This window comes from Ylistrum balloti, unplaced genomic scaffold (assembly GCF_031769215.1).
Source record: "Ylistrum balloti isolate Yb309-2 unplaced genomic scaffold, AGI_CSIRO_Ybal_v1 Utg369682, whole genome shotgun sequence".
NCBI classification, from domain to species: Eukaryota; Metazoa; Mollusca; class Bivalvia; order Pectinida; family Pectinidae; genus Ylistrum; species Ylistrum balloti.
This window is the reverse complement of record NW_026781922.1, coordinates 1-64994: the sequence shown is the minus strand read 5'-3', so window position 1 is coordinate 64994 and position 64994 is coordinate 1. Positions and strand designations below refer to the sequence as shown.

Sequence of the window (64994 nt, the reverse complement as noted above, 5' to 3'; positions counted from 1 at the left end):
ACTGAACAGAAGCAATGACAATTGTACTCTTACCTGTAAAAGTCATTATAACGACTTTTTTCGCGTAATTACGACTTTTGAAAGGCGTTATTTCGACTTTTAAAAAGGCGTTATTACGATTTTTTGCGTTATGACGACTTTTGAAAGGCGTTTTTGCGACTTTTGGAAGGCGTTATTACACTTTTATTCGCGTAATAACGCGATTTTATATTTTGTTCCCTTCGAAATTTGACCTTTCTAGGCTTTCGTACATTGCCGCCATACTGCGTTTTCTTAGTGTCTCGCTTTTTTCTTTTGTTCTTTTTTCAGATGTAACGTGGCTCCCTGTGTATATGAATTCTACTGAAGAAAATAAGGCAAACTTTGTCGATGTTTGACCTCGAAGTTTGTTAACAATGTTAGTTGTTTAGCGATATGTCGATCGCTCTCAGGGAGTGAGTACCGGTTACAAGCTTCTGTTTTAAACAAACGGGGCAGTGTTGTCACTATTTACTATCTATTTGTTCGTTAGACAAAGTTTAGAATTAACATGACAGTTTCATTTACATTATCAATTTTGCTGCTTAATTGTTCCGTTAGTTTCAATGCGAGGAAAAAATTCAAACCATTGTTTATGTCAAACTAGTTGTTAGGTTAACAATTGAAACAATTTCTAAAATCAATCGAAACACTTCTGTTTATTTAAATAGCTTCACGTCCTCATGGATTTGGATTTGAGAGTACAGTGGGACTTTGTTGGAATCTAACAATTGTTACCACCACAGCTAATTCTATCAGTTAATTCAATCAATGAAAAATGCCTTACATTTCTCATACAGAAACGTTTATGAATTCTTTTCATAATAATATAAATAGCACAGAGTGGTTGTTATATATGGCAGTTTATTCAATCGAGAAATATTTTTCAAAGGTTTGAAAAAAAAACTTTATATAAAAACCGCGTGTGTGCGAGCTTTTTCTACAAAATGAATAAATCAATAAAATTATCAACTAACAAAAAACTGTTACCTGATTGATTTCACCTTGTTCCAAGGTTCATTTGACCTTGTTCCGTTGTTAATTTGACCTTGTTCCGTGGTTGATTTGACCTTGTTCCGTGGTTGCTTTGACCTTGTTCCGTGGTTGCTTTGACCTTGTTCCGTGGTTGATTTCACCATGTTTCAAGGTTCATTTGACCTTGTTCCGTGGTTGATTTCACCTTGTTCCAAGGTTCATTTGACCTTGTTCCGTTGTTAATTTGACCTTGTTCCGTGGTTGATTTGACCTTGTTCCGTGGTTGCTTTGACCTTGTTCCGTGGTTGCTTTGACCTTGTTCCGTGGTTGATTTCACCTTGTTTCAAGGTTCATTTGACCTTGTTCCGTGGTTGATTTCACCTTGTTCCAAGGTTCATTTGACCTTGTTCCGTCGTTAATTTGGCCTTGTTCCGTGGTTGGTTTGACCTTGTTCCGTCTTTGATTTGACCTTGTTCCGTGGTTGATTTGACCTTGTTCCGTGTGTAACCTCTATGTATATGTGTGTAACATTTAGGTAACTGTATATCTGTATGTTATCTCTGTGTATGAGTATGTAACCTCTGTGTAACTGTGTGTAACATTTGTGTAACTGTGTATCTGTATGTTATCTCTGTGTATATGTGTGTAACATTTGTGTAACTGTGTATCTGTATATAACCACTATGTAACATTTGTGTAAATATGTATCTGTATGTTATCTATGTGTATCAGTGTGAAACCTCTGTGTATATGTGTGTAACATTTGAGTAACTGTGTATTAGTGTGTCAGCTCTGTGTATATATGTGTAACATTTGTGTAACTGTGTATTTGTATGTTATCTCTGTGTATACGTGTGTAACATATGTGTAACTATGTATCTGTATACAACCTCTGTGTATATGTGTGTAACATTTGTGTATGTGTGTGTAACATTTGTGTAATTGTGTATGTGTATGTTATCTCTGTGTATTAGTTTGTAAACTCTGTGTATATGTGTAACATTTGAGTAACTGTGTATCAGTGTGTCAGCTCTGTGTATATGTGTGTAACTTTTGTGTAACTGTGTATTTGTATGTAACCTTTGTGTATACGTGTGTAACATTTGTGTAACTATATATCTGTATGTTATCTCTGTGTATTTGTGTGTAACATTTGTGTATCTGTATATAAGTGTGTAACCTCTGTGTAACTGTGTGTCTGTGTGTAACAACTGTGTATATATTTGTAACATTTGTGTTACTGTGTATCTGTATATAACCTCTGCCTCTGTGTATCTGTGTGTTATATTTGTGTGACTGTTCATCTGTATGTTATCTCTGTATATATCTGTGTAACATTTGTGTAATTGTGTAGATGTATGTTATCTCTGTGTATCAGTGTGAAACTTCTGTGTATATGTGTGTAACATTTGTGTATCTGTATATAAGTGTGTCACCTCTGTGTAACTGTGTGTCTGTGTGTAACCTCTGTGTATATATGTATAACATTTGCGTAACTGTGTATCTCTATATAACCCATGTGTATATGTGTGTAACATTTGTGTAACTGTATATTTGTGTGTAACCTCTGTGTATGTGTGTATAACGTTTGTGTAACTGTATATCTGTGTGTAACCTCTGTGTATATGTGTGTAAAATCTGTGTAACTGTATATCTGTATGTAACCTCTGTGTATCTGTGTGTAGCATTTGTGAAACTGTGTATCTGTATGTTATCTCTGTGTATATGTGTGTAACATTTGTGTAACTGTGTATCTGTATATAACTCCTGTGTAACATTTGTGTAAATATGTATCTGTATGTTATCTCTGTGTATCAGTGTGTACCCTCTGCGTATATGTGTGCAACTTTTGTGTAAATGTGTATTTGTATGTTATCTCTGTGTATATGTGTGTAACATTTGAGTAACTGTATCAGTGTGTTAGCTCTGTGTAGATGTGTGTAACATTTGTGTAACTGTATATCAGTGTGTAACCTCTGTGTAACTGTGTGTCTGTGTGTAACCACTTTGTATATATGTGTAACATTTGGGTAACAGTGTATCCGTATATAACCTCTGCTCTGTGTATCTGTGTGTTATATTTGTGTGTGTATCTGTATGTAACCTTTGTGTATATGTGTGTAACATTTGTGTAACTGTGTATCTGTATGTAACCTCTGTGTATATATGTATAACATTTGTGTAACTATGTATCTGTCTATCAGTATGTAAAATCTGTGTAACTGTATATCTGTGTGTAACCTCTGTGTATATATGTGTGTAATATTTGTGTAACTATGTATCTGTATGTTATCTCTGTGTATATGTGTGTAACATTTGTGTATATGTGTGTAACATTTGAGTAACTGTGTATCAGTGTGTCAGCTTTGTGTATACGTGTGTAACATTTGTGTAACTGTGTATTTGTATGTAACCTCTTTGTTTACGTGTGTAACATTTGTGTTACTATATATCTGTATGTTATCTCTGTGTATTTGTGTGTAACATTTGTGTATCTGTATATAAGTGTGTAACCTCTGTGTAACTGTGTGTCTGTGTGTAATCACTTTGTATATATTTGTAACATTTGTGTTACTGTGTATCTGTATATAACCTCTGCCTCTGTGTATCTGTGTGTTATATTTGTGTAACTGTTCATCTGTATGTTATCTCTGTGTATATGTGTGTAACATTTGTGTAACTGTGTATTTGTATGTAACCTCTGTGTATATGTGTGTAACATTTGTGTAACTGTGTATCTGTATACAACCCCTGTGTATATGTGTGTAACATTTGTGTAACTGTGTATTTGTATGTAACCTCTGTGTATATGTGTGTAACATTTGTGTAACTGTGTATCTGTCTATCAGTATGTAAAATCTGTGTGTAACTGTATATCTGTGTGTAACCTCTGTGTATATGTGTGTAACATTTGTGTAACTGTGTATCTGTATGTAACCTCTGTGTATATGTGTGTAAAATCTGTGTAACTGTATATCTGTGTGTAATCTCTGTGTATCTGTGTGTAGCATTTGTGAAACTGTGTATCTGTATGTTATCTCTGTGTATAAGTGTGTAACATTTGTGAAAATATGTATCTGTATGTAATTTCTATGTATCTGTGTGTAACCTCTGTGTATATATGTATAACATTTGTGTAACTGTATATCAGTGTGTAACCTCTTTGTAACTGTGTGTCTGTGTGTAACCACTTTGTATATATGTGTAACATTTGGGTAACAGTGTATCTGTATATAACCTCTGCTCTGTGTATCTGTGTGTTATATTTGTGTGTGTTTCTGTATGTAACATTTGTGTATATGTGTGTAACATTTGTGTAACTGTGTATCTGTATGTAACCTCTGTGTATATATGTATAACATTTGTGTAACTGTATATCAGTGTGTAACCTCTGTGTAACTGTGTGGCTGTGTGTAACCACTTTGTATATCTGTGTAACATTTGTGTAACTATGTATCTGTATGTTATCTCTGTGTATCAGTGTGTAACCTCTGTGTAACTGTTGTGTCTGTGTGTCTGTGTGTAACCACTTTGTATATATGTGTAACTTTTGTGTAACTGTGTATCTGTATATAACCTCTGCCTCTGTGTATCTGTGTGTTACATTTGTGTGACTGTTCATCTGTATGTTATCTCTGTATATATCTGTGTAACATTTGTGTAATTGTGTAGATGTATGTTATATCTGTGTATATGTATAACATTTGTGTAACTGCGTATCTGTGTGTAACCTCTGTGTATATGTGTTTAACATTTGTGAAAATATGTATCTGTATGTTATCTCTGTGTATATATGTGTAATATTTGTGTAACTGTGTATCTGTATATAACCCTTGTGTAACATTTGTGTAAATATGTATCTGTATGTTATCTCTGTGTATATGTTTGTAACATTTGTGTTGATGTGTGTAACATTTGAGTAACTGTGTATCTGTATGTTATCTCTGTGTATTTGTGTGTAACATTTGTGTAACTGTATATCAGTGTGTAACCTCTGTGTAACTGTGTGTCTGTGTGTAACCACTTTGTATATATGTGTAACATTTGTGTAACTGTGTATCTGTATGTAACCTCTGTGTATCTGTGTGTAACATTTGTGTAACTATGTATATGTATGTTATCTCTGTGTATCAGTGTGTTAGCTCTGTGTAGATGTGTGTAACATTTGTGTAACTGTATATCTGTGTGTAACCTCTGTGTAACTGTGTGTCTGTGTATCAGTGTGTAACCTCTGTGTAACTGTGTGTAACATTTGTGTAACTGTGTATCAGTATGTAACCTCTATGTAACTATATATCTGTGTGTAACGTCTGTGTATATGTGTGTAATATTTGAGTAACTGTGTATCAGTGTGTTAGCTCTGTGTATATGTGTGTAACATTTGTGTAACTGTATATCTGTGTGTAACCTCTGTGTAACTGTGTGTCTGTGTGTCTGTGTGTAACCACTTTGTATATATGTGTAACATTTGTGTAACTGTGTATCTGTATGTAACCTCTGTGTATATCTGTGTAACATTTGTGTAATTGTGTAGATGTATGTTATCTCTTTGTATCAGTGTGTAACCTCTGTGTATATGTGTGTAACATTTGTGTAACTGTGTATAAGTATGTAACCTCTGTGTAACTGTATATCTGTGTGTAACGTCTGTGTATATGTGTGTAACATTTGTGTAATTGTGTATATGTATGTTATCTCTGTGTATATGTGTAACATTTGTTTAACTGTATATCTGTATGTAACCTCTTTGTATATATGTATAACATTTGTGTAACTGTCTATGAGTATGTAAAATAAGTGTAACTGTGTATCTGTATGTAACCTCTGTGTATATCTGTGTAACATTTGTGTAATTGTGTAGATGTATGTTATCTCTTTGTATCAGTGTGTAACCTCTGTGTATATGTGTGTAACATTTGTGTAACTGTGTATAAGTATGTAACCTCTGTGTAACTGTATATCTGTGTGTAACCTCTGTGTATGTGTGTGTAACATTTGTGAAAATATGTATCTGTATGTTATCTCTATGTATATATGTGTAACATTTGTGTAACTGTGTATCTGTATATAACCTTTGTATAACATTTGTGTAAATATGTATCTGTATGTTATCTCTGTGTATATATGTGTAACATTTGTGTAACTGTGTATCTGTATATAACCTTTGCGTCTGTGTATCTGTGTTATATTTGTGTAACTGTGTATCTGTGTGTAACCTCTGTGTATATATGTGTATAACATTTGTGTAACTGTGTATCTGTATATAACCTCTGTGTATATGTGTGTAACATTTCAGTAACTGTCTATTAGTATGTAAAATCTGTGTAATTGCATATCTGTATGTAACCTCTGTGTATATGTGTGTAACATTTGTGTATATGTGTGTAATATTTGTGTAACTGTCTATCAGTATGTAACCTCTTTGTAATTTTATATCTGTATGTAAACTCTGTGTATATGTGTGTAACATTTTTGTAAATATGTATCTGTATATAACCTCTGTGTATATATGTATAACATTTATGTAACTGTGTATCAGTATGTAACCTCTGTGTAACTATATCTGTGTGTAACGTCTGTGTATATGTGTGTAACATTTGTGTAACTATGTATCTGTATGTTATCGCTGTGTTTTTGTGTGTAACGTCTGTGTAAATGTGTGTAACCTAGGTATAACTCTGTATCATTGTGTAACCTCTGTGTAAATGTATATCTGTATGTAACTTCTGTGTAACCTTTGTGTAAATGTGTGTAACCTCGGTATAACTCTGTATCATTGTGTAACCTCTGTGTAAATGTATATATGTATGTAACTTCTGTGTAACCTTTGTGTAACTGTGTGTAACCTCTGTATAACTCTGTATCATTGTGTAACCTCTGTGTAACTGTATATCTGTATGTAACTTCTGTGTAACCTTTGTGTAACTGTGTGTAACCTCTGTATAACTCTGTATCATTGTGTAACCTCTGTGTAACTGTATATCTGTATGAAACTTCTCTGTCACCTTTGTGTAAATGTGTATATGTGTGTAACATTTGTGTATATGTGTGTAATAATTGTGTAACTGTGTATCAGTGTGTAACCTCTGTGTAACCTTTGTGTAATTGTGTTAACCTCTGTAAAACTATGTATCTCTGTGTAACCTCTGTGTAACTGTATATCTGTGTGTAAGTTGTTTGTAACTAATGAAATTGTCCACATCTTTTTTGTTAGATTTCCACAACATAGTTTAAATCACTTATATATATCTTTTTTGGAATGGTTGTACCCTACAGGTCCATCAAGCTATGCAACTGTGATGATTTATGAATATGGACTGTTTGGTGTTAGTATATATTAACATACATTGGTAATCATTTTAAATTAATAATGCAATATAAAAGTATGATAACCTGACAATATTTTCATCATCACCAATGAGCAATATTGTGTTATGGTCATTTGTGTGTGAAGTTTGATCCAAATCACATGACGAATGTAGTGACCTTGACTCGACAACACGGAAACTCGAACTTGCTCGAGATATCATGGTTGTTTGTAAGTGTGTGACGTTTGATCGAACTGTCATTAGGAATGAAGCCACTAAAGCGGTGACGATTTTCAAAAAATTAGGAACGGTAAATTTGACCCAACATCACTGAGCCTTACAGCTGTCCGAGGCTAAAGTGTGTGAGGTTTTCGGTAGGGCACAAATTTGGAAAGAGCTATTTAGGGTACCAATCTTTGAAAAAACTTCTTCTCAAGTTCTGGAAGGCCTAGAGGCTTGATATTTCACATATAAAAAGCATATGTAACTGGCAATAAAGTTTGATAATAAAAATGACCTTGACCCGCTTTCAAGGTCACATATATCATTTAACTAAAAATCGTTAAATGACAGTTTCTCAATTTCTAGAAGGCATACAATGATGAAAATTGAATAAAAAACCTTCTGTGGACACTTCCTATTGATTGTCATAAGAAAATTTCCCTCAAAATATCAACTTCCGGCTTTCGAAAGGGGTCAAAGTTCAAATATAAAAAATAGGGTACCAGTGTTCAATAATCTTCTTGTCAAGTTTCACAAGGTCTAGAGAACTAATATTGGGGATGTATTGATCACCAGATATTACATTATAAGGCTTGCAAATAACCTTGACCGACATTCAAGGTCACAGGAGTCAAATATGTTTGAAACTTAAAAAAGTGTATTTCTTCTTTATTATGTAGTTATATCTCCTTAACGTTTCAAGATTCAAAGTTCATCTTTGGATATGTTGTAGAGACTAAAAAAAGGAATCTTTTTCATATATTGTCATCAGGATAAATGTCAACTTCCGGTCAACTTGTCGCCAAAGAAGTGAAAAGCCCGCAAAATTGTTAGCAACAATTTCTAGTTGTAATTTAGTCTTGTTACCCGTATGTAACTGTTCTTACTCATAGAAAACCACTTTCATTATTTTCAGTGTAATAAATACAATGACTGTCCTTACTTACTCTACAGAAAATTGTCTAGATATGACTCAGTGGTTGATCTAGATGTACTGTGGAACGGTTCTGCTGATATGAATAAGAAAATTGTCTAGATATGACTCAGTGGTTGATCTAGATGTAATGTTAAACGGCTCTCTGCGGATTTGAATCAGAAAATTGTCTAGATATGACTCAGTGGTTGATTTAGATGTAACGTTGAACGGTTCTGTTGATTTGAATCAGAAATTGTCTAGATATGACTCAGTGGTTGATTTAGATGTAACGTTGAACGGTTCTGTTGATTTGAATCAGAAATTGTCTAGATATGACTCAGTGGTTGATTTAGATGTAACGTTGAACGGTTCTGCTGATTTGAATCAGAAAATTGTCTAGATATGACTCAGTGGTTGATCTAGATGTAACGTTGAACGGTTCTGCAGATTTGAATAAGAAAATTGTCTAGATATGACTCAGAGGTTGTTCTAGATGTAACGTTGAACGGTTCTGTTGATTTGAATCAGAAAATTGTCTAGATATGACTCAGTGGTTGATCTAGATGTAACGTTGAACGGTTCTGCTGATATGAATCAGAAAATTGTCTAGATATGACTCAGTGGTTGATTTAGATTTAACGTTAAACGTTTCTGCTGATATGAATCAGAAAATTGTCTAGATATGACTCAGTGGTTGATCTAGATGTAATGTTAAACGGCTCTCTGCTGATATGAATCAGAAAATTGTCTAGATATGACTCAGTGGTTGATTTAGATGTAACGTTGAACGGTTCTGCAGATTTGAATAAGAAAATTGTCTAGATATGACTCAGTGGTTGATCTAGATGTAACGTTGAACGTTTCTGCTGACTTGAATAAGAAAATTGTCTAGATATGACTCAGTAGTTTATCTAGATGTAACGTTGAACGGTTCTGCTGATTTGAATCAGACTGATAATGATGATGTACGATTGTTTGTGAAGGAGTATATCAAAGATTGGCATAAATTTCTTTAATATCAAATCACTAATATTGGCTTAATGAAATGTTAAAATTTACGTACTGAAACTAATTTCAAAACTTTAGCAGATATATATGTACTCGTATATATTTAAGTATTGAATCTTGCTTATGTCGATTTCACGGAATGATGAATTGAGTTGGTCTTGAGACAAATTTAATGAACTGCGAGACCCACCCCCACCCCCACCCCCACCCCCCCCTGGATTCAGGAATGTGCTAAAATTCGGGCAGGTGGGTGGGAAATTTCAGGCATTTGCCAGAAGAAAGAATGCTGTATTTTAATGCGGTATTTTTGTTTTAAAAATTAGGAAAACATTAACAAACTGTACAACATTGGATTGCCTGCCCGAATCATAAAATACTATGTGCACACTACATTCCTAGAAAGGGCTGTCAACCACAAAAATGCTTGCAATTCCACAGAGCCTAGTGTAGGTCAGCTGATCTTAGTGACTTGCATCATTATCAATTAGGGCACATGCTAACTCCTTGCCCTACACCATACACGCATCTGAAGCAAGCCATCTCTCAAGACTTCCATCTATTTGTGTGATATGTTAGTGTCTACATATGTTTACTATGCATGTACTTTGTATAAATTTCATTATTGTAAGTTCGGATGCATGTAGCTATGTAGCAATTGCATGAAGCTGCTAGTGAATCACTTGGTTATCACAAAGGCAGATGTATATCATTGTGACATTGTCTTAAATATCAATCTTAATATCCAATGCATCTGCTACTATTAAACAAGGATTTGAAAACAGCTGTTTTTGAATACACGATACACCTGTATGTCAATGTCAAATCATGAAGCAAACTCACGGTTAAATTGTAGGTCTTTGGCATGGAGAAATCAAGAAAGGGACAGTACAGGAGCAAAGTAATGTGCTCAAAGTGTGGCAAGGAAGTTGATGGAGATTACAAAAGTGAACATTTGAAAAGAGTTCATGGAAATGAACAACATGTGAAATTCCACCGTGTGATTGATCCAAAACAAATGAAGCTATCATTGGGAGTGTCGTCTGCTACAAAGACATGTGCCGGTGAAAAAGAGGACTTACTGAAATGTACTTTCTCTGCAGCTGAACTAGAACTAACTGGTATCCATGATGCTGTTAAAAATGATATACAGGGTGAGCTGCACCTAATGTGCCACATGCAGCAAGACCTGTGCCTGAGACAAATGAGACGGCAGCTCCCAGTTTTGCATCAGATGTCGGATGGTCCACATCACCCTCTCCTGGAAGAATACCACAGAAAGCAGGTGCCACATCAAAAGGGGACGACAGACTTCAATCAGAGCTGTTTAAAAAGTATCCCTGGAGCAGTTTTGACAAGTCAACGAAGTCAATTGTCTGCTTCCCATGTGGGAAATTTCTCTCCGATTCCTTCAACTACAACAATTTGAAAAAGCCAGAATGACTTGCGAAACATGCCCAGAGTAGCAGCCATAGGGTAGCTATGACAAAGTGGATCACAGCAAAGGCAAATAAAAAGCAAGAAACATCAGTCCTGGTGCGGCTAGATAGTGCACACAGAGATGTGGTCCACAAGAACAGAGCTTAATTGAAAGTTATTGTGGAATCACTCCTCTACACTGTACAACAAAACATCTCACAGAGAGGGCATGTAGGAGATAGATCTAGCATTGGACAGCAGTCAGACGTCAACCGTGAAACTTGATCGAGCTTTCGCATCTCCGATGCAAGGACATCCCATGGCTAGCTGACAGGTTATCGTCACAGCTAGAAGTTCGTCAGCAGTGGCTGTCGCCAGAGATTCAAAACGAGATTCTGGAGATTGCATCTGACCGCGTGTTGCAAGACATATCTTAAGCAGTGGATGAGTCTGGCAGATTCAGCATCATAGTTGATGAAACGTCTGACATAGGCAACAAGGAGCAAGTGTAGGTGTGTCTGCGTTATATCTGTAATGGTCAACCTACAGCATCATTCATTGGCTTCTATGAAGTTACATCTATAACAGGCGAGGCGCTCTTCAAACTGGTGCAGAATGTGTTGGACAGCGTAGGATTAAGAATGGATGGTCTAGCTGGTCAGTGCTACGACGGAGCATCGAACATGTCTGGTCACAAGAAGGGTGTGGCAACTAGAGTACAGGAAGTCGCACCTAAGACTGTTTATGTTCATTGCTATGGGCACCTGCTCAACCTTGCTTTGCAAGATACGTTACAAGAAAACAAAGTTTTAAGAAATGCCCTTGGTGTTGTGCAGTCCCTGCACATTTTTTCAATTCTTCAAAAAGAGAAGGTATTTTCCGCTCTGTGGTTAGGCCGGATCTTGATTCACATCCATACCCATCTCACATAAAGTTGAAGTCCCAGAGCGAGACACGTTGGGCCTGTCGATGGGAGGCGGTGAAAGACATTGAACAACAGCCGGAGAGAATATTGCTTGCCCTGATACAACTATCCAAGGACAAGGATGCAAAAACTTCCATTGATGCTAGAGGCCTTGTAATGGCTGTGCTGGAATTCGAGTTTGTAGTGGGACTGCACACTTCTTTGAAGATGATCTTCTTAAACACGAATGCCCTGGCAAGCTACCTGCAGGGTCATGAAGTCGACGTGATAGCTGCAAAAACTACATGTGAAGCCACGATCAAAACCTTGTCTACGTGCAGAGATGAAGATATGTTATCCCTGATTTGGGGAAAAGCCCAAAAAGTGCACATAATATCAGTGAGGTGGCAGCAGACTTCGAAGAGGTAAAGACAGCAAAAAGGCAAACAAAGTCATCGAGGAGGCTGCAAGCTCTATTGGGAGAGAATCCAGATCAACTGGTGGCTGAAGCTGACATTTTTCATAATGTGGAAGGCGTGGAATTGAAAACGGCAAATCAGGTGGTCAACTATCTGCACTCCAACTCTCTCTGTGAAACCTTGCCACATTTCACTAAGGTGGCAACAACACTGGCAGTCATACCAGCAACCTCCTGTTCCGCAGAGAGGTCTTTCTCATGCTTGAGAAGGTTGAAAACGTACCTGCGATCCACTATGGGCCAGACCAGGTTGTCAGCATTGGGTCTTCTTTTCATTGAAAGAAGCTATGTAAATAAGGTGGACATAAACACTATTGAAGATGTATTTGGCAGACGGAAGGGCAGAAACAGCATGTTCTTCTGGATTAATTTGCCCTGAACTGTTATCTTACCCTAGGGGCTTTTGTGGATTACTATTTTCCATATGATACATGTATGTTAGACTTAGTGATGATATGCTCATCATGTCACATATTGTCACATGTCAGTACTGTGATGTTGCTGTGGTGTGTGAAAATATCTCATACCGAATACTATGTCCTTCTAATTTTCCTTCAATGTGTAGCCTATGTGTCTGCATTCAGGAGTGATTATTAGTTTTAGGTGTTGAGGCACAAACTATGATCTACAGCTGTATTAAAAATTTGACATCTTAACAGCTTCAATAAAAAAATAGCACAGTGTACTTGCTTTTGCTGTACTTTCTCTATGCCAAAGTTTTCGATTTTACCCCAATATTTGCCACATATAGTATAGCGGTTTGATGGTTTTCCCATTGATACATGCAAATTAGAGAAATTCTGGCGTTTTGTGAAATTCGGGCAAATTGGGTGTTGCCCGCCCAAGCAAACCTCTCCTCCTACGCCTGTGTGACAGGTTGAAATATATTTCAGCGTGGTTACTTAATATTCAAGAAACTTAAATAAGAACAAAATTTAATATATTTTTTGAAAACTTTAATAATGAAAATTTAAATAATAGTGTGCAAATAAGACAGTAGGCATTTATTACCGGCGGAGGAATAAGGTCTAGATATGGTGCGCCGGTTCGCAAACGAAGAGGTGTCGGCCATTTTTTACAGGCACTGAAGCGGAGAGCAAGAAATATCAGGTGTCAGTCACTTGACATCTTTTGAAACGTAGAGCTAGTTATTAAATTTTGAATTGGACAAGAAATCTCATACTTGTGGTATATTTCCAGTCTAGTACAAGTTGGGAATTTTCTCCCCTGACCTAATATTTGTATTCATACGCACTGGGAATATTTATTGATCAAATTCATTTCTTAATTAGGTTTTTGACATTTAATTTTTTTTTTTAGATAAGTTGATGATGGACATTTTATTACAAATCTCTACACATAACAGCGTGTATGGCATGACGTCAAGTCATTCACAGCTAATTCGTGCCATTTTCAGTCATTCAAAAGCCATTAACGTGTTGGCTCATACACATTCCAAACGGAAATGTGTAAAAATATAAGATAACATATTCCCCACCTACCCGACAAATTCAGCACTTATTGTTTGTGTACTTTTTGAGATTTATAAATATTTCATGATGTTTATAGTCCGTTTGAATGTAAACAGATATTCCATTCATACAAAAAAGAAGTTTCAACAGAAACGCCGCAAGGTGGCGCTGTGCCATTGACTCCTCCAATCATTATCAAGTGGGCGGAGACAGATATTTTTCTCTCTCTCTTTTCCATCAAGAAATGAAAAGAAAAAATCGACAGATAAGAAAACTGCATTTTGCATAAAAAAGAAAGAAAAAGAAAGTATTATTAACAAATTTATTTGAAAATACACATTCACATTTAAACATATCAATGCAGTAATTATATAATGTTTGTTGAGTACACTTTGTTTTGTTTACAGAATGCTGAGTACAGGTAATTATCAATTTACCATATAAGGTGATCATGTTAACAAGGTATAACTGTACAAGTCCTTACAAAAAGACACCAAATGATAGAGAGAATAGTTCATACAACAAAATATCACCACAGGGTGCTGATGTGGTTAACAGAGACAAGTACAAGGAACTTCTAGATAAGTAGATCAGGTAATTATACAAAATGAAATGTTGAAATGAAGCTTGTGACACATTGGATCTCATGAGACATTGGTTTGCACGCTGACAGTTAATATGCATATGACAAGAAAATAAATAAAAACACATTTGTATAAAAAAAACCCCATTACAATAGGACAATAACAAACTTAATCAACAGATTCACAAACAATTTTACTCAACACTGCCAACCCCAACCCCCCAATCTAGTACGGGAATTGTACATATACAATGTACATATATGGACAGAATAATTTTAATGTTTATTTAATCAGACATATTGCATTAATGTTCTATTCACAAAGAACATTTGGAATAATACTGGCACCAAATCTCCATAAATAGCAGACATCAGATCAGGCACCAAGTTAGCATCATACAGCTTAAAATCTGAAAACTCCCATCACAAATAGACCTTCAGTACATATGAATATATTGTATATAAAGGCAGCTTTCTATGATAACATTCAGAATTATCCCCACCACAAGCCCATTGAGGGAAAACCTCTATATACGTGAACAACTCAACTGTCTTCCTTAACTAAAGAATGCTAGCAACTCTTTCTGAAAACAGCATTCAATTAATCAGAAACAGGTTATTTCAAGAGTAACAAAGATTGGTCCCATTTTATGACAATTTTTTTCAATTGCATATCTTCCATATGGAATTGAATTCTAGCATTACAGTATATATTAGTTTGACGGCAATATGGGAGACAAACAAGATATGACATAATATCATTTGTAATATAAATTGGTATAAAAAGTCTGACAGAAACAACAATAAAGCTTCTCATTAATATCTATATGACCTTTCTATGACCTTCAACATCAAACCAGGGACTCTACAATAATATTATAATACTGATCATGAAACCACAGAAAACTGGAATCAATTCTAAATGGACAACAAAACAATTTCTAACTGCCTGCCAATGAAGATATGATGAGTTACACAGAGCAAATCAATTTGAGAAAACTATTTGATAAAGACACACATATTTCCTTGAAACTGTTGACTCTAACACCAGGGTCTTCTCAGTGATGTAGACACAAGCACTGATAAATTTACCCGAGTCCTGTCCAAATCAAATGTTGATGGGATATAGAATTTTACATTGGGGGACCCATTGTTTTTAGCAATGAAGTTGAAAAGGACTCAAGAAAATAACTTGCAGATTGATCACTGTACAAGTGTTTATCTAGGGATAAAATGAAGAATCTACACCTATAGTAAATGGCCTATATACATCACCGTCAGACATCAAAAAAACTGTGCTTGAATAAAGAACAAGTATCTGAGCAAATAATGGCCTGGCTACATCACGTGTTGTATCCAATTTCATACGACTAAGTAATCAAAACACTTTTTATAAAAATTTCATTCTTTGGCTCGAAATCTTCTTTGTGGGATTTTTATATAACTTGATAGAGTATGTGGGGGAAAAAACTGAAGCAAATAATCACACACAGTAAACATAGTGATGGAACAGATCAAAACATTTGAACACCTCGTGACTAAAATCAACACACCAATATCATGGACTTAAATATATATCTATATCCAAGTCTGTGTTAAAATGTATAAGGGAGATAACTCTTTGGATATTGGCATGTTCTTCAGGAAGAAAGTTTTCTCACAAAGTACAAGGGAGATAACTCTTTTGTAACTGGCATGTTCTTTAGGAAGAGAGGTTTTAGAGATATGCATAATAAACAACAAACCACATACTTCATCTTCTTCACGAAAAGAAAGAAAAAGAACATAAATTATGGCATCTTTCTGATTTCACCACAAAATTATTTTCAAAACATCTTGAAAAGTTTCTGCATCAAACTATTGAAATTTTGTATATATTGCAACACATTTTCTGAGTACCAAAACAAAAAAATGAACATCTGGGTTTTGTCCTTACGAGAACTTAAGGCCTTGTCAAAATGTAACCATCAAGCTCACAATTCAGACTTGCAATAAAAATTACATGCAGTCAAGTAAGTTTTGGCTTTCATTATCCAATTTTAAAACTAGTATATAAAGAAAACAAAAAACCCAACTTTGCTCAAATGTTTAGGCCACAAATTGCAAGTCATGAATTGGAATGAAAAAAAAAACTGTGAAAGGACATGTACTATATGTAGTATTGACCATTCATCATGGTCTCAAATTCGTGTTAAAATAAGGACCATTTATAAGATAAAATTCATCCAATAATTGTGCTGAAGACCCAAACCATGCCATGTCTGTGATCATCAGAGACTTGTTCAGTCTATATCTTGTTTTGTAGTGGAATCTTTCATATCAGTACATTTATTTAAGGTCACTGAAAGTAACTGACAGTGATTATAACGAGAAAACAATTGAAATGTTAGTGCGTGCTGATATTGAGGAATTTATGACCTTCCCATGTAAAAGCTATTTTGCTGAGCTATTTTGCTGAGCTATATTTTTTGTTAAGCTGTCCTGACAGGATTTACAGATGGTTTTATTATACTAATTGTTATGTATATATCACACACCAGCCCAGTACAACCATCAACACATAGACCAATCAATTAGTGATCTCCTCGGTCTTCTCCAGCCATTCTTTAAACCCTCCTGTGTATTGTCTAGCCCTGAAATGGATAACAATATTATTCAATAATCTTAAACATCAATATTAACACAATGTAGATATAGAAAATATCAATTATATCTTGATGTAAATTGGAAATATTTGTACAATTGATATTTACATTAAACATTGTAAATCTGAGATGACTTAAATCATATGTAGAATCTGTTTCAATACTATAACACTTATTTTTATAATTTATTACAAAGTAACATTGTCATATAAATACCCATGAATACAAAAATATTAGACAATTGTATATGAATGATATCAACTGATTTTTAACAGAACAGAGTGCTGGTTATTCTATGTGTATATGTAATTATTAGAATACTCAGTGAAATATTAGTCTACATGTCAAGCCAATAACATCAGGTTTCCTATATCTACACGTCTTACTGTGTAACATACAAATCAACTTCCATATAGAAGGACAAAGCCAATAACATCAGGTTTCCTATATCTACATGTCTAACTTGTAACAATATGTTTACACTAATTGTATGTCTTATTTCATATTCATTAGTAGGATCTGTTTTTATGAACCAGGTATAGGCTTCCGGAATGTAAGGGGAAAATTTTAAATGACAAGAAGGAAGTGGATAAATTGTTCTGAAAGTTTTAATAATTTCAGCAATTATGTTCATTATTTGTGAAAAGCCCAAAATCCTTCCCCAGAAATATCCATGATTGATTTTGTTCAAACAGACATAGAATTACAGGAGATTTGCTAACGGTTAATTATTCAGACAGTCAATGTGTACATCAGTCAAAGATACTTATACATAGCATATTACACAGTTCAGGTAGGTACAAGTCTCAGGATAACTGATATTATTGACTGAACATTTCACTACAGTTTGAAGTATAAGATTGCTCAATACAGGTAAGCCAAGTTTGAAGTGTTAACAATGTACAGAAGGAAGGGCTCCTGAGCTCCACACACTTTACATGTGACCGTCAATATTCTTACTGATAACATACTAAATTGAATACAGAATTTTCAATTATAATGCGAGGAATCCAGTATTATCTAACATAGTTTCAAACCCACATACAACATTTCTCCCAAGAATTCCCATGAAAATATTGCCATCATGGTACACTGAAAGTATACTCCAGAATGCCCACAATACATGTATACTCCAGAACGCCTACAATACATGTATACTCCAGAACGCCTACAATACATGTATACTCCAGAATGCCTACAATACATGTATACTCCAGGACGCCTACAATACATGTATACTCCAGAACGCCTACAATACATGTATACTCCAGAACGCCTACAATACATGTATATGACGTACACCTACAATACATGTATATGACGTACACCTACAATACATGTATATGACGTACACCTACAATACATGTATATGACATACACCTAGAACAGATGTATATGAGGTACACCTACAATACATGTATATGACGTACACCTAAAATACATGTATATGACATGCACCTAGAACACATGTATATGACATACACCTTGAACACATGTATATGACGTACACCTAATGTATACCTAGAATACATGAATATGATGTACACCTAGAATACATGTATATGACATGCACCTGGAACACATGTATATGACGTACACCTAGATTACATTTATATGACGTACATCTACAATACATGTATATGACGTACACCTAGAATACATGTATATGACATGCACCTAGAACACATGTATATGACGTACACCTAGAATACATGTATATGACATGCACCTGGAACACATGTATATGACGTACACCTAGATTACATTTAAATGACGTACATCTACAATACATGTATATGAGATACACCTAGAATACATGTATATGAAATACACCTAGAACACATGTATATGACGTACACCTTATGTATACCTAGAATACATGTATATGACGAACACCTAGAATAGATGTATATGACATGCACCTGGAACACATGTATATGACGTACACCTAGATTACATTTATATGACGTACATCTACAATACATGTATATGAGGTACACCTAGAATACATGTATATGAAATACACCTGGAACACATGTATATGACGTACACCTAGATTACATTTATATGACGTACATCTACAATACATGTATATGAGGTACACCTAGAATACATGTATATGAAATACACCTAGAACACATGTATATGACGTACACCTTATGTATACCTAGAATACATGTATATGACGTACACCTAGAATACATGTATATGACGTACACCTGGAATACATGTATATGACGTACACCTAGATTACATGTATATGACGTACACCTGGAATACATGTATATGACGTACATCTACAATACATGTATATGACGTACACCTGGAATACATGTATATGACGTACACCTAGATTACATGTATATAATGCCCAGAAAATCTTGTACCAGAAATATTTCAGACTGCCACAAATTTATGAATATCTGTCCCATAACACCATACATTAATAGGCCACACTTTATTAGAATTTAACCAATCCACACTTACTTCAAGTAACCAATTTCATGAGCTATACTCATGGCTTTCAAACTCCTAATGCCAGCGTAACAGGCAAATACAATGTTGTCATCGAGGAGATCAGGCTTGTCACAACCGTACAAAGCCTTGAATGTGTGTGGAGCCATGTTGAGGGCCGATTCCAATTGTCCCACTTCAAACACCATAGAAAAAGAAACAGAGTAAGACAATAGACAGATGCTTGCTGCCAACAGAGAATTGTGTGGGGACAAAAGGTGATCTGGTAGGAGTACAAACATTTTGGAGTGTGTAGAAAATAATATCCGCATGGTAATGATATTTAAACTTTACAAATATTCCAATTGACCATCGTATTGTGTGTATTTTTTATTGTTATGAACCAATTTGATTTTACAGCATGTTTTATTTCAAGCCATAAATTTCAACAAAACAATGGTTCTCCTGGTTCTGTCCCGTGAACGATTTTGTCAACTGTCAAACATTTTCACTTACAGAACTCAGTGTAATCCTACAATTTTTTGGTTTTTTTTGTTTCTATTTTGTGTTGCTTTGGTTTTTTCGTGCACACTAACAAATAAGAAAAAAACCTCCACAAATGTTTGGAACCTCGAACAATTAATGTCCCCACACAAGTAAAAACACCAATGTCAGATGAAGGAAGCCATTTCTATATCAATGGAGTATTGGTGTAGAAGGACTGATATCAAATGATAAATCAGGTCTGTATTGCTTGTACGGAAGTGATTCAATAGGATTCTGGAAAATTTGATATAAGGGACATAACTCTTTCAACATCCATCATTAAAATCTTTGCCAAAATTGAATTCCATTCACATCTTTTCATAGTTTTTGAAAAACAAAACTGTGTATAATGTGCCAAATCAACAACTTTATAATAATCAATAGTTCTCTATGAACTTAAAATTAATTTCATATTGTTATTTGTACATTTCTGTAAACCTATTCAGGGACAATCTACATCAGAGACACCATATTGATGGGATCAAAATGTTTAGAATCCATGTTTCTCATTTTCCTCCCTTTTTTTTGTAAATGTATTTAGTAATCCAGTCCTATATTTATGTTATACCTGTTCATCGGCGTCCTTAATCTGACAAACTGAAATGTTTTTGTGGATATATGCTCGTACCGACGAAGTGCAACACAAAATAATTATACGTGCCACACAGAGTCAGCTACAGCACAAACAACATTATTATAAAATAGCATAAATAAGACATATAATGGTGGTGCTGTATATGTACTTTTTGAATCCCATTTTATGCGCTATTTCCAGAGCAGTGCTGCTTTTGATTGGTCCGAAGCCGACAAAGACGATATCTTCGTCATTTGGCCTAGGTTTCGGTATGTTGAACAGTTCAATGAAGCGTTCATCCTTTAACATGAGACTTTCCTTCAGACAACTGACTGTATGGAAGGAAGAAAGAGCACATATCAGTAAAGTGGCAGACACCAATATTGCTGATCTATCAATAACATGATAAATAAAATCTTTCACCCTCTTGGAGGTGATGAAGCAGAGTGATATCTAAACTTGAGGTAAAAGATACTTGGGTTGGCAAACATACACTTACAGATTGATTGCCAGCTAAGAATCTTTTCTCCAGAGTGGAGATCACTCTTTTTCTTAACCTGGACAGGTAAATCCATGCTTTTTACTGGTGTGAGATTTCCTTGTCTCACTCTACGTTTGAGATCAGGGATTCCCCTGTCAGGACAATGATATGATGTCACACACCCTCGGGTTGAGATGGGGTATTCCCCTGTCAGGACAATGATATGATGTCACAGATTTATTGACATAAGGTCAACAATTAAATTACATCAATAATAGAAGCATTAGGACGACAAAAACATTGGAGTACCTTATAAAGCCGGAAAGGTAAGATGAAATAATAATTCACCCCCTTGTTTGAAAGAATAGGTGATCTCAACCCTTGGGAAAAGATCTTCAAATTACAAACACCTGTTTGTTAATCATCTTTCCCCTCGAGATCTACCTATCTCACCTCCAAGGGGGTGAAAGATTCTATTAATCTCTTTTCAGTGAATGTCTTTTTTTCCCGTTTAGGTTTCTATACAGGCTATATTTCATTGTTTTAACTCCATGTTTGACTCTGTTGACATGATGTTATTAAATTGTTGATATGATTTCATTGGTACATTCATACCATTGTCCTGATCGGTAGGGGATTCCCCTGTCAGTCAATCCCCCTCAAATATCGACCAGAAAATTTCACTCAGGTAAAAACATGAATGCCCAGAGTAAGAGGAAATTAACCAGCTAGCTTGATACAATATACATGTCATGATGCATGTGATTGACAACAATACCTTCTAATAAAACAAAGTACCATAAAAGTGTACATTTTCATCGGCTTGATTTTCATAATTTTTCAAACCATTTCATGGACACTTGATTCTGTGGATAAAGATAGCTTGATAAATCTACTTATACTAACTTAATAGTTTGAAGATGTATGAATTTTGAGATTATGAGTATAAACCAAATCCACAAAAATAATTCTCCACTTATAACTAATGATTTTACATGCAGGTGACTTTGTCTACAAAGTGACATTTCATCAGTAGCTCAACCCGATCTCAATCATCATTTACCTCTGTCTCCAAACTCCCTGATCTGACCATGACCTACTGACCATCATTTACCTGGGTCTCCAAACTCCCTGATCTGACCATGACCTAATGACCATCATTTACCTGGGTCTCCAAACTCCCTGATCTGACCATGACCTACTGACCATCATTTACCTCTGTCTCCAAACTCCCTGATCTGACCATGACCTACTGACCATCATTTACCTCTGTCTACAAACTCCCTGATCTGACCATGACCTACTGACCATCATTTACCTCTGTCTACAAACTCCCTGATCTGACCATGACCTAATGACCATCATTTACCTGGGTCTCCAAACTCCCTGATCTGACCATGACCTACTGACCATCATTTACCTCTGTCTCCAAACTCCCTGATCTGACCATGACCTACTGACCATCATTTACCTCTGTCTCCAAACTCCCTGATCTGACCATGACCTACTGACCATCATTTACCTCTGTCTCCAAACTCCCTGATCTGACCATGACCTACTGACCATCATTTACCTCTGTCTCCAAACTCCCTGATCTGACCATGACCTACTGACCATCATTTACCTCTGTCTCCAAACTCCCTGATCTGACCATGACCTACTCCATCATTTACCTCTGATCTGACCATGACCTACTGACCATCATTTACCTCTGTCTCCAAACTCCCTGATCTGACCATGACCTACTGACCATCATTTACCTCTGTCTCCAAACTCCCTGATCTGACCATGACCTACTGACCATCATTTACCTCTGTCTCCAAACTCCCTGATCTGACCATGACCTACTGACCATCATTTACCTCTGTCTCCAAACTCCCTGATCTGACCATGACCTACTGACCATCATTTACCTCTGTCTCCAATCTCCCTGATCTGACCATGACCTACTGACCATCATTTACCTGGGTCTCCAAACTCCCTGATCTGACCATGACCTACTGACCATCATTTACCTGGGTCTCCAAACTCCCTGATCTGACCATGACCTACTGACCATCATTTACCTCTGTCTCCAAACTCCCTGATCTGACCATGACCTACTGACCATCATTTACCTCTGTCTCCAAACTCCCTGATCTGACCATGACCTACTGACCATCATTTACCTCTGTCTCCAAACTCCCTGATCTGACCATGACCTACTGACCATCATTTACCTCTGTCTCCAAACTCCCTGATCTGACCATGACCTACTGACCATCATTTACCTCTGTCTCCAAACTCCCTGATCTGACCATGACCTACTGACCATCATTTACCTCTGTCTCCAAACTCCCTGATCTGACCATGACCTACTGACCATCATTTACCTCTGTCTCCAAACTCCCTGATCTGACCATGACCTACTGACCATCATTTACCTCTGTCTACAAACTCCCTGATCTGACCATGACCTACTGACCATCATTTACCTCTGTCTCCAAACTCCCTGATCTGACCATGACCTACTGACCATCATTTACCTCTGTCTCCAAACTCCCTGATCTGACCATGACCTACTGACCATCATTTACCTCTGTCTCCAAACTCCCTGATCTGACCATGACCTACTGACCATCATTTACCTCTGTCTCCAAACTCCCTGATCTGACCATGACCTACTGACCATCATTTACCTCTGTCTCCAAACTCCCTGATCTGACCATGACCTACTGACCATCATTTACCTGGGTCTCCAAACTCCCTGATCTGACCATGACCTACTGACCATCATTTACCTCTGTCTACAATCTACCTGATCTGACCATGACCTACTGACATGTGTTGCACTACCTGTTGGTTATATATCAAGCACTACCAATGTGTTCACTTTTAAATTTCAGTGTCTATATCTGCTAATCCGAGGTTATAAAAATAGCCATCTAGTTGTTCTTGTCTCCTTACCTACTAATCAATAATCACATGAAGATGGTTTACCACATGAAAAATACTAACTATTCTCACAAAAAATACTAATTATTCTCACAAAAAATATTAATTATTCTCAAAATTTTTTTTTTGAGGAGGTTCTTTTCCCTCATATCGTTGTAAAATATTATCCTGTATTCTGACTTTGTCTTAAAAATGTAAAGGTTTTATTCCAGACCTAAGTAAGTTTTTAATATTCGCTGGTGTATTGGTGATAGTGACCTTCATGAAAACAAATTCTTCTAGAAAACAAAAAACAGAATCAGATTTGACTTATGTCAAACAATAACATTCTACTTAGAAATAGCTTAGTGACTGGTTAATTCTTGGATCAAAAGTTAATAAGCTTGGAAAACATCTGTTCTGAAAAGTCGGATTATAATCTCCAACAATAAAAACATGTAAACAGCTAGCATGGAATAAAACATATAAAAATATTATAAAAATCTGTGATCATATGAGCAGAATTTTTAAAAAGTCTTTAATCTCCAACAACAAAAACATGTACATGTAAACAGCTAGTATGAAATAAAAATGATAAAAAATACTGTTAAAGTCAGAATTTTAAACTTTCATAATATGACCAGAATTTTAAATGAAGTTCATGAAAAGAAATTTGAATGAATTCCAACCCAATGACATTTTTGGTGTTAGCTAGCACACTACATTAATCAGCATTATATATATAAGTTGTTTACCTGCTGGTTTCAACAATACAAACTTTTTAAAAACATTTTCTAAACCATGTTAAATATTAAATATACTGTACATGTCACTTTTTCAGCTAAATAAATGTTTCAAAAGTAGGCATTTAACCCACTATTCTCCAGAGTTTTTGAAAAGAATAAGAAGAATGTGTGTTATTTGTAATACGTTTGCTGATGTGCTGCAAGTTTGCCTTTGATTCATTTGCCGTGGGTGTTTGTGGATGTGTTCAGTGTTGCCTAAAATTTGGTCAACTAAATGGAATGATCCTAGGTTTATTGACTAAGGCCTGATATACACCTACCTAGACACAATGTAAACACTGAGGGATTGTAGACAAAGTAGGTCAGAAAGTCATATACCACACAACTGACCGTACCAAAACTTCAAATTCAAATAAGAAATCGAGGCTACAGAATTTTTTCAAAGATTTCAAATTCCAACACTTTATTTTTTCTGAATTTAGAAATACTTCAATACTTAAACCAATAAGATATATATACATGTTAAAATGTGCCCAATGTTTGATTCAAATTACTTGTAGGATGAAATGTATGTCAATATGTAGGTATATAAACATGCCTTTACGTCATAGGTCAGGTATGATTCATGTTTATACTCAGTTTATAACTGCTAATAAATAATGAACTATGATGAGTGTTAATAAATAATGACTTTGTCAGTGTTGTTAACTTACGACAAGTGCTAGTAAAAATAATTTTTGTCTTTTATACAGACAGAGGTGAGTTCCTATAGTCCCTATCCTAACACAGGTGTGAATATGTACATCTGATAAATTCTCATTGATATATATTCCAAAAATGTCATTTTGGCGTTCTTTGTCAATGTTCATGCTAGTGTAGCTTATCTGGTCTAAACAATATAAGAACATCTATATTGACAAAGTTGCCAAAAAGTTCAATTTTGAAATATTGTCTTCACTATCAGACATGGGGGCTAGAATAAAACTTTATAAGCATGTCATCATTTCTGTAATTTTGTAATCTGCCAATGTGTTCTTCAAAGGACTAGAGAGATACTCACGTGGTATATTGAGAGCAGAGGGAAACTCTCCCTGTTGGGCCAGCTCATTGGGTTCCCTCACATCAATTAGCTGTAAATTCCCATTACCCAGGAGTGTTAGGATATCGTCAAAATTCAAGTCTGTCCTCTTTGCACAGTTACTGTCATGGCGCCGAAAATCTGAATAAAATAGATTTTAACTTTTTCATTTAAAAATTTGAGAGTGATTTCACCGTCATAACCTTAAAACTTATCATGCATTGCTATGTACAAAAAAAATATTTAAAAAAAGTTATGCATGTGGTTACAGTTTTTTAGTACATGTGATCAGCTAGAAATTTTCTTCAGGTTGTCAATCGAAAAGCAGTTCTTATAACCATCTTCTACTAGTTGTGTTATAAAAACGTCTATTTTAATGATCACCTAGAACTATTAAGTTTATACAGTTATGAATGATTTCCATTGTTTTATATTTTTGTTGATGTTGTAGTACTTTTGTCAAATTCCATCGCATTTCTTATACAAAGATCAGTGCGGACCAGTAATATCTTCAACACGATCTACCTCCAGATAAACCGATGTCTACATTTCATCACAGACATACCAGCACTGATGTAGGTTTAAGACTAATGTACTGATCAGCTGATCAGGGCTATCAACGTTTTGTCTCAAAATTTCCATAATTAATTTATTTTGTTTACACACTTTGGGTGATATGACATCAAAGTGTAAATCTGTTCAACTTCATTACATTTCACCACAGGACTTTTTGCACTCATTTGTGATAAAGGGCCTTTTTATCTTGTTTTGGGAAGAAAATTGTCCTCTTGGAATGGAAATCTTAAGGTTTAAACTTTATATTTTGTGAGTTTTCATATAATAGAGTAAATTCAAATGAGAATTGGGACCATATTCAATCTAACAAAGCCTCTTGAAATATCTCTGTACCATGATGTTTGCAGCAAATTTGGAGACCTGATCAATCTATCTTTTTAGTTGGAATAAAACTTCCTGCACCCAGTAGATGATTTGAAAGTGATGTTTTAATGACTACATGGCCAGTGTCATCAGACAAATGGCCAGTGTTAAGTATACTAACACTGACATACGCAAAGTACAAATTGTTCCATAATGGAAGATGTATTCTTTTCTAAATATGAAACTGTTAAAACAAGTTGAGATAGTTGTCTTCTCGAGTTTTCGAAATAAAGGTAAACCCAAAATATCAAAATTGAGATGACTTTATGTGGCAGTCAATTTCACCTGATTATAATCTGTCTAAAAGTGTATACAGTTGGTGTGAATACAAATCTACATCTAATGATGGCATGTGATCCGGGCTTCAACTTTAGCTCTAAGTTAGGATAAGTGATGTGGTTATTGTGTGTAGAATGTCACGTGATTGTTACTATGTAACTGACTCTATAATCTTTGTAATACTCGGTAAACATGGACCAGTCTCCCTCACATCAATCAACAGGCTGTTCAATGATGGTAGTTTGCAGGCTGGCAAACTGATGTTGGAATGAATAAAAACCAAATTGTATTTTAATGAAAAAAAATTACAAACATAAAGATTTCCAAGATTTGTAAAATTTACTGAGTTCAAATGTAGCTGTCCCTCTATAACCTAAACAAAGTAGAAAGTTAATGATAAAGAACCCTTTGGTGATTGATTTTATCATATACATATATATATATCTATACAATTATATAACATCATACAAACGGTATCATCAAAATTCATAATAAATTTTAATTTTCAATTACTTCATTTTGTCTGATAAAATAGAATATTACTCTCTTGTCAATCATTTGTCTGATAGAATAGAATATCATTCTCTTGTCGTTCATTTGTCTGATCAATAGAATATTACTCTCTTGTCAATCATTTGTCTGATAGAATAGAATATCATTCTCTTGTCGTTCATTTGTCTGATCAATAGAATATTACTCTCTTGTCAATCATTTGTCTGATAGAATAGAATATTACTCTCTTATCGATCATTTGTCTGATCAATAGAATATTACTCTCTTGTCGATCAATCAATGGTATACATAACATGATAGTGTAGACTATATCAAACATGTACAATAATTTATATGACACTATGAAGAAATCTTAGATACACAACATGAACTACTGAACTATGTACTTCAGTATATCATCTCTGTAATTACAATATTTTTAGACTACAGCAATAAGTTTTCAGACATTTTCTGAGAAGAGAGAGAAAGGTAATCAAACAAGATAAAATCGACAAACTGCCAATGCATGTCCCAGGTATTGATGTGCATGTTCACACGGCCCTGTCTGACATGCACTCCGTGTAATCACACTTAATACTCTCAATCTCTAGCCAGAGGCAATGACACTTTCCAATGTTATAATGCATCTTTCCAATTATTCATGCTGCACATTGACAGCTATTACACCTAATGCACTTTCAAAACCTCAGCAAAAAGTAAAATACTGCAGCTGACTGAGAAATCATGCAAAATCATCAGTGAGAAAGGTTTTTAAAATTCAGAACAGAAATTACTTGTGATGTGCTTCTCCTGAGAAGTAGATATCATGTACAGAGGGAACTTAATATTTTAATTAAGTCCAACTTAAAAGAAAGTGTAAAAATATATGTTTACACTAAAAATCCTACGTGTCTGATTGCTTCAGACTTGCTGACTGACTGACAGAAAACTTCTCAATGTAGATTTTAAGGAGTTCATTTACAATTATAGTTCAGGATAACAAAATTCCATTTCAAAATTTACAATGTTTGAAATATGGGTTAAACTGATGGAAACTTTTAAAATCTGCCAACAGGATTTAATAAATCATTGAAATATTCGTAATTAGGCCATCCTTTAGTATTAATTCCAATGATTTGGCCCAGAACTGGCCCTTCATATCTTACCAATGATTTTTAGGACCTGTGCTTTTGTTGCGGGCCTCACTCAATCCTAGGGAACCGACTTTATCTGATGGTAAATGGACTCATCAAAGTTGTGAAAATAGCGATCTAAAATGGCCAGAAAATATCCTTAAAAAAATGACTGTTTCCTTGGTACTGATCATTATCCGTGAGAAACTGAAGGTTATTCCAGACAGAGAGAGACTGAAGATTATCCCAAACAGAGAGAGACTGAAGGTTATCCAAAACAGAGAGAGACTGAAGTATATCCCAAACAGAGAGAGAGACTGAAGGTTCTCCCAAACAAAGTAATCACAAAGTTAAATGAAAATTTAGGCAGCTTGATTTTTAAACGATATGAACAAAACTATACTAGATATGCAACAAGTCATTATTCATTTTAATGTCTTCAGTAGGACTCCAACCAAGGTCATCTGGCTTACTAGCCCTGAACTAATCAAATTAAAGAGAACTTATATCTAACCGAGTCATATGTTAGGGCTAGTATTTTTACCAGGGTTTTAGACTTTCTCTCTTTTCTTCATGTCCATACATCCATATTGGGATATTTATCTGGCTATGTAAGACAGAGGCCCAATGGGCCTGTATATCCATATATCCATATTGAGATATTTATCTGGCTATGTAAGACAGAGGCGCACTGGGCCTGTATGTCCTTACATCCATCTTAAGATGTTTTTCTCTCTCGTCAGACAGGGATATCCCATGCAATATACCATCCTAGATTTTTCCATCTCACCCGACCTGTCTAGTACCCTTATGTGCACTTTCGTGTAATATTTTACACATAGGTATGTTCATCTGTGTGTAGGCACAGGTGGAACCTACACCAATGCATTTTAACAAAAACATAGGTTATGTTGTTTTTAAAATGTAAACGATATTTAACTAATCATATTTAAAATTAAATAGAAAAGGTGATCCTGCACTCTTGAGGCTTCCACAGGGTTTTCCTGTAACTGAGTGAGATCGCGATATCTCAGTCTCAGGATAAGATCCAGTAACATAATCCTATCTGGACTAAATCAGTTACAGGCAACAGATTTTTATTAATCTGGCTATGTAAAACAAAGATATGAGTTTGTAAAAAAAACGAGGCCCACTGGGTATGTATTGGCAATATAATATTCCTGTCAGTGAGTGTAATATTAATACTTTTAGCAAATACAGTGTGGTGATTTTCATACAACTGAGTCACTGATCTTCAAATTTGATCCAAATCAGTACACTTTGAAAACTTAAAGTGTAGATTACAGACACTCTAATCTATTCAAACATTATTTACCGATACCTTCATCTATAGATCTTTTCTGGAAGTCTGACACTTTATAGAATGTACTGAAGTATTATTCACGGGACTTTCACATTTGGAACAGAACCAGTAAGCAGTGTGGCAAACTCAACCGATTTTGTCATATCAACCTGATTTTCAACCCTCATGTATTTGAGTCCAGGAAACACGATTTTCTTCTGAGACCCACTATATCTCTTACTAATGGAGTCATCTAAATTTTGGAAAAGGTGTTAAAGTTCTTGACCCTCCTGAAATTGAGGTTTTTTAATGTAAAACCAATTTTCATGATGTAATACTTACCATAACTTTAGTATGCAAATACAGTACCTACACCCATCTTTGTATCCCAACAACAAAAGATTCAAAAGAAAAACAATCCCGCCCTCCCTACGATCCATGAGCCATCACGGCAGGAACGCAGAGTGATCTCCCTTCCTCTAATAACCTTTATGGCGTAAACCCCACAGAGGGGCAGCCAGGCAGATAAGGAAGAGGGGAGGATAGGGTGGGACTCCATAAAGTTATGGTAAGTATTACATCATGAAAATTGGTTTTACATTAAAAAAACCTCAATTTCATTTCAGTAATAATTACCATAACTTTAGTATGCGAATTCGTCTTACCGTAGTGGTGACTAGAAGCCAGGCAGCCCCTTCAGCACAACCAAGGTAGTAGGGAGGGAGAACAGAGTGCTAAAGTGAAGGAAGGGACCTCTCTGTGAAAGAGCAGGTGTACCCACATGCCGCCGTACGGAAAGACATGGCCCGGGGCTAACGAGGAGGCCCAGCCACTGACTATGCCACCACCAAAGGTCCCAATGAATACAGGCCTTCTGAGTGGGAAGCTAGGGATCACAGATAAAAATCTGTTAAGGTATCCCTGCCCTGCCAGAATACTGCAGACATGACCTCCTGAAAGGAGGACTCATTGAGAGAAGGGCCCAGGATGAAGCAAGGGCCCTGACCTCGTGAGACCGCGCTTTCACTCTCGCCCGAGCCAGATCATCAAAATGCTCGTAAGCATACTAAATCACCTGGCAAACCCACCTGGAAACCGACTGGGAGGAGATATCTCGTTGCCCCTGTTTAATGGGCAAAACAGACGGGATCGAGAGCCCCGCCCCCCCTGGTTTTATCAAGATAAAACCTAAGAGCCCGACAAGGACAAAGCAACCTATCTCGCTCCTCCGAGCTAGTCACAGCCAGGATCCTGATGGGATCGTGCGAGAACCCCGGAACCTGATTCTTCGCTAAAAACAACTCTATTCATAGCAAAGCCTCTGATTAGGGCAGAAAGAGAGGAGGACTAACCGATCTCCTTCCTGCCATAACAAGCAAGAACTCTGGCAATAGCTGTACGATAGCCAGCAATAGTGCCAGGTGGCAGATAGCGGTACCTAAACAGAGAGATTAGGAATTCCGCAATCAAATGCAGAGGCTTCGAATGAATAAGCTTCCTTGCCGACACACCAATCACAGAAGATCATCCAACGTGACTGGTAGACGGCAGAAGAGGAAGCCCTGATTGATTGCTCAATGCAATCCGACACCTCTTGAGAAAAGCCTGCCTTGGCGTGGCTTTCAAGAGATAGCCTCAGCGCGTGAAGGTGGAGGATCTCTGGTCAAGAGTGTGTCGTTCTGGGCCAAGGCTGGCGAAGGAGATTCGGTCTGGTGGGGAGAGCCAAGGGCTCCTCCACCAGAAACGACAAGAGCTCCTGAAACCAAGCTTGCCTCGGCCACAGAGGGGCTCTCAGAAGTAAGGAGCAGTGATGCTCCCAGAACTTCTGTAGAACCCTGCCCACCAGGTTGAAGGGAGGGAATGCATATGCATACGTCCCTTCCTATTCCAGAGAAAGGGCGTCCACAGCCCACGCCTTACGGTCTGGGACCTGGGAGACGAAGGTTAGCAGCTGGTTGTTCAGGGAAGTGGCAGACAGGTCTATAATAGGTCTGTCCCACGCCTGACAATTCCCCTTGAAAATCAAGGGACACAGCTGCCATTCCGTCAACACCGGCTGGTGGCGCCTGGAGAGTGGCCACCAACACACTCAGCCTGCCAGAAAGATGCTTGACCGCTATGGTCAACTGCATGTCCTGGCAGAGAAGATGGATGTGGATGGAAAGGGCACACAGGACATGAGACCTGGTGGCCCCTGTCTCTCCAGATACGCGACAACTGTTGTCGGTAGCCACACTTTGGACTGCAGGATACCCCTAAAGGACTGCAGAGCCAAATGAACAGTCTCATCTCGAGTACACTGATGTGCTCCGAGAGTTATTCGCCAGACCACTCCCCCATCGAGGTAAGCTCACATTCCTGTCATGAACGCGTCCATGAACAGGATCATAGAGGGGATAGGCTTGGTCAGAGGTACCCCGTGGAAAACGTTCTCCTGAATGGTCCACCAGCAAGAGAACTCCCTGACCGACTGGGTAAGCGGGATCCAGGCCTCCTGGATGACGGAACCCAGTCAGACAGGAGGAACATCTGGAGAGGTCCGATGTGAATCCTCCCTAGGGGGACCACATATGCCAAGGAGTTGAGATACCCCAGAAAACTGAGGAACCAATGTACCTGGACAAGCGACCAAGTGATGAAAGTCAGAGCCAGAGCCCTGACCTTCTCAAACTTCTCCAGAGGTGGAAGGGCTAAGCCCCGAACCATGTCAAAATGGTTCCCCAGGAAGAAGAAGTCCTAATATGAAGGAACCTCTGACTTCTCTCTGGAAGGAATGAAGCCGACTTTGAGCAAGAGTTTCAGGACCAGACGAGTGTCCTTCACTAACGATTCCCACACCAAAAGAGGCATGAGGGAGTCGTCGAAATAGATGTGGACGTCTATTCTGCAGGAGTGAAGGAAACACCAGCAGCAACTTGGTGAACACCAAAGGAGCTGTCGTGAGCCCCAAGGGCATCTCTGCCTTGGCAGCATGGTCCCTACTTCCTCCTGGAGCACCCGTGCCCTTTCTGAATCCCCGGGAGGAGGAAAGAAACAAAAACGGCCAGGAGGCGAGGGACGAATCCTGAAGAAGGGGAATACCTAGACCCTCCCTGACCACCGACAAAAGCCCAAGCGTCCTCTGTAATATCCTGCCACTAGGAAAGGAAAGCAAAGAGACGTCCGCCCACAGGGAGTTCCGGATGGGGCAGATCGAGCCCCTGCCAGACCAGAGAATCGTCTGCCCACCCGGAGCCGGAGCCTGAGCCTGCAGGAGAAGGACATGAGCCCGGGAAAGGAGAACCACCGTCCACCCGGCCATACCCTTCGCCTTTAGCGGCCAAGAAGCAGAAATAGTCAGGAACCCTTCTTCTTGCCCCCAGGAGGTTTCTTACCCTTCCTACCCTTCCCCTTGTTGCCGTTGAAGTGAGGTTGGGACTTGGGCTGTGCAGAAAACTGAGCAGCCGAAGACTTCGCCTTCTTCTTAGGAGGCACTGACCCCTGCGAGGCACTGGCCTTCTCAGCCTGAAACCTCTTCACCAGAAGTGCTGAGGCGACCGAGTCCTCCTTCATATCCTTCTGAACCCAAGGAAGAGCTCCCCTGAACAGGGTAGAGCCCTAGAAGGGGGCATTCAACAAGCGGAAACGGTAGGGTTACTGGACTGGGCGGAATTTCAGAACTGAAAACTGCCTAGCCAACACGGCATTGACGAGCAGAGAACCTGCAAGGCTGCCGTGTCCTGTATGTCGGCTGTTCTGTCTCGGATAACCGACACTCAGGCAAATCGGATACCCTGTATAGACAAACTGTCAGGAAGTCTATGTATGACAGAACTTGGATGGAGAGGTGCAACATTCTCTCCATCCTGTGGTGCTCTTTGGGATCGAGCACCACCTGGTCCACTGATTTGCCGGGCCAGGCAGCCAGCTGTCTCAACTCCAGCTGTGCTGGTTGAGAGGCCAGCTGCCCATCATATGTGGCATAGTCGGAAGCTGAAGCCTCCGACAATTCACCAACACTGAGCTGCAGACCGACAAACCCGAGAGCACGGGTAGAGAAGGAGTCCTTCTCTAAAACCGGAGCCCGGGCCGTGGCCAGAACCGAAGACATGATATTGCCTTCTGGCAGAGACCGATCTGAGCGAACGGAAGCCCGAGGAGCCACCAGGGAACCCAGAAGGATGGTGGATTCAGGCGCCGACGATGCTGAGGCGGTGGGCAAACCTCCGCCCTGAGAATCCGGGAGATGTTGGCCCGGAGGACCCGCATCCCAGAAAGCACATGCTGAGCCTCAGCTTCAGCAGTCTCAGGGCCATCTTCCCCTTGTGAACCCTCTTGGCCCAGGAGAAAGATGAATGACATCGTCTTCCTCTGCCGAGCCCGCACCCTCGATGTCCATCTCCTCCTCAATAGAGACCGAAGTCCCCTTGGGAGGAACAGGGGCCGCCAGAGGAGCCATCTCCGCAGAGGGGAACTCCTCTTTATGGCATTTGGACGCAGCGCGACCAACAGCTGTAGCTGTAGGCTTGGGTCGGAGACCCGAAGCCGACCCCTGGGAACAGGAGACCGACGGGTCCGCGCTGGAGGCGGAAGTCCTTAAGGTCTGGCAAACCTTTATAGGACCGGCCAACAAGGCCCCCGAAGTAGCAGAACATTGGGGGGATTCCGCACTGCTATAACATCTCCTAGAGGAGAGACCAACCCCTATGGGTTCCACGAGTGAAGACCCATGGGTAAAAACCCAAACCCCTGAGGGAATGGGAACGGTCCAGCGGGCCGGGAGTGACCCCAGAACTGGCCAAGATGGCCTGCCTGAGTCTGGGGCTGGACATCCTGTCCAAAGAACCAGGATGAACCGCCACTCCCACCAGGTGGAAACCCAGACATGTACAGGCTAAGCCCGTAACTGCTGAGTAACTGTTGGTACCCAAAACCATCCGCAGGTTGGCCTGGGCGACCCAGGAATAAGTGCCCGCAGGCACCCCTACTCCCTGAGCCCGGGGGAAAGGGAGACCGGAAACCGGACTCCTGGCCTGAAGCCCCAAACCCTTGGAGGAAAACCCCCTGGGAAACCCTGCACTGGGAAATCTGGATTGGGACGGAAGTCCCAGAGCCAGAAGCCTGTGAGGGTGGGAAAACAGACCCCGCGCTGACACCAGGATTAGTGAACTCAAGTGTCACTAATCCCCGTAGCCACAGACAATCCTGACAAAAAGTCTGTGGCCCCTGAACCTATACCCGAAGGCACAGTTCCGGAGTCAAAGCGGCCCCCACCAACGACGCCACCTGGCGTGCCGAGGTCCCTGAAGGAATCAGAGACCTCGACCGGAAGTCCCTTTCCGACGGTAACACCGCCGCCTATCGAGAGCTACCGGCCAATTCGACCCTTGACTGCGCCGAGTCAGGGTCGGGCTGCCCCCCCCCTACTCCAGGACGCACCTGGACAGGGGGAGCCACCCCCTGCTGAAGGGCGGAGCTCGGTGGAACGAGAGCACCCCCAGCAGGAACGCTCTGGTTCAGAACTTCAGGAGGGAGGTCTTAAAAAGCTTACTTCCCTTACCGGAAGAAGAGGACGAATCCCTCTTCCGGCGGAAAGTAAGCTGGAAAGGCATGGGAGCCTAAGCAGCAGACTCCATGTGCAAACAAAGTTCACATAGTGAGGTCTGGCTGTAATGTCGGCAAATGGGACAGGTATCATGGGGTTCCCATTATCTATAGAAATAGGAACATCCATGCGCTGACCCCCGACGTAAACCCGGCACCTTTATCCAGCATCGAAACAATAAAAAATTGTAACAATGAAAACAAGGATAAAAAGTTTTCTAACAATCAAAAAACTACGAACGAGATCATAAAACCTACCGTACGCAGCAAGATTGTACTGCAAAAAAAGAAAACGGTCGTACAAAACGGCCGACAAAGCAGCAAGAAAACAATTTCAACTTCACGAAAATCCGAGTGACGAGACAAGTAGTCACTCACTCGAACACGCGGAGTAAAAACACGGCCGGAAACGAAGTTCTCGAACAATCAAAAAACTACGAACGAGAGCACAAAGCCTACCGTACGCAGCAAGATTGCACTGCATAAATAAAACGGCCGTACAACACGGCCGACAAAGCAGCAAGAAAACAAATTCCAACTTCACGCAAATCCGAGCAACGAGACAAGTAGTCACGCACTCGAATACGTGGAGGAAAAAACGGCCGGAAATACGGTCAAAATAAACAAATGACAATACTTAATTTCACAATATAAGTTGGGAGATGGGTTTATAGACTACTAATAGAGTAACAATATACTCAAACGACAATGGCAGTACGAAGAGAAGGAGTAAGAAAAGCACTTAGCTCAGACACCTCCGCACTCGTCGGCAGCCATAAAGGTAAGAGGAAGGGAGATCACTCTGCGTTCCTGCCGTGATGGCTCATGGATCGTAGGGAGGGCGGGATTGTTTTTCTTTTGAATCTTTTGTTGTTGGGATACAAAGATGGGTGTAGGTACTGTATTTGCATACTAAAGTTATGGTAATTATTACTGAAATGAAAAGGTACTTTAAAAAAAATTAATAAAAGATGAGGGCTGAATGATTTATCAAAGTTCTTTCAACATTAACCAGTAATATCTGACCTAATCTTCATTGTGTAATGTTAATGGTTTGTAAACAACATTAAAGTATTTTGCAATCAATGAGTCAATTTATTTGAAAGAGTTTTTAATAGATTCAATGAAATTTGACGGAGTATATTTAAAGACTGAAAAACATTTTGTCATACCCTAAAATACTACTTTTAAACTCTACTTTCGAAATCAATGATTAATAGAAAATTGGATCTGAGCTTAAAATGAATTGATGTAATTATGATATGGAGTCTGTAATTATGATATGGAGTCTGTAATTATGATATGTCTGTAATTATGATATGTCTGTCATTATGATATGGTGTCTAATTATGATATGGAGTCTGTAATTATGATATGGTGTCTGTAAATATGATATGTCTGTCATTATGATATGGTGTCTGTAATTATGATATGGAGTCTGTGATTATGATACGGTGTCTTTAATTATGATATGGTGTCTGTAATTATGACATGTCTGTAACTATGATATGTCTATCATTACGATATGGTGTCTGTAGTTATGATATGGTGTCTTTAATTATGATATGGTGTCTGTAATTATGTTATGTCTGTAATTATGATATGATGTCTGTAATTATGATATGATGTCTGTAATTATGATATGGTGTCTGTAATTATGTTATGTCTGTAATTATGATATGATGTCTGTAATTATGATATGGTGTCTGTAATTATGATATGTCTGTCATTATGATATGGTGTCTTTAATTATGATATGGTGTCTGTAATTATGTTATGTCTGTAATTATGATATGATGTCTGTAATTATGACATGTCTGTAACTATGATATGTCTGTCATTACGATATGGTGTCTGTAGTTATGATATGGTGTCAGTAATTATGATATGATGTCTGTAATTATGATATGTCTGTGATTATGACATGATGTCTGTAATTATGATATGATGTCAGTAATTATGATATGATGTCTGTAATTATGATATGTCTGTAATTATGAAACGGTGTCTTTAACTATGATATGGTGTCTGTAATTATGACATGTCTGTAACTATGATATGTCTGTCATTACGATATGGTGTCTGTAGTTATGATATGATGTCTGTAATTACGATATGATGTCTGTAATTATGATATGATGTCTGTAATTATGATATGATGTCTGTAATTACGATATGATGTCTGTAATTATGATATGATGTCTGTAATTATGATATGATGTCTGTAATTATGTAACGGTGTCTGTAATTATGACATGTCTGTAACTATGATATGTCTGTCATTATGATATGGTGTCTGTAGTTATGATATGCTGTTTCCACATCCAGTAATTAAAGGTTTTTTTGGTCTCAAGATCTAATATTTTTCTTTTCAATGATAAAAAAAAAATTGTGTTCTAGTTCTAGCAGCATTTTGATTTCCTTGGTTATAATTTTAATCTTGTTTGCAGATCTCCTTTACCACATTTTGACCAATCTCCCTAAAATTCTTGTATGCTTTAAGACAGTGATTGCTTCATTAACAACTATTTGTATGATTTTTGAAAGTGGTAGAGCATTTTTGCTCCCTCCTCTCACTTTTTGAAACACTTTAAAACATGATGAAAGTTAAGATATACATGGAGAGCCTTTCAAAGCATTTTTTTACTTCATACTCTCACTTTTTGAAACACTTTTTGACACAATAAGAGTTATGATATACATGGAGAGCCTTTCAAAGCATTTTTTTACTTCATCCTCTCACTTTTTGAAACACTTTTTGACACAATAAGAGTTATGATATACATGGAGAGCCTTTCAAAGCATTTTTTTACTTCATCCTCTCACTTTTTGAAACACTTTTTGACACAATAAGAGTTATGATATACATGGAGAGCCTTTCAAAGCATTCTTTTACTTCATCCTCTCACTTTTTGAAACACTTTTTGACACAATAAGAGTTATGATATACATGGAGAGCCTTTCAAAGCATTATTTTTACTTCATCCTCTCACTTTTTGAAACACTTTTTGACACAATAAGAGTTATGATATACATGGAGAGCCTTTCAAAGCATTTTTTTACTTCATACTCTCACTTTTTGAAACACTTTTTGACACAATAAGAGTTATGATATACATGGAGAGCCTTTCAAAGCATTTTTTTACTTCATCCTCTCACTTTTTGAAACACTTTTTGACACAATAAGAGTTATGATATACATGGAGAGCCTTTCAAAGCATTTTTAAAGCATTGTTTCTATTGTCGTTACAGTAATCTGTTTTCAGAACTGTTTTGAAATCATATTTACATTTTTATATCGGTCCTAGTCCAAGGCAATATAAAAACAAAATATGATGAATGTTGAATGATGCGGACCGCTTTAAACTGAATTTCTCTACATCTCTCTGGTTTTTGTTGGATCTCTTTGAAGCTTGGCATTGTCCTTTCCAAAATAACATTCAGTATTGATAATTGTTTTCCAAAATTTAAGCACAAACTTATCTAAGTCTGTGATAAAAGTGAAATGGCATGAAACTATTACAATGACAGTGACAGTGTAAGCTTTCCTCCTACCTAAATGTGTTTGACATAAATGGACAGATCCACTGGACACCCGATCTGCGAAATATGTCAAAATGTCTAACACCAGTCAGAGTCAGGACCCTCTAATGTACACTTTGTCAATCCAAACTAGTGATATTGTCATAATGTCATTACTTGTTTTAACCACAAACACCAATAAACTTGTACAATAATGAGTGAAGTAGCGAACTGATTACTACTGATTACACAGCTTAAATTGAAATCTTACTTGGTTTCAAAAAAACGCAGGTATTTGGAATTATGACTGTAAAACTATAAATTATATTGAGTGATAAAGATCTAACTTATATTTCATATGAAAAGTAAGTATAGTGATACATTATTTGTTACATGAAAATATTTATTTAATAGATATATATATGTAACAAATAAACATATATATAGTATATTTCTTACCTAAACTAAGAATTTCACACATCATTCAAATAGAAACCAAGTACAGCTACATTTTAAAATTGTACTATTGGGTAGAATTACCATCACTGGTTTTTTTTTATCTCTCCAGTATAACAAGAATTTCGGTGTGTAATTGTATAACAAAAAGTGTTTATTTCCAGGGAAAGTGACATTTCATCAAAACATTACATCGACCAACCTTTCTGTCCTTCCACGTTTGATCCTTTTCCGTGTAATGTCGCCAAAACTTTTACTTTAGGTGTGGACACACGAACAGCTGCAAAATTACTCTGTTTCTTGATGAAATTCGAAATATTCGATAGCTGTCTCCGTTGCAAAAGACGAAATGTTGACGAAACTCCTGCCATCTCGATAAGATTCCCTCCTTTTTAACCACCCTCAGCTCCAGCCTCTCTCACTGGCAGCTGTGAAATGACAGTTCTGGGGTCCTGCGCGCGCTATATTTCCGGAAATTATGTTTGTCTGCCAATGGGCCTCGAACAGTTCACGCCACTAGCTCAGCAACGTGACTGTCACAACACATGACGGATAAGAGTACGTTCTGGGTTATATGGGCTACTAGTGGCTGAGCTAAAAATAGCAATAGTCACGTTGAAAGCCACGCGGCTAGAACGAAAATTCAAAACACGCGGTGACCGATTGACCTGTAGCTGAACCATGCTGCAATATATGCAGTAGGTGTAAACCTCAAGTTTGAGGTTATGTTAGATTAACCTTAGCAAGAAACCGCTGCAGTGACGCTCATCAGCTACATACAGTTTCTATTAATGTTTACAAATGTACATGTATAGATAGTACTTAAACTTGTTCGCTTAAAAAAAATAAAACTTGATATTATGATGATCCAGGTGTAAAATGAACTTCGTTTGGCCACTATTAACAAGAGAAGAAATACCAAAATGGTCGCAAAAATCCCTGTTCTAAATTTAAAAAATAATTGATAAACCGAGAACAGTTGAGAAGTGTACGTAACATTGATTGATATTACTGAGACGTGTAAAATTGACATTATTCTAGATATGTGGAATCTATTTCACCGGTATGATTTACAAGATTTTTTGTACCAATTTATGCAAATTGGTGTCTTTCCGCCTAAAAGTCACTGGAAACACCTAACAAAGAACATTCTGATCAGCACGTACTCCTCTGGTTGGAGTGAACGTCTAAATAACTGTGGTGATTTTTGCAGATTTAAACATTTGCAGCGGGATGTTAGTCCCTCTCCTCTATGGTACCTTGCGAAATGTTCTCCATATCTCTACCATACTTTAAAAAAATGTAGCAAAGCTTTGGTGCGTTCCTCCAAATTGCGAACTATCTTGTGCTCAGTGCAAACTATTAGTCGACGATGCGGTTGCCCACCGTATTTTAGACTGCAGTAGTTCCACAATATTAAATATACGTGACATTTTTGTCACCAACGACTACCCGGTGAATGTCTATGTTACGCTAGTTAACTCGTGTAGAGAGGTTCAAATTGCCACTATTCTTGGAAGTCCACCAGCTGTCATAGCAGACTTATTTCTGGACGCTGACTCTCTTCTTGCATCATTCGCAAAAGTCTGTTGTATTTTTGCCGAAAAGGCCTCTTTACTTACATGTAACTAGCCGTTAGTCAGCATTAATTTTATGTCCTTGTAATTATCACTTCATTATCGTTTCTCTGTATCTATCTCTTTCTTCATTATATTTTTAAATACTTTGTGTCATAATATATAATTACATGATTCTTCATTTGTAACTCTTCAATTTTGGAGGAATAAATAAATGAATGAATGAATGAACATTAATTGATATTACTGAGACGTGTAAAATTCGAACCAACACAGAAATAATACCGATGATAGATAGTCAGAACCCGTTGGACTGGAAATTTAATGTCCGGACTTAGAGTTTTCAATACCATATCATATTGACTTTCTCAGCTGGTTTTGAGGTGTGATCTTGAAATGTAAGTTTATTATAATTTTCTCCCAATGATTTTGCATGCCAATTCAACAGTCTGTATAAATAAATTACTGTTGTTCTTTTTGTAAAATCTTCGTGAAGGTGGAAATAAAGAGAATAATAATAGTTGTTGTAGTAATCATGATATACTTATATGGCTAAGATGATCCTCGATACATAAGTTTAAACAGCATGTGTTGGCAATCTTCAAACTGATTCAATTGGTCTTTACTGCCTTGTTGACCTGTCTTACTGCCTTGTAGACCTTTTATAGACCTGTCTAACTGCCTTGTAGACCTGTCTATATTGTCTTGTAGACCTGACTTACTGCCTTGTTGACCTGTCTTACTGCCTTGTATACGTGTCTTACTGCCTTGTTGACCTGTCTTACTGCATTGTTGACCTGTATTATTGCCTTGTAGACCTGTCTTATTGCCTTGTTGACCCCTTGTAGACCTGTCAACATTGGCTTTTAGACATGTCTTGTAGACCTGACTTACTGCCTTGTTGACCCCTTGTAGACCTGTCTTACTGCCTTGTAGACCTGTCTTATAGACCTGTCTAACTGCCTTGTAGACATGTCTATATTGTCTTGTAGACCTGACTTATTGCCTTGTTGACCTGTCTTACTGCCTTGTATACGTGTCTTACTGCCTTGTTGACCTGTCTTACTGCATTGTTGACCTGTATTATTGCCTTGTAGACCTGTCTTATTGCCTTGTTGACCCCTTGTAGACCTGTCAACATTGGCTTTTAGACATGCCTTGTAGACCTGACTTACTGCCTTGTTGACCCCTAGTAGACCTGTCTTATTGCCTTTGCCTTGTAGACCTGTCTTATTGCCTTGAAGACTCCTTGTAGACCTTTCTTACTGCCTTGTAGACCTGTTTATTTTGCCTGCCTTGTAGACATGTCTTACTGCCTTGAAGACCTGTCTTATTGCCTTGAAGACCCGTTTTACTTCCTTGTTGACCCCTTGTAGACCTGTCTTACTGCCTTGAAGACCTGTCTATTTTTTCCTTGTAGACCTGTCTTACTGCCTTAAAGATCTGTCTTATTGCTTGTAGACCTGTCTTACTGCCTTGTAGACATGTCTATTTTGCCTTGTAGACCTGTCTTATTGCCTTGTAGACCTGTCTTACTGCCTTAATGATATGTCTTACTGCCTTAAAGACCTGTCTTAATGCCTTGTAGATCTGTTTTATTGCCTTGTAGATCTGTCTTACTACCTTGTAGACATGTCTTACTGCCTTGTTGACCCCTTGTAGACCTGTCTTACTGCCTTAAAGATCTGTCTTACTGCCTTGTTGACCCCTTGTAGACCTGTCTTACTGCCTTGTAGACTTGTCTTACTGCCTTGTAGACTTGTCTTATTGCCTTCATTTATGTAAATGAGAAAAGAAGTTGGCCCCAGAACACTGCCCTGGGGATTCAACACCTCTGTCCAATTGGATGTATCATCATTTATCACAACTCTCTGTTTCCTGCCAGTCAGGAAGTCTTGTATACATAAAACAAACTTAGATATATACACCCCTGTGTATTGTGACCCTGTTTATTGTGACCCCTGTGTATTGTGACCCTTGTGTATTGTGACCCTGTTTATTGTGACCCTTGTGTATTGTGACCCTGTTTATTGTGACCCCTGTGTATTGAGACCCTGTTTATTGTGACCCTGTGTATTGTGATCCTGTGTATTGTGACCCTTGTGTATTGTGACCCCTGTGTATTGTGACCCCTGTGTATTGTGACCCTTATGTATTGTGACCCCTGTTTATTGTGACCCTGTGTATTGTGATCCTGTGTATTGTGACCCTTGTGTATTGTGACCCCTGTGTATTGTGACCCCTGTGTATTGTGACACTTGTGTATTGTGACCCTGTTTATTGTGACCCCTGTGTATTGTGACCCTGTTTATTGTGACCCCTGTGTATTGTGACCCTGTTTAGTGTGACCCCTGTGTATTGTGATCCTGTGTATTGTGACCCCTGTTTATTGTGACCCCTGTGTATTGTGATCCTGTGTATTGTGACTCCTGTGTATTGTGACCCCTGTGTATTGTGACCCTGTGTATTGTGACCCCTGTTTATTGTGACCCCTGTGTATTGTGACCCTGTGTATTGTGATCCTGTTTATTGTGACTTTTGTGTATTGTGACCCCTGTGTATTGTGACCCTGTGTATTTTGACTCTGTGTATTGTGACCCCGTTTATTGTGACCCTGTGTATTGTGACCCCTGTGTATTGTGACCCTGTTTATTTGTTACTAGGTAGTGTTGATGAAATATTTATCAACAGTGGAATGAGCTGTGTGATTATATTGATGGTTATGCTGACTTTAAAGCAGGGCCTTCTTCATTAGCGGTTATTGTGAATTATTGGGGTCATTGAGTCTTTTTGTATTTGTTTTTCCGTCTCATGTGTAATACTTGTATATAATTGTTTAATCATTGAATGAACTATCGTTAAAACTAAAGCTATTGTATAGAAACCTATAGTATTGAGAGTTGAGACTGATAGATTTACATCACATCGCCGAATGTATGTTATGAAAAATATCCACAAATATATGTTTATTGGGCTGTTATTGTAGTTTCCTTCCTTCAAACTGATATTTTAAAGGTTTATATGAAGAATGAATACGTATCGTATTCAAAACACAAGCTCAACTTTTGAACTTAGCCAAGTTTATTTTTTACCCTTGAATTCTATGAAATCACAATACATACAAAGTGTAACATGCATTTTTAATGTCCAGGTATATAGGTGCTGCATAATCCATGGACGTTTCTAAAAATACCACTGACTTGGGTCAGGAACGAACCGGTCACTACCGGTCACTACTGGTCAGTGTTGACCGATATCTGAGAACAAAAGCACGATCCAGTAAGAGATCATAAAGATTTATAACCGGAACAAGGACGTTAAGCCCCTAAAACGAAAGAAAGAAGAAAGATTGTAGAGAAAGCTCAACATGTTTAATATTACGATGTAAAATGACGTATATGTATTGATTTTCCGTTATGCATATGGATTTAACTTTCGAGTAGCACGAAACAACCGAATTTTTCAATAATGTAGTTAGTCTGAGTTACAAAATTAACTTCATTGTGTTTTTTTTATTATTCTCAAAATTAAACGTGCGTGACAAGGAACCCACCGATAAAATTTTATCAATGGAAATACCATGCAATACTTTATTGAATTCGCCTTACGTTGGTCTTACCATCACTTTCAAAATACACTCGTAAATATTAATTTATCTCAAATTTTCATAAGTGAATATGTGTTACTAAAATTGTTCAAATTGTCATCCAGCAAACTACAGCTGTCTTATTTATTTCCAAATTGACAGAAATTTTGTGCGACGAAATCGTGCCACGAAATCTTAAAGTCAGTTACACGTTTCAAGCCTTACAATTCCTTGGTAAAAATCAAATAATTTCAAATCTAGAGTCAGTCCTAATTCGAGTAACCAACCTCTCTTTTTAAACGAAGATGAACTTCCAAAAAAACAGTGTTCGCTACGTTTACAGTATTTTCCACAGCTTTTGATTTAGTTTTAAAGAAAACTGCGCGAAAGCAAATAAAGTTTAAACGGAGTAAATCTAAATGGCACCAAGAATTCGGGTTTCTCACAGTGTATCTCCATTGATTACTGCCAAATATACGACTTTTAGCTTATAAAGAGGCGCTCCCTCTGATAATAAGTGAGCTGATCGGAGATTTTAGATCCGAATAACGAGTCCGCAAGCTACAGCTGCGTTCTAAATATAGGCTTATATAACGACAGAAAGTTAAGGTGATTATGATATAAAGTTGTCGATATCTGTCAATACGAAGACCACATGTCTAATTCTTTTAACTTAATGTATATGTTGTCTGTGCCTGGGTCAGGAAGTCATAGAAGGAGATTGCGATGTCATCATACTTCAATTCAAATACCTAATATTAGACCTTCAGTCATTTCTAAAGAAGAGTGGACAGAAATACTTTTTTCTCTGCTTTTTTTGTTCCACTCTAACCTTTCATTCTTTTGTTTCTACAACTGTAGAAAGACTTTCCCAGACATACACATCTGGGTTGAGGTCTGGTAACATTGCAGGCCATGAGAGGGTTTTAATCCACCTCTTGTTTAAGATACCCTTTCACTAGGCGAACTCTGTGTGGTTTGACATTGCCATTTAGAGAGCCGATCTGTCAGTGGATGTGGTTCGAAGTGAGGAACAACTACAGCTCTGAGGGTCTGATCACGATACATCTGCTTATTTATAGTTCCATACAGGAATTGCAAGCGAAGCTTAAAGTTTAAAGAAAAGCATCCCATAACAGAAACACCGCGTCCACCAAATGCTGTTTTTCCCAGAACGTGTTTATCAGACCAGTGGACACTTCGCTAAGGCCTGATATTTCATGTCCGATGACCACATGCACATTGCAGTCTTGTTTGTGTGTCTTCCATCCAACAGGAAGGCGGCAGTTTGATTAGTCGGCGAGATCTATATCGGCTATTGTTCCTACGTTTGTTGACGGTACGCCGACTAACGCTGAAATTGACGTTTCACTGTGTTCTTTGCCTGTCGGTAGTGGTGAATGGGACTCTGCACAGAAGTCTATCTTCTCTGTACGTCATCTTTCGATCTCTGACAAGACATGTCTGTTGTTTTCGGACGCTGCATTAACAAAGAAATAACAGAATGGCTGATATCAAAAGGTACAGCTACTTACCTGTACGTCATACTAACCTTCAACCATTCCAAGAACTTGTCATCTTGTAGCATTTGTCAATTTCAAAGTGTTATTGGCCGGGTTGCACATAAGGTAAATCTGGGTTATAGTATGGTGAATGTCGGGCGGTCGGGGAAAAGGGGTACCAGTTTTGAAGAATCAACTCCTAGAGTTTTTGACGTAGAAGCTTGAAACTTTGTGGTATGTTTATATATATGTTGAAGATGTGCACCTCCTATTATGGATTTATTCCGGACATACTCAAAAAAATGAAACACCCTCAATTGTCTTATAAATACCATAAAACATTGCACTCATCCCGCAACCCGGCCAATTGTAGCTTTACCCCGTTTTTGTTATATACTGTATGAGCACGTTTATAAGCAGCTTTAGGTGGCAAACTTGTGATTTTTTTGGAGTACGGTGTACCACAGTTTAATCCGGATTATCGTTAAGTTGGGTGTATCGCTTGGTGGCATACGGCACCAAACACAAAGGAAACACTACACGGAATACGACGATTTTATTTTAACAAAAGGAAAAGTTAGTTTGGAGTGAAATTTTCATACTGAAGTTGATGGTCCCTTATTGCCCTGGTTATAGAAGTTTGGTTTACGGAGTAAAAGAATGGTATCCAATCTAGGTAAATACATACATAAAGCAACCGAGAGAGGTAGTTAGTCACATTTTGTAATGGTTTGTGTTTGGTGATTATGTATATCATTAGCTTAGGATAGGCTCTACAGTCATGGCATAAGGATTGTTCACGGGATATTGCACGCAATGATTTCTTAATCTCGGAGATAATAGTCATTGTACTTTTGAAATTGCGAAACAAGTGACGTTGACAGGTCCTTGTCTGCTTCCATTATGTTTAAAGCAATAAACTTCACACTAGAATGAACGGACATGGTCACGCTAGAATGAACGGACATGGTCACGCTAGAATGAACGAACATGGTCACGCTAGAATGGACGGACATGGACTATTTCTTTCTATAAATGTCGACAAGTATCCACTTGTACAACATAATGCTTACTTATGTCTGAAATCTGGAATTGACGTTCTTCGTAGTTGGCAGCTTCCACAGAAATCTGAGGTCGTTTTCTCAGGCAGTTTCAAAACAACACATTTACAAATTTGTAAATTGACGATAAATAGTGAAACCTGCGCCAGATTACAAGTCAGTATATTTTGCTTGTATTTCGGGATTTATATGTACAGCGTTTAGCTTTTTCAATAAAAAAAACATGGTAGTATGGAAGGTACCTTCAGAAAAGATGAAAAAATATGGAAATAAAAGTTCTCTAAACAGGAGTAATCTCACGTGACACAGAGCTGAAAAAAATTGCACGACTAAGAAGTCTCCAGTAAACAAAACAGAGGAATCATAAGTCTTTGAAACCATCTAATGACAACACATGTGTGTCCTGAAGGATTTGTAAGTGCACAACCAGATGGTCGCTATGGCTGACACAAGACGACAGTCATTGATTATGATCAGCTGTTAAAAAATGTAAATTATATAGGGGGCATAACCCATGGAATTCCGATGTAAACCAGAAAGTTGTTTAGTAAACAACAAACAACAATTACTCAAATTCAATAAAACTAGGGCAAAAACTAGAACAAAAGAAAGTTCACGTGTTCCGGAAGAGTAAGCGTCTTCTGCTTACCCTATAAATCTTGGTCAATCCAACTAAGTAATGTTGCATTCTCAAATGAGAACAAGGTATAAAACAACGGAACTAACAGGCAAGCTGACGAGTATCAAACAAGTCCAGCTTCATAAAAACTGCTGCGCAAAAAGGATCACCATGACAACGGTAAAGTTTCCCCTTAATTTATATCAATCCGCCTCTCTTGGAACCATGTGTTGTGAGTTTGGCAATTGACGACATCTTGAAAACGGACATCTTCATCAGGTCTTTACGCTCAAAAAGTATTGATATTAAGTAAACGAATGGCGGCGTCATAGTTATCACACACACAAAAAATATATATATATATATATATATATATTAAGTATGGAAAGTACTATACATAGTAAGAGAAGGTTAGATCTTGAAAGCAATGATGTAGAAATGATTTGGATTGAAATTTCTTCTAATAACAAAAGAGTATTGTTAGGTTGTATCTATAGGCCAGAATGTACTGTAGATTATTGGGATAAGTTAGACCACATTCTAGAATATACTTGTAATACAGGTCTTGATATTATAATTACAGGTGATATTAATGTAAATATGCTAAATATACCTGAGAATCACCACTTAAGTAGACTCTTAGTAAAGTATAATTTTGTAAGTTTAATTAATGAACCAACACGGATTACTGAGACAACTGCTACTGCTATTGATATATTGTTCACTAACAACATAAGTCTAATTAGAAATACTTCGGTGAATACTCCAATATACAGTGACCATTGCATTGTTAACTTCTCTTGTTGTAATTCTGTATTAAAAAAGAAATCATATATAAAGAAAATACTAGTTTATGATAGAGCAGATTTTGATAAGATGAATAGAGTGATTGATAGTGTTGATTGGGAATTACTGATAGAAAATCATAATTGTGAGGAATTTAATAGTATTTTAACAGAAACCATTATCAAACAAACAAAATTATGTGTACCATGTAAACTTATGACGGTCCGACCTTATGATAAACCCTGGATGAGAAATAATATCAAACTCAAAATTAGACAGAGAAATAGAATACATGCAAAAGCTAAATATAGTAATTTTGCTACAGAATGGGCTAACTTTAGACAAATTAGAAATGAGGTAGTGGATCTTGTTAGGGAAGCTAAAAAAACATATTTTATCAAATTAGATGAATCTCTCCAAGACAATTCTATTCCTGCTAACAAGTGATGGAAAATTGCTAAGTCAATAATGAACTCTAATAATGTTTCTACCTCTTTACCACCTCTATATGTAAATGATCAGTATGTCCATCATCCATTTGATAAGGCTGAGTGTCTAAATAATTATTTCATTTCGATTTCAACAACATCTGAAAATCTGGATCCTATACCTCAACCTGATAGTAGCTTCCCTTTAAAACTAGAAAATATTACCATTTCTGAGCAGGACATCAAAGATCAACTTCTCTTACTTAATGACAGAAAACCTCCTGGTCCTGACAATATGATACCTAAAATAATAAAAAGATTAACCCCCTCATTAGTACGCCCTCTTACCCTTTTATGTAATAAAACTTTTGAAACAGGTACTATACCGGCATCTTGAAAATCAGCTGATGTTAATGCTATTTATAAAGGGAAAGGCTCTGAAAATGATGTATCTAATTATAGGCCCATATCTATCACATCTTGTTTTAGTAAAATTATTGAAAAAGTAGTTTTTAAATATATGTTTAATTACCTAAAAGATTGTGAAGTAATTACTAAGCATCAATCAGGCTTTTTACCAAAAGACTCTACTGTAAATCAATTATTGGAAATATATGAAACTATCATAAGTAATTTGGATAAAAATAATGAAATTAGATTTGTATTTTGTAATGTTAGCAAAGCGTTGGATAGAGTTTGGCATGAAGGCCTAATTTTTAAATTAGAATCATATGGTATAAGTGGTAATGTTTTGAATTGGTTTAAAAACTATTTGTCTGATAGGAAGCAAAGGGTACTAACTGAGGGTTTTCATTCAACATTTAAACATGTTAAAGCTGGTGTCCCTCAAGGCTCAGTTCTCGGTCCATTCTTATTTTCGGTTTATATTAATGACATAACTGACTGCATCACAAGCAAGTTTAAGCTGTTTGCTGATGATACATCAATTTTTGAAGTGATTGAAAATAATTCTGGTGAAATTGCACAGAAATTAGCCTATGACTTAAGCAATCTAAATATATGGGCTAACAGATGGGATATCAAATTTAATCCTCAGAAAACAGAATCTTTACTTTTCTCAAGAAAAAGGGAACAAATTAATCCTGATATACTGTTTGCAGGTGATTCAGTCAGCTCTGTCAAGATTCATAAACATTTAGGTTTAACTTTTAGTAGTGATGGTAAATGGTAAATATTTCACGACAAAATATACAAAAGATAATGCTATGGGTTGACATAATATAGTTACATTATATAAAAATGAAAATAATACAAATTTGATACGCGTAATTGTTCACTTATCGTCTGTCAATATTAAAGTCACTGTCGATCCTGAGCGTAATAGTTCACATAACTTTTTCCTTTAGGTCACTGTAGATTCCGAGCGTCGTAACGATCGACTTTCGCCCAGACACCAGTGAACAGTTTGTTGGTCACCAAATGTTAGTTATTCCTTCAGTCACCAATGTTGTCTCGTTTTTTTCATTCCTTGCCATCTGAATCTCTCTTTGTCCACCAGGTTCATAAAATTGCTGTCTCGGAGGCGAAGTACTCAATTTGTTACTTTCCGTGTTATTAGACCGTTTAAAACATATACAAATTTTGAAATTTTTAAGATACTTAGGCCGAAATTTATATGCCAATATAATTGCAACTAGAATAGCAACTGTAAGTAAGACATACCCCCAAATAGGAATAGTAAAACCAAAATCTTGTACGGGATAGGTAATTTGTTTTAATTCAGTAATCAAAGTATCAATGGGTAATTTAGGAATATGTTTTAATTTATCAGGGATGACCAATGATTTCAACTCGGGTAATTTATCATCAACTTGCCAAAGATCCATTTCCCCTGTATAATAATTTTGAAGTAACAAATCTAGCGTGTTCGACATATTACGTTGACTCTCAAAATGATAGAAGGATGGTAATGTTATATGTCCTGAGGTGGCTGAACAACCCAGTTCTAACGTAATGACATCTATTGGATTACGTGAACTGAAGTGTGGACTGTTCTTTTTGTTATCACAGTTGACAGCAAAAGTCAAGGCAGCAAGCGAGAATAAAATCCATTGACCATTTCTAAGGTAAAGAGCTCTGGGATGAAGACTACCCTGTGTTACTACCGTTACTTACGAATTGTTGAATTATTCCCTTTATATAAATGTATAACACACATGTCACTGGCTAAAATATTATAAATTGGACTACTTATTTGACAAAAAGTTTTAAGTGGATCACTACACCTATTTATTTCATTTTGATTTAAAACTGCAAATTTGGTTTCAGCTTGATTTACCGCAATTGCACTGGTTTCTAAATGATATGAGGCTAAAAGTTCAGAGTGATTTGATCCTACTGGTGGTACCGGCAAGTTATATATCTGAAAGACGTTAAACCGCCCAGCCACATCAAGTAGCGGTATGGAAATAACTATCAAAACATGATCTTGTTCTATAAGTGTTGTGCAAGTGATTGTTTTATAAAATGCCCATAGGTCAAAGTTTGGATGGAATGGAATTTGTGCACGTGTACCTAGCTTCTTCTGAAGGTCAATTAGAAGTATTCGTAGATCCCCAGGAGAGATCACAGAAGGTGAAAGATGTCCTAATGAAAGCATATTCAGTTGTAATTGTAATCGGTGAACATAATATCTCCCTAAGTTAATAAGATCTTGGGCTCTTGCAATTGCTCTATCAAAGATAGAATATACATTATTATAAGTATGCAGTTTGCGTATTGATAACTGTACTTGGCTATTAAATATTTGTATTTGTTTTAAGGATGTAATTAGATCATTAGTTGCTCTCCTGTTTTTAGATATTTCTTCTTGATGTGTACGGAGAATGGTCAAACTGTTCTCTACTACATGTTTTAAGCGAATTTGATTATTTTGAATATGATGGATATTATTTTTTATCGCGGAAAGGTCATCATCACTTGGGGTACCAAATAAAAATGAGAGTGCTTTACCTATAATCGGAATTAATGCACGTTTATTACGAACAGGGTTTGGTTGATATAAAGCTAACAAGTTTGCTATTTCCTGTTGGAGATGGTCATTATCCCTTATACACTTATGATATTCGTCCCTTATCTGAGCTATCATAGGAATTATTTCAGAGTTACGGGTGTTGTTAGTGTGATTACTTATCTCCTTATAAATACTGCCTAATGTTATATTTAAGTCTTCCATAAGATGATTATAGGGTTTCAGATCTAAAACAAATGTGACTAACCATTGCGACTTTGTCGTCGAAATTTCATTAACTTTATCAAAAATAACATTTTTTCGGATTAGAGATGATGAACTAACAGAATTCACGGAAAGTACCAAAAGGAGTAAGAGAATGTAAGTTGACATTTCTGTAAATAAATGTAAAAACGTGTAAATATAGGCAGTAGCTTTATGAATATATATTTTCTACAATCTACTGGTTACTTTCTTATTTCCTTATGAATGTACACTGTACAAGGAATACGATTTCAAAATAATAGTGTTCAAATAAGTGATTGAATGAAGTCTAATGTTTTTTTGTGTCAGTTGTAAAATGTTTTTAGGTTCTGATTTAAGTAAGCCCATTTTCCTTCTTAGTGACAAGACATCCGTTTTACGAGGTTTGGCTGATTTTGATCTTTTTGATATTCGTTTGTCCGGCCGTGTTTTATACCCAACAGTATTTACTGCGAAATTATCGAAATCATCTGACATGTATGTATTGTAGAGATGACCTTGTTCACTCTCAGTGTCACTTTCATTTTGCTCTGTGTCATTTCCCGTTACATCGGTTTCCATCTCTAGGTCGTAGTTGCTCTCTGACAAGTTGTTGGATGTACTGCTTTTCTCCTGATCCCTTTGATGAAGCTTGCGTAGTCTTAACCTTTGTCTCAATTCTGCAATTGGAATTGTGTCCTCTTCGTCAGAATTATCTCTTTCCTTTCTCGCTCTGTCTATCACTGCTTGTAGGGGTGGTAGGTCCTCCTCATCTGAAGTGTCATCGCTTTCTGGAGGAACAACGTATGCAGTTCTCCGTCCGACGGTTGTCTTTGGTCCATTCCTCTATATTGGCTGGACGTAAATGTCTCGCATGGGTTTTTGTCGTTTCTCCAGTGAGTTGACATTTTATTTTAAAGCTGACTGGACCCGTTTGTTCCAAAATCCTATAATAAGGTTTCCATTTGCTGTCTAACTTTGACTGTTTCTTGTGGTTTCGAAGGTATACTGGATCTCCAACCTTGAATTCTTCATCCTTGAGAACAGGACATGGAATGTGTTTATAGTTACAATGCATTCAGCTGTATCAGTGAGAACAGGACATGGAATGTGTTTATAGTCACAATGCATTCAGCTGTATCAGTGAGAGCAGGACATGGAATGTGTTTATAGTTACAATGCATTCAGCTGTATCAGTGAGAGCAGGGCATGGAATGTGTTTATAGTCACAATGCATTCAGCTGTATCAGTGAGAACAGGACATGGAATGTGTTTATAGTCACAATGCATTCAGCTGTATCAGTGAGAAAAGGACATGGAATGTGTTTATAGTCACAATGCATTCAGCTGTATCAGTGAGAACAGGACATGGAATGTGTTTATAGTCACAATGCATTCAGCTGTATCAGTGAGAACAGGACATGGAATGTGTTTATAGTTACAATGCATTTGGGCTAGGTTTTATTGGTTTTATTAGAAACTGTCCATGCCACGACGAAATGAATCAAATTAATATTTTGGCACACTATTCGTTTTGTTTTTCGTTACACATTGTCATTGTTTAAAATAAAGGTTGAGACCGCTGTACTTTTAAGAGAGTTTTCACCTGGTCAAGATGGACTCGGGGCCGTCTAATACAGATTCCTGTGTATGTGGGAAATGTTCGCCTATAGTTTGTAAGGTGAGTGTGGACCACTTTTAATGTCCATGAAAAACGTACACGAACACGTTGAGCCCTGTTTGATGACGGAGAAAAATCAAAATTGGGCGAAATAAATCTAGATATATAGGTGCCATTGGAAATCACGATGGGACTGTTCCCTAATGAAACACTTCTCATAATTTCAAATATCAAAGAATTTAAAAAGAACATCAAGTAGATGCGTACATTCTGAACTCGTGCCAATCTTCGAATTTAAACGTTTGGAACTTTTGTCCACCAGCAGTATCTACTTTTATGTAACCTTAAATAATAATACAAAAGGCACACACGAGAATATCGCGAATATTCCTCGACAGTTTCAAAATTAGATACGAGATAAATCAATGGAATTAAATTCTAACAGAGAGTCGAAATGATAAAGCGTTATTCCACTTAAACAATGCTGACATCATCTTGTAAAACAACACATATTTAAATTACATGACATAGAAACCGTTAAAATTTCCAGAGGGATATCAACAATTAGGGTCATATGAGGACGGATGTCAAGAAGGACACCAACAATGGAAAATTTCAAGGTAATGTTCTGCAAACAATGTATCACTGCCACATACGTGTATAACAGTAAAATCTTCGGCATTATATACAAATACAAAAGTACCAACACAGATTTCAGTTGAGATCAATTAAACACCATACAAGCAGGTAAATATCATTCAAGGTTCAAAATTTCCCGTTTTGATTTTGGTGCCAATATAAACACGCAAAAACCATACTTTAACCACACAAAATTGAAAAAAAACTATTCGATATCATATAATGACAAGATATTACTTGTTTGTTGAAATGGTGAGTAAGTGACTTTGCCATGCTGCCCTTAGATCATTTGCATTTCTGTACCCGTGGGAGGCTAACACAGTAGTGAAGTCCTCGTGGTATAGGACAGCCTCACCCACTCTCACACCTGGATGATGAACGGGTTTAATGTTGAGTTTGTAAGCAACGATAGCTATGAAAACGTCATCAAACTTAAACATTTTAGTATACTGAATACCGATTTGGAGTCTTTTAACAACGTCCATCGACATAATGATAGCTCCGGCGCTAAGGAAGGGTGGATACCTGTCAAATGGGTAATCTTCAAAAGACATATACCATTTCTGGTGTAGGCATCTCTGTGGGTAGGTGTTCCATACGTGGCCAGCATATAGGGAACTGTACATATTTTGTGGTAGTCCATGCAGATAAGCTAACAGGTAATCCGTAGCTATGTAGAAATCATCGTCCACCAACATAACAAATTTAGCTTTAGAGCAGTATTTAACACACCAATTGATACCTCCAATGGTTTTATAGGTATTGTTGTAGTAGTTATCAACGTAAGTCATCTCTAAGATATCCTGATGCATCTCTTTTTCAATTGACAGACGATTGTTGACGTCATAATTAGACGTTTTTGCAAGCAAGAAAACATGCCGGATAATATGTTTCCTAACATACATCGTATTTGTCCATGTTTCACGTATAGCTTTTCTTTGATCAAAATTTCTCGGTGCAGATTTGATCATAAACAAAAGAAATATTTCATTTGATGATCCACAAATATTTGGTATTGGTTTCAAATACGAATAAGGATATATATTGATAGGTTTAAACATTTTATATCCTTTTTCGTTGACGTCTTCGACTAACTTTGTGAAGTCAATGTTGAGAGGATAACCAATCATACGGTCGGGGAGTGCTTTCTGCATTGGATACACTTTTAAGGAATTGATGCATTTGTGATGCCGTAACACCACAATGTATAAAAGTATGACAAGAACTGCTGATAATGATAAGAAACCTTTAACAGCTTTGCAACGTCTAAATCTCCACACCCTCATAATGACCTTTAAAGGGAAAGAATGTACTGGTATAATATCGCTATGATATGCCGTGGTAAATTTCTAACGAAAGACTCCAGTCGTAGACGTTGATGGTCGTCAACACAACATCTGATTATCCCGGACGATGTTATTTCTACCGGTATTTTTATCTGTCAAGCCTTGAAATTTGAACGACCTTGTCAATTCATCAATACATATAAAATCTGACAGCAGTATTAATGAAGAAATTAGTTATCAGTTGATGGAGCGAGACAGAAGTCCACGTCTTCCTAACGGAAGGCTTTCTATATTCCACAGAAGTCCACGTCTTCCTACCGGAAAGCGTTCTATATTCCACAGACGTCCACGTCTTCCTACCGGAAGGCGTTCTATATTCCACAGAAGTACACGTGTTCCTACCGGAAGGCGTTCTATATTCCACAGAAGTACAAGTATTCCTAACGGGAGGCGTCCTATATTCCACAGAAGTACAAGTATTCCTAACGGGAGGAGTCCTATATTCCACAGAAGTACACTTGTTCCTATTGAATTGGTTCTATTACGACAAATGTTCCTCTTTGATATCGCAGATCACCCTTCGACTTCGAATGTACCTGGAACAGTGTAAATACAAGGTAAGTTATCCCTCTACAGACGATGTACCTGTAACAGTGTAAATCAAGGAAAGTTATCCCTCTATGGACGATGTACCTGGAACAGTGTAAATAAAAGGTAGGTTATACCTCTACAGACGATGTACCTGTTACAGTGTAAATAAAGGGTAGATCATCATTCTACAGACGATATACCTGTAACAGTGTAAATAAAAGGGTAGGTTATCCCACTACAGACGATGTACCTGAAACAGTATAATAAAGGATAGATTATACCTCTACAGACGATGTGCCTGAAACAGTGTAATGAAGGTTAGATTTTCACTCTACAGACGATATACCTGGAACAGTGTAAATAAAGGGTATGTTATCCCACTACATACGATGCACATGTAACAGTGAAAATAAAGGGTAGACCATTCCTCTACAGACGATGTACCTGGAACAGTGTAAATAAAGGGTAGATTATCCCTCTATAGACGATGTACCTAGAACAGTGTAAATAAAGGGTAGATTATCCCTCTATGGACGATGTACATGGAACAGTGTAAATAAAAGGTAGGTTATCCCTCTACAGACGATGTACCTGTAACAGTGTAAATAAAGGGTAGATTATCCCTCTGCAGACAATATACCTGGAACAGTGTAAATAAAGGGTATGTTATCCCTCTACAGACGATGTACATGTAACAGTGTAAATAAAGGGTAGACCATTCCTCTACAGACGATGTACCTGAAACAGTGTAAATAAAGGGTATATTATCCCTCTACAGACGATGTACCTGTAACAGTGTAAATAAAGGGAAGATTATCCCTCTATGGACGATGTACCTAGAACAGTGTAAATAAAGGGTAGGTTATCTCTCTACAGACGATGTACATGTAACAGTGTAAATAAAGGGTACACCATTCCTCTACAGACGATATACCTGTAACCGTGTAAATAAAGGGTAGATTATCCCTCTGCAGACGATGTACCTGTAACAGTGTAAATAAAGGGTAGGTTATCTCTCTACAGACGATGTACCTGTAACAGTGTAAATAAAGGGTAGATTATCCCTCTATGGACGATGTACCTAGAACAGTGTAAATAAAGGGTAGATTATCCCTCTGCAGACGATATACTTGGAACAGTGTAAATAAAGGGTATGTTATCCCTCTACAGACGATGTACCTGTAACAGTGTAAATAAAAGGGTAGGTTATCCCACTACAGACGATGTACCTGAAACAGTATAATAAAGGATAGATTATCCCTCTACAGACGATGTACCTGTAACAGTGTAATAATGGTTAGATTTTCACTCTACAGACGATATACCTGGAACAGTGTAAATAAAGGGTATGTTATCCCACTACATACGATGCACATGTAACAGTGAAAATAAAGGGTACACCATTCCTCTACAGACGATATACCTGCAACCGTGTAAATAAAGGGTAGATTATCCCTCTGCAGACGATGTACCTGTAACAGTGTAAATAAAGGGTAGACCATTCCTCTACAGACGATGTACCTGTAACAGTGTAAATAAAGGGTAGATTATCCCTCTATGGACGATGTACCTAGAACAGTGTAAATAAAGGGTAGATTATCCCTCTGCAGACGATATACCTGGAACAGTGTAAATAAAGGGTAGGTTATCCCTCTACATACGATGTACATGTAACAGTGTAAATAAAGGGTAGACCATTCCTCTACAGACGATGTACCTGGAACAGTGTAAATAAAGGGTAGATTATCCCTCTACAGACGATGTACCTGTAACAGTGTAAATAAAAGGTAGATTATCCATCTATGGACGATGTACCTAGAACAGTGTAAATAAAGGGTAGGTTATCTCTCTACAGACGTTGTACATGTAACAGTGTAAATAAAGGGTACACCATTCCTCTACAGACGATGTACCTGTAACCGTGTAAATAAAGGGTAGATTATCCCTCTGCAGACGATATACCTGTAACAGTGTAAATAAAGGGTAGGTTATCCCTCTACCGAGATGTACATGTATGTAAATAAAGGGTTGACCTGTAACAGTGTAAATAAAGGGTAGGTTATCTCTCTACAGACGATGTACCTGTAACAGTGTAAATAGAGGGGAAGTTATCCCTCTATGGACGATGTACCTGTAACAGTGTAAATAGATTATCCCTCTATGGAAGGGTAACAGAGTTATCCCTCTATGACAATGTACCTGTAACAGTGTAAATAAAGGGTAGGTTATACCTCTACAGACGATGTACATGTAACAGTGTAAATAAAGGGTAGACCATTCCTCTATCCCTCTATGGACGATGTACCTGTAACAGTGTAAATAAAGGGTAGATTATCCCTCTATGGACGATGTACCTGTAACAGTGTAAATAAAGGGTAGGTTATCTCTCTACAGACGATGTACATGTAACAGTGTAAATAACGGGTACACCATTCCTCTACAGACGATGTACCTGTAACAGTGTAAATAAAGGGTAGATTATCCCTCTGTAATATACCTGTAACAGTGTAAATAAAGGGTAGGTTATCCCTCTACCGACGATGTACCTAGAACAGTGTAAATAAAGGGTAGGTTATCTCTCTGCAGACGATGTACCTGTAACAGTGTAAATAAAGGGTAGATTATCCCTCTATGGAAGATGTACCTGTAACAGTGTAAATAAAGGTTAGGTTGTCCTTCTATAGACGATGTACCTGTAACAGTGTAAATAAAGGGTAGGTTATACCTCTACAAACGATGTACCTAGAACAGTGTAAATAAAGGGTAGATTATCCATCTATGGACGATGTACATGGAACAGTGTAAATAAAGGGTAGGTTATCCCTCTACAGACGATGTACCTAGAACAGTGTAAATAAAGGGTAGACCATCATTCTACAGACGATGTACCTGTAACAGTGTAAATAAAGGGTAGATTATCCCTCTGCAGACGATGTACCTGGAACAGTGTAAATAAAGGTTAGGTTATCTCTCTACAGACGATGTACATGTAACAGTGTAAATAAAGGGTACACCATTCCTCTACAGACGATGTACCTGTAACAGTGTAAATAAAGGGTAGATTATCCCTCTACAGACGATGTACCTGTAACAGTGCAAATAAAGGGGAAGTTATCCCTCTATGGACGATGTACCTGGAACAGTGTAAATAAAGGGTAGGTTATCTCTCTGCAGACCCTGTAACAGTTTAAATAAAGGGTAGACCATTCATCTACAGACGATGTTTCTGGAACAGTGTAAATAAAGGGTAGATTATCCCTCTATGGACGATGTACCTAGAACAGTGTAAATAAAGGGTAGATTATCCCTCTGCAGACGTTATACCTGGAACAGTGTAAATAAAGGGTAGGTTATCCCTCTACAGACGATGTACATGTAACAGTGTAAATAAAGGGTAGACCATTCCTCTACAGACGATGTACCTGTAACAGTGTAAATAGAGGGTAGAAGTTATCCCTCTATGGACGATGTACCTGGAACAGTGTAAATAAAGGGTAGGTTATCCCTCTGCAGACGATGTACCTGTAACAGTGTAAATAAAGGGTAGATTATCCCTCTATGGACGATGTACCTAGAACAGTGTAAATAAAGGGTAGATTATCCCTCTGCAGACGATATACCTGGAACAGTGTAAATAAAGGGTAGGTTATCCCTCTACATACGATGTACATGTAACAGTGTAAATAAAGGGTAGACCATTCCTCTACAGACGATGTACCTGGAACAGTGTAAATAAAGGGTAGATTATCCCTCTACAGACGATGTACCTGTAACAGTGTAAATAAAAGGTAGATTATCCATCTATGGACGATGTACCTAGAACAGTGTAAATAAAGGGTAGGTTATCTCTCTACAGACGTTGTACATGTAACAGTGTAAATAAAGGGTACACCATTCCTCTACAGACGATGTACCTGTAACCGTGTAAATAAAGGGTAGATTATCCCTCTGCAGACGATATACCTGTAACAGTGTAAATAAAGGGTAGGTTATCCCTCTACCGACGATGTACATGTAACAGTGTAAATAAAGGGTTGACCATTCCTCTACAGACGATGTACCTGTAACAGTGTAAATAAAGGGTAGGTTATCTCTCTACAGACGATGTACCTGAAACAGTGGAAATAGAGGGGAAGTTATCCCTCTATGGACGATGTACCTGGAACAGTGTAAATAAAGGGTAGATTATCCCTCTATGGAAGATGTACCTGTAACAGAGTAAATAAAGGTTAGGTTGTCCTTCTACAGACGATGTACATGTAACAGTGTAAATAAAGGGTAGACCATTCCTCTACAGACGATGTACCTGGAACAGTGTAAATAAAGGGTAGATTATCCCTCTATGGACTGTACCTGTAACAGTGTAAATAAAGGGTAGATTATCCATCTATGGACGATGTACCTAAAACAGTGTAAATAAAGGGTAGGTTATCTCTCTACAGACGATGTACATGTAACAGTGTAAATAAAGGGTACACCATTCCTCTACAGACGATGTACCTGTAACAGTGTAAATAAAGGGTAGATTATCCCTCTGCAGACGATATACCTGTAACAGTGTAAATAAAGGGTAGGTTATCCCTCTACCGACGATGTACCTAGAACAGTGTAAATAAAGGGTAGGTTATCTCTCTGCAGACGATGTACCTGTAACAGTGTAAATAAAGGGTAGATTATCCCTCTATGGAAGATGTACCTGTAACAGTGTAAATAAAGGTTAGGTTGTCCTTCTATAGACGATGTACCTGTAACAGTGTAAATAAAGGGTAGGTTATACCTCTACAAACGATGTACCTAGAACAGTGTAAATAAAGGGTAGATTATCCATCTATGGACGATGTACATGGAACAGTGTAAATAAAGGGTAGGTTATCCCTCTACAGACGATGTACCTAGAACAGTGTAAATAAAGGGTAGACCATCATTCTACAGACGATGTACCTGTAACAGTGTAAATAAAGGGTAGATTATCCCTCTGCAGACGATGTACCTGGAACAGTGTAAATAAAGGTTAGGTTATCTCTCTACAGACGATGTACATGTAACAGTGTAAATAAAGGGTACACCATTCCTCTACAGACGATGTACCTGTAACCGTGTAAATAAAGGGTAGATTATCTCTCTGCAGACGATGTACCTGTAACAGTGCAAATAAAGGGGAAGTTATCCCTCTATGGACGATGTACCTGGAACAGTGTAAATAAAGGGTAGGTTATCTCTCTGCAGACGATGTACCTGTAACAGTTTAAATAAAGGGTAGACCATTCATCTACAGACGATGTTTCTGGAACAGTGTAAATAAAGGGTAGATTATCCCTCTATGGACGATGTACCTAGAACAGTGTAAATAAAGGGTAGATTATCCCTCTGCAGACGTTATACCTGGAACAGTGTAAATAAAGGGTAGGTTATCCCTCTACAGACGATGTACATGTAACAGTGTAAATAAAGGGTAGACCATTCCTCTACAGACGATGTACCTGTAACAGTGTAAATAGAGGGGAAGTTATCCCTCTATGGACGATGTACCTGGAACAGTGTAAATAAAGGGTAGGTTATCCCTCTGCAGACGATGTACCTGTAACAGTGTAAATAAAGGGTAGATTATCCCTCTATGGAAGATGTACCTGTAACAGTGTAAATAAAGGTTAGGTTGTCCTTCTATAGACAATGTACCTGTAACAGTGTAAATAAAGGGTAGGTTATACCTCTACAAACGATGTACCTAGAACAGTGTAAATAAAGGGTAGATTATCCATCTATGGACGATGTACATGGAACAGTGTAAATAAAGGGTAGGTTATCCCTCTACAGACGATGTACCTAGAACAGTGTAAATAAAGGGTAGACCATCATTCTACAGACGATGTACCTGTAACAGTGTAAATAAAGGGTAGATTATCCCTCTGCAGACGATGTACCTGGAACAGTGTAAATAAAGGTTAGGTTATCTCTCTACAGACGATGTACATGTAACAGTGTAAATAAAGGGTACACCATTCCTCTACAGACGATGTACCTGTAACCGTGTAAATAAAGGGTAGATTATCTCTCTGCAGACGATGTACCTGTAACAGTGCAAATAAAGGGGAAGTTATCCCTCTATGGACGATGTACCTGGAACAGTGTAAATAAAGGGTAGGTTATCCCTCTACAGACGATGTAACTGTAACAGTGTAAATAAAGGGTAGGTCATCCCTCTACAGACGATGTACCTGTAACAGTGTAAATAAAGGGTAGATTATCCCTCTACAGACGATGTACCTGTAACAGTGTAAACAAAGGGTATATTATCCCTCTACAGACGATGTACATTTAACAGTGTAAATAAAGGGTAGGTTTTCCCTCTACAGACGATGTACATGGAACAGTGTAAATAAAAGGTAGGTTATCCCTCTACAGACGATGTACCTGTAACAGTGTAAATAAAGGGTAGGTTATCCATCTACAGACGATGTAACTGTAACAGTGTAAATAAAGGGTAGGTTATCCCTCTACAGACGATGTACCTGTAACAGTGTAAATAAAGGGTAGACCATTCCTCTACAGACGATGTACCTGTAACAGTTTAAATAAAGGGTAGACCATTCCTCTACAGACGATGTTCCTGGAACGGTGTAAATAAAGGTAGGTTATCCCTCTACAGACGATGTACCTGTAACAGTGTAAATAAAGGGTAGGTTATCTCTCTGCAGACGATGTACCTGTAACAGTTTAAATGAAGGGTAGACCATTCCTCTACAGACGATGTTTCTGGAACAGTGTAAATAAAGGGTAGATTATCCCTCTATGGACGATGTACCTAGAACAGTGTAAATAAAGGGTAGATTATCCCTCTGCAGACGTTATACCTGGAACAGTGTAAATAAAGGGTAGGTTATCCCTCTACAGACGATGTACATGTAACAGTGTAAATAAAGGGTAGACCATTCCTCTACAGACGATGTACCTGGAACAGTGTAAATAAAGGGTAGATTATCCCTCTATGGACGATGTACCTGTAACAGTGTAAATAAAGGGTAGATTATCCATCTATGGACGATGTACCTAGAACAGTGTAAATAAAGGGTTAGGTTATCTCTCTACAGACGATGTACCTGTAACAGTGTAAATAAAGGGTAAATAAAGGGTGTAAATAAAGGGTATTCCTCTACAGACGATGTACCTGTAACAGTGTAAATAAAGGGTAGATTATCCCTCTCGATGTACCTGGAACAGTGTAAATAAAGGGTAGTTATCCTGTACCTGTACAGTGTAAAACAGTGTAAAGGGGTAGGTTATCCCTCTATAGACGATGTACCTGTAACAGTGTAAATAAAGGGTAGGTTATCCCTCTATGTACAGGTGTAGTAACAGTGTAAATAAAGGGTAGATTATCCTCTACAGACGATGTAAATAAAGTACCTGTAACAGTGTAAATAAAGGGTAGGTTATCCCTCTATGGACGAACAGTGTACCTAAAGGGAACAGTGTAAATAAATAGAGGGTAGGTTATCCCTCTACCTGAACAGTGTAAATAAAGTATCTGTAACAGTGTAAATAAAGGGTAGATTATCCCTCTATGGAAGATGTACCTGTAACAGTGTAAATAAAGGTTAGGTTGTCCTTCTATAGACGATGTACCTGTAACAGTGTAAATAAAGGGTAGGTTATACCTCTACAGACGATGTACCTAGAACAGTGTAAATAAAGGGTAGATTATCCATCTATGGACGATGTACATGGAACAGTGTAAATAAAGGGTAGGTTATCCCTCTACAGACGATGTACCTAGAACAGTGTAAATAAAGGGTAGACCATCATTCTACAGACGATGTACCTGTAACAGTGTAAATAAAGGGTAGATTATCCCTCTGCAGACGATGTACCTGGAACAGTGTAAATAAAGGTTAGGTTATCTCTCTACAGTGTACATGTAACAGTGTAAATAAAGGGTACACCATTCCTCTACAGACGATGTACCTGTAACCGTGTAAATAAAGGGTAGATTATCTCTCTGCAGACGATGTACCTGTAACAGTGCAAATAAAGGGGAAGTTATCCCTCTATGGACGATGTACCTGTAACAGTGTAAATAAAGGGTAGATTATCCCTCTACAGACGATGTACCTGTAACAGTGTAAACAAAGGGTATATTATCCCTCTACAGACGATGTACATTTAACAGTGTAAATAAAGGGTAGGTTATCCCTCTACAGACGATGTACCTGGAACAGTGTAAATAAAAGGTAGGTTATCCCTCTACAGACGATGTACCTGTAACAGTTTAAATAAAGGGTAGACCATTCCTCTACAGACGATGTTCCTGGAACGGTGTAAATAAAGGGTAGGTTATCCCTCTACAGACGATGTACCTGTAACAGTGTAAATAAAGGGTAGGTTATCTCTCTGCAGACGATGTACCTGTAACAGTTTTAATAAAGGGTAGACCATTCCTCTACAGACGATGTACCTGTAACAGTGTAAATAAAGGGTAGATTATCCCTCTATGGACGATGTACCTAGAACAGTGTAAATAAAGGGTAGATTATCCCTCTGCAGACGATATACCTGGAACAGTGTAAATAAAGGGTAGGTTATCCCTCTACATACGATGTACATGTAACAGTGTAAATAAAGGGTAGACCATTCCTCTACAGA

General features: G+C 37.6%; 2 protein-coding genes across 3 annotated transcripts; both read right to left on the bottom strand.

Annotated features, from left to right (window-relative positions):
* Window positions 1–14025: 14025 nt before the first annotated feature.
* On the bottom strand, window positions 14026–39886 carry LOC132564835 (thiosulfate:glutathione sulfurtransferase-like). 2 transcript variants are annotated; one of them, XM_060229465.1, is made up of 4 exons: window positions 39647–39886; window positions 25720–25878; window positions 19433–19595; window positions 14026–16933 (listed from the first exon to the last, which is right to left on the bottom strand). In XM_060229465.1, the coding sequence occupies exons 1-4, from the start codon at window positions 39813–39815 to the stop codon at window positions 16870–16872; spliced, it is 555 nt and encodes a 184-aa protein (XP_060085448.1). In that variant the 5' UTR covers window positions 39816–39886; the 3' UTR covers window positions 14026–16869. The 2 variants fall into 2 exon arrangements, with proteins under 2 accessions (XP_060085448.1, XP_060085442.1); XM_060229459.1 differs by lacking the exon at window positions 19433–19595 and adding an exon at window positions 20689–20851 and having other exon boundaries at window positions 39647–39883.
* Window positions 39887–52314: 12428 nt separating this feature from the next.
* Window positions 52315–55763, bottom strand: LOC132564814 (beta-1,3-galactosyltransferase brn-like). The gene is made up of 3 exons (XM_060229442.1): window positions 54743–55763; window positions 52675–53008; window positions 52315–52369 (listed from the first exon to the last, which is right to left on the bottom strand). The coding sequence occupies exons 1-3, from the start codon at window positions 55761–55763 to the stop codon at window positions 52315–52317; spliced, it is 1410 nt and encodes a 469-aa protein (XP_060085425.1).
* Between the last annotated feature and the right edge of the window lie 9231 nt (window positions 55764–64994).

Bases quoted from the DNA above. Each gene is read 5' to 3' on its own strand.
- LOC132564835 (XM_060229465.1), bottom strand. From the start codon at position 39,815: ATGGCAGGAGTTTCGTCAACATTTCGTCTTTTGCAACGGAGACAGCTA. The intron at 25,879-39,646 runs GTTGGTCGATGT...TATTTTATTCAG, and splicing joins AAACGTGGAAGGACAGAAAG to ATTTTCGGCGCCATGACAGT. The intron at 19,596-25,719 runs GTGAGTATCTCT...TGGTGTTTGAAG, and splicing joins CTCTGCTCTCAATATACCAC to TGGGACAATTGGAATCGGCC.
- LOC132564814 (XM_060229442.1), bottom strand. From the start codon at position 55,763: ATGAGGGTGTGGAGATTTAGACGTTGCAAAGCTGTTAAAGGTTTCTTA. The intron at 53,009-54,742 runs GTCACTTACTCA...TTGTTCCTCCAG, and splicing joins TCTAAGGGCAGCATGGCAAA to AAAGCGATGACACTTCAGAT. The intron at 52,370-52,674 runs GTATAAAACACG...ATTTATTTACAG, and splicing joins TTCGCAGTAAATACTGTTGG to AAATGTCAACTTACATTCTC.